This window comes from Notamacropus eugenii, chromosome 7 (assembly GCF_028372415.1).
Source record: "Notamacropus eugenii isolate mMacEug1 chromosome 7, mMacEug1.pri_v2, whole genome shotgun sequence".
NCBI classification, from domain to species: domain Eukaryota; kingdom Metazoa; phylum Chordata; class Mammalia; order Diprotodontia; family Macropodidae; genus Notamacropus; species Notamacropus eugenii.
The window spans coordinates 19,410,868-19,482,956 of record NC_092878.1 but is presented as its reverse complement, the minus strand read 5'-3'; the positions used below and the strand labels follow the sequence as shown (position 1 = coordinate 19,482,956).

At 39.1% G+C, this 72,089-nt stretch overlaps 1 long non-coding RNA gene across 1 annotated transcript; it reads right to left on the bottom strand.

Moving 5' to 3' along the window:
* Positions 1-35,196: 35,196 nt before the first annotated feature.
* Positions 35,197-57,184, bottom strand: LOC140514541 (uncharacterized). Its single transcript, XR_011970717.1, has 3 exons — positions 57,134-57,184; positions 42,756-44,388; positions 35,197-35,769 (listed from the first exon to the last, which is right to left on the bottom strand). It is a non-coding gene; the product is annotated as an uncharacterized lncRNA (long non-coding RNA).
* Between the last annotated feature and the right edge of the window lie 14,905 nt (positions 57,185-72,089).

Genomic DNA, 72,089 nt, shown 5'->3' with positions numbered 1-72,089 from the left:
GTTGTGATCTCTCTCTTCTCTGAACTTCTCTAGCGCTCATTGTCTATGACATACATTTTGGGTATTTAATCATATACCATCCTATGATGTCCAGACAGCTATCTATTTGGGAATCTTGCCACCTGCCCTGTCACTCCCATCACTCCTCACTATTTCCATGAGGATCAGCTACCTTCAAGAAATAACTTCCAGAGATTATCCCCCTCTCTTTTTGATGGAAGTATCTATTCAACTTTGGGACTCCGCCCTAGGACTGAGTTATCCTGATCAAACTACTAGCTCAGATCATGCTTAATATTATATCCAACCAACTGCCTATCTGGATATCTTGCCACCTTCTCTGCACATACAGCAACCCCCTTCTTCTTCTTCCTCTGTGAATAGTAAAGAAATCAATACCCACATTGCTACCAGAAATGTCATAATACTAAAATTCAAAATCCCTGTGACTCTATAGACCAAACTTTCTTCTTTGCATCTCCTTGTTAGAATGTAAAAATAGCTAACATTTACATAGCACCTATATGCTAATAACTCCAGGCCAGGCACTCTATCTGCTGAGCCACCTGGTTCCTCAAAGGTAGGGGCCATCTTGTGTTTGTATTTGCATCCCTGGCATCTAGAACGATGTCTTGCACATAGTACTTAGTCAATTATTTTTTCCATTTGTTCATTCATTCATTGCTGCCTTCAGATTATTCATTAATTGAATTATACATGTATTATTTCCTAAGTTAGCTCATAAGATTTATAGTTGAAAGGTATGATCTAGTTTAACTCCCCCATCTTATGGATGAAAAAATAGAGGCCCGAAGAGTTAAAGTGATTTGCTTTATGTAATATAAGTACATACTAAGAAACATCTCCTTAATTCAAGGCTCTAAGTCCTCTGATTTCAAATATAGGCTCTTTATACTTCTTTATTTATTTCAAAGCATAATATAGTACTGTGTACAGTAAGCAGCAAGTAAAATGCCTATTGAATAAATGACTTTTAAAGCTTTTCAGTCTTTTGGTTATTTTATCTACTCATTGCTAGACAACTAGAAATTAGAAATATTTAAATATTTGGCATAAACACAGCTAATTGCATGTATAGTACCAATCTGTAGATAGTTAATGCTTTCCACCAATCTGAAAATCTGGAATAGAGGCCGAGTGGTTCAGCTTGATTTGATGAGAGGTGACAAAGCTCTACTTTTGTATCATCAACTACCTTGGACAGTGGTAGGAGAGAAGAAATGAAATATTCTAATTCTTTTTTTCTAATGCTCTAAATGGATAAAATGGTAAAAGGAATTTAAGAGGGAGGTAGATTTTGGGAGTGAATAGTTACAAGCAAAAACCACCTTGAACTTTGGAAGATAGCTCATCAAGGAGAGAATAAAAGGAAAGAATTAATGTGTAAGAAACATTCATCAAACTCTAAGCGAGGGAAATTGAAGAGGGGCATTCTAGTAGAAGGAGATCACTTCAATTACAGACCATTAGCATTGATCACATGTCTTCATTTACCCTACCTTTTGTTATATAAAGAGGAGAGCAGGGAGCAGAGAGTTTAATTATATGAGAATATGATGGAGGGGAATACACAATCAGCAATCATAAGTGTGAATGTGAATGAGATTAACTGACCCATAAAATAAAAGAAGATAGCAGAATGGATTAGAAAAAAGAATTCAAAAATATATTACTTACTAAAAATACACTGGAAACCAAAAGATTTTCCCCAGGGCAAATATGTTTAAAACTTATGTTTGGCTTGTGTCCAGAATCCCCCAAAATGAGGGTGTAGAAAGTTGCTCAATTTACAATGTAAATCAGGAATGGAAGAGGTATTTATTTCCTACATACAAAAGAAATGCAAACCCATATGTACAAAAATATTTATAGCAGCTCTTTCTGTGGTAGCAAAGAATTGGAAATTGAGAGGATGTCCATCAATTGTGGAATGACTGAACAAGTTGTGGCATGTGAATGTAATAGAATACTATTGTGCTATAAGAAATGATGAACAAGTGGACTTCAGAAAAACCTGGAAAGACTTATATGAACTGATACTGGGTGAAATGAGCAGAACCAGAACATTGTATACAGTAAAAATCACATTGCGTGATAACTGACTGATAGACTTAGCTCTTCTCAGCAATGCAAGGATCTAAAGACAACTCCAAAAGACTCGCAATGGAAAAATGCCATCCACATCCAGAGAAAGAACTTTGGAGTCTGAATGTGGATGGAAGCAGACTATTTGGTCTCCTTTTCTTTTCTTTTTGGTTTTGTTTTGCTTCTTCTTTCTTGTGGCTTCTCCCATTAGTTTTAGTTCTTCTTTACATCATGACTAAACATAAAGCATTTTGTGGGATTGCTGATTGGGCATTTACATTTCTCTAGGCCCTACACTGTCCCCTCACAGGAGATGTCTTCTGGCAAGCTGGCAAGGATTTGGACTCATACTCTCATTTGTGATCATCTGTTCCAAGAGCAGTATAATAGTTGCCAGAGACTCTTCCTCCTGGATACTTGTCAGCTCTGCCCAAAGGACCAAGGGTCTCCAGATCTCTCCAATTCACAAGGTTGCCACTAAGCCTGAACATGTCCATCTTGAAAGTGATGTTCACTTGCCTAAAATGAAGAAAAAACAAACACAAGAAGAGGTAGTTCAAAACCCAGGATCAGGCTTGATGTGGCTTTAACTGTCACGTGGTTTTGTCTGTAAGGCAACCAGAATAAAGGACCCATATCCTTTATGGGAAGTCCTAAAGCTACATGATGCCATCTTGAGATTGGAAGGAAGAGAGATGGATTCATTTCATTTTTTAAAGATCAACTGATCTTGGGCTCTTCACTTGGGATCAAAAGATCGTGGGCTCTTCAGATTCAGTGGCCATTTGGGGATTGCTTCGTTATCTCAAAGCCCAAACCTTTCAACACTGAGTCACATGTGGCCTGAGGTAGCCACTGGCTCATTTATCTAAAAGTGCCAAGCTCTCACAGAGCTAAGTCATGCACATAGGGTCAACTGGACACTGAAATGGAAACTCTGTGCGTGCTCCAAGAGACTCCCTTTATAGATGTAACCTTCCCTCTGCCTAATGCAATGCTCTGTATATAGTGCTATTGCTGAGTCATTTTTCATTAATATCCAACTCTTTCATGATGCCTTTTTGGGATTTTCTTGGCAAAGATTCTGGAGTGGTTTGCTATTCCTTTCTCCAGCTCATTATACAGATGAGGAAACTGAGGCAAACAGGGTTAGGTAACTTGCCCAGGGTCACATAGTTGCTAAATGTCTGAACATAGGAGGCACTCAATAAATGTATGACGTGTTGAATTTCATCACAATTGGCTCAGCTGAAAGGGTAAAAATATGAAGATTCTTAGGAGAGAGTATCGTATTTGGAATCAGAAGATGAGGATTGTGGTTACTGTCTGGGTAGCCATGACCAAGTCATTTAACCTCTCTAAGCCTTAGTTGCCTTATATTTAAAATGGATGATAAATGACATTTTTACATAGGATTATTTTAAGGAAAGTGTTTTGTAAGCCTTAAATACTGTAGAAATTTGAATTTTTATTATTATTACTATAGTTAATGTTTTAAAATTAATAGCTAGTAAGACAGTCTCAACTGCAGGAAAGATGAGAATCCCTCAGATTTAATTGCAATATCTTTAGTGTCTTCTTTTGTCTGTATCCCAAAGATATTCTCTCATACCCAGGTTTGGGATAAGCAATAGCTATTTAACTTTTGATGTCAAAGTTATGAGGAGCTGCTGAAATCCCAGATGCATTTTTAGTGTTGTGCATATGTCCAAACACATCTCTGCTCTTAGAAAACAGGAGAGGAAAATATGTCTGTGCATCTTTAATATTTGATTGATCTTTTATGACATTTTTCCTCGGTGGTGAGGAAGATGGCTGAATTTGCTCCTGGCTGTGTCGACAATAACTTCCCTCTCCCTTTCTATTCCTGAAGTGAAATGTCATACAGTAACTCGACATTCTGTGGAACATATACAATGCAGATGTTGTATTTTTTCCCCTTTCTGATTTTTTTCAGAACCAAGCTAGTTTTAGACACAGTGAAGTCATTGTGGGAGCTAAATTTAGAAACAATGGCTTCCTTTTTTGGAGTACATGCACTCTTTCCCCTTCCTTCGGAATTCTTTACAGTTGCAAGCACAACTGACATACATTGTGTGTGTGTGTGTGTGTGTGTGTGTGTGTGTGCATGTGTGTATGTGAGACAAAGACAGAAAGAGGGAGAAAAAGAGACATGAGAGAGAGAGAGAAAGAGAGAGAGAGAGAGAGAGAGAGAGAGAGAGAAAGAGAGAGAGAGAGAGAGAGAATGAATGCTACGAGATGTAGCATGTGACTCATAGGTTTCTGTGGGTTAGATTGATAATATACAGTTGGAATACGTGTAAATTCAACCAGTATTTCTGGAGTACTTACTATCTACAACACAGTCTGGGATGGGGGTGGGGGCACAAAGAAACCAAATATATTTTCTTCCCTCAAAGAGCTTCTAACTCTAGTTAGAAAAATAGAATTTATACATATGGGCAGTATGTTGTAATACATACATCTATGAAGAGCACCTTAAACTTTAAAATCAGATATGGAATTAATCATATTGGAACTGTTGAAATTGCTATGCAAAACTTCTTTGAGAGATCAGCTTAAGATGCTAAAATAATCAGATTATTTAGATGATCTTCTCAATGTGGAAGTTCCCCTGACTTTTGGGCAAACCTTGATGTTCATCACCCTCTTCTCCTAGATACTCTCTTTTCTCTGGATTTTTGTGACACTCCTCTCTCCTGGTTCTCCTCCCACCTATCTAACCACTGTTTCTTCATTTCCTTTGCTAGTTCTTCAACCAGATCATGGCCTCCAATCCTGGGTGTTTCCCAAGGCTTTGTCCTAGGCCCTCTTCTATTTCCTCCTACACTATCTTATTTGGTGAATGTCATCAGCTTCCAAAGATTCGATTGTCATCTCTATGCAGATGATTTTCAGATCTATTTATTGATCCCAAACCTCTCTCCTGGCCTCTAGTCTTGCATTTCCAATTGTCTATTGGATATTTTGAATGGAATGTTCTAGACCAGACATCTTAAACTTGACATGTCCCAAACTGAAATCATTATCTTTCCTCCCAAAGCCCTCCCTCCTTTCTAATCACCAAGTCTTTATTAAGCGCTTACTATAAGAGTCATGTGAGGGGCAGCTAGATGGCACAGTGGATAAAGCACCAGGCCTAGAGTGAGGAAAACTCCTCTTCCTGAGTTCAGACTGGCTCAGACACTAACTGTGGGACCCAGGGTAAGTCACTTAACCCTGTTTGCCTCAGTTTCCTCATCTGTCAAATAAGCTGGAGAAGGAAATGGCAAACCACTCCAGTATCTTTGCCAAGAAAACCCTGATTGAGATCCAAAAGAGTCAGACCCAACTGAACAACTACAACAACAAATGTGCCAGGGCTTGTGTGCTATGTGAAGAGGATAAGATGAAAGGGAAAAAAATCTCTTCTGCTTTCAAGGTGCTCATGAACCAGTGGATAATAATAGCTAAGATTTATATAGCAATTTAAAGTTTGAAAAGTGCTTTACAAAGATTGTCTCATTTTGTCTTCATAGTAATTCTTATGGATAAGTGACAATAAGCAATAATTAGTCTCTTTTTTTACAGACATAGTTTGGGGTTATTGGAGGAGTGCTGAAATTTAGTCCAGTTGGAAACCATTTGATCTTTCCTGGCAGGCCTCTGAAAGGTCACTTCTACCAGTGACTCTTTGGATCGTGGATCTAGAACTGTAAGGGGCACCAGAGGACATTCAGATCAACCTTCTTATTTTACAGATGATTAACTGAAGTTCAAAACTATGAATTAACTTGTCTAGGATCACATGATTTTCTCTTACTCCATGCACCCAGTCACTCTGATGGCAAACTACACTGCCTCCATATATCCATAGTCCAGGTTATCATACCACACCAAAGACCAGTATCATTAAAAAAGAAAGACAGAAAGAAAGAAAGGAAGGAAGGAAGGAAGAAAGGCAGGAAAGGAAGGAAGGAAGAAATGAAAAAGAAAAAAAGAAGAAAGGAAGGAAGGAAGAAAGAAAAGAAGACTGTGAGCAATCCAGAGTATCTGGGTGAACTGCCAATTTATTATTTAATGCAAATATTTAGACATAAAACCCAACCCAGTTGATCAAGAGAAGTATCTACAGACTTGCTAGTATTTTGTGAGATTCAGGCAGGTAGCCTGTCATCTTGTGCTATAACTATTTCCTATTAACATACTCACATCTCTCCCATGGTGAAATGAATCATTCTCTTTAATCCTTCCTGGAAACTAGAAGGACCTCTGGGACAGCTCAGATATCTAAAAAGGGATCCTTATGAAAGAACTGAGCTGAAATTTAGTTGCTCTGGTATGACATTTCATTGCGTTACTATCCAGGTATGAGCCATATCTACCTAGGCTAGATTCATTTCTCCTCCAAAAAGATTGAAACTTTTCTTGAGATTTAATTAGCTCATGGGACTAAGGCTTGGACCACTGAAGTAGTTTTCTGATGGGCTAAGCATAAAAGATAAGTCACAAGAAGCCAGGATATGATCTTCCTCAGATAGGCTGGGGTTCCCATATTGCCAAACAGAGAGAGGGAATCTGCGTTCAAGGAACTATTTTTTGCTATGTATCTGTTTGATGCTATGGCTAAGTAAACCTCTTTTTGTTAACTGTTATAAGGTACAAGAGTTTCATTTTTTTTCAATTCCAAACCTGAAGCACCGGAAGGGCATAATCTGCCCTGGCCTATGATACCTTCAAAGAATTTCAGTCAAAACAACTGTACTCATTTTTGGGTTACTCTAGCATTTCTAATGAAAAGAGAGCTGGATTTGCAATCTCTTCAAGACTTAGACCTGGGTCTAAATCTTGTCTCTTCTACTTACCTGTGTGACATCGGGCAAATGATCTAACTTCTCTGAGGCTCAGTTTCCTCTCACTTCTAAAATGAGGGGCTTAGATTAGGTTCCCAGTAAGATCCCTTCTATCTTGTAACTGATAACCTCTATGACATTAAGGGGTGTGTTTTGCTGGCTTTCTGGACTGAAATTACAAATACTGATTTAGAAGAATTGTTGGTACAAAAGAAACATCTTCTGACTCTTAGTGATGCCAAATGCCCTACCCAACTGCCCTATGTGCCTGTCAAGTATTTACATGCCCTCCAACCCAATTCTTTCGTCGATCTGATGACAGTTGAATTTCTGGAACCATCCGGAGCCAACTGTGCTAATAACAAAATTAAGCAATGCTAATCGTAATAAAAAACAAAGCAATCTCTGGCTCTTCTTCTGTATCTACCTGACTTGTTTGGCAGTAATCCAAGAGTGTCCCTTTGAGTCATTTTTCCTCCCTAATACCTTTTGTCCCTCTTTCTCCTTTTTTTCTAGAATATTCAGGAAGTTCCCCCAGTAGAATTCTCACAATACAGGGTGTGAAGGATCTGACCCTGGGCTGTAGGCCTGCATCATCTCATCTTCCTGGGAGTAGCATCTCCCCCCTAAGAACTGGTCCAGAGGATTTTATCCTTGATCCAAGGGTTGGCATCTTTTGCTGCTTTCTTAACTTTCACTGATCTTTAAATCCCACCTCATAGCACTGAGTCTCTTGAGTTTCTTTGGCCCATTTGGCTCCCTTGGTTCTGAAATCTGTATCTGATCCTTCATTGCTCCCCCCCTTCTGCTACTGCTGCCACCAATGAAACTAGATACCAGATTCTGGCATTTATTCCCTCTTTCCCTTCCAACTCCTATTTGCCACACACTCCTCAGACCACAAGAGTACACTTTCTAAGGTTTTACTTACAAGGGAAAAGAGATTATATCAACTCAAGAATGTACACCATGGCAAGATGATTAGAAGTACATGTGAAAAAGAAACAGAACACCATGAGGTTAGTCACAAGGCAATAGAATTTTGAGGGAGGATGATGGCAATTCATGACATTTTCTACTAAGATAGTATCTGGCACAGAGTAGGTGATTAATAAGTATCTGTTGACTGCATCTGTGGAGTATTCACATCAATGGAATCATAGGTACTTTAAGCATATTTGTGTCTATACTTTCTAAGTTATTCTCTCTAGCTATACTTTATAGGACCCATCTTGGCCCATGAGTCCCTGTAAGCCTAGAGTGCCTAGGTCCCTCAAAGAGAGTCACCACTTCCGCCCCAGAAAATTGAGGAAAGATTGATGCCTTTTGACTATTGAGTAAACTGGATTGAACTGAGGCAGAGTTGCTTGAAGTCATCAGCCTCACTCTCTTTTCCATAGTCGTTAAAGTCCAGTGTCAAGACAAAAGCCAAGATGACTGGCTCTGGCTCTGGCTGCAGTGGATGACCTTGGAGTCTTTGACGTCTGACCAAGCTCTAAGTGCTCCGCAGCTCCTGCTTTCATTGCTTTCAAGACCTGTAGAAACAAAATGTTTACGTCTGACTATTCTGGGGGGTAGTTCTCACATGCTTGAGATAGATACTCCCCTTTCTCTCTAACTCACCAACCAGTTTAGGCCCATTACTTTCAACCTGGTTTAGACTGTCTGCTGAAATGATTTTTGGGGGTGTGGTTGCTGCATAGGTTACAGTTTCTTGTAGTCACAGGTGAGAGTCAGGTGGTGGGTAAACCCCAAAGGTAGATGAGCAACCCTGAAAAGTATTCAGCAGCTCTCATACCAGAGGTACTAGTCCTCCTTGAACACCCCATACATTCCAAGGTGGTGTATAGAAGTGGGGCGGTGTTATTGCTAGTGCATGAATTTGGAACTAAAAGACTTGAGTTTAAATCTTTGCCTTTGTGACGTTGAGAACATTACCCCTCTATGAACAGTGAAAAATGGTCCAGAACTGAAGATGAGACATTCATTTAAATCCTGCCTTATTTACTTATTAGCTATGTGATCATGGCCTCACATTTCATAGCCTCCATTTCCTAATCTCTAAATGGGAATAATAATACATGAATGACCAAGATTGTTGTCACTTAACCTCTCTAGGCCTTAATTTCCTCAACTATAAAATAAGAGGCTTGGATTAGATGGTTTCTGAGGTCCCTTCTGACTATGCATTTATGATCTTAAGACTGTTTGGAAAATTTAAAGTGCTATGCAAATGTGAATTCATCTCATTATTTTCCTCATCTGTCAAATGGGATCATTGAACTAGGTGATCTCTAATAACATTCAAATTAAGTCCTAATGTCCTCATATATTCTCTTATCTTGGGTATTCTGGGTTGAGAACATTCATCTGTTCTACAAACTCAGGTTCATTAAGCTAATTAGGAAATTTCCTGATTAGGGTCATGTTTGGGTGCTCTATCCAAATGATTATCTTAGCTAAGAAGAAATTTTTACTTCCTCCTCCCAAAGGGAGAAAAAGGATAAAAAAGGATCATTTCTCTTTAAATTTTTTTTCCTGTCCCTTTCAAAATAGGATAAAATTCTATTCCAAAAGTAACAGAGACAAACTCATGCATCACAACAAATCATTAGGCAGAATCGCTAGTGGAGTCAGATCTCTGCTATTCTCTTTACTACTCCAAAAGAATGCTTAGAAGTCTAGGTTGCCCCTGGGAAAATAGGTAGTTAACTATCCTATAGAGGCAGAGATCAAGGGCTAAAGTCAAGAAAACCTAGGTTTAAATCCTGCCTCTGAAACTTAGCTGTGTGATCATGGGCAAGTCACATCTTCTCAATTTTGATTTCTTCTACTTTAAAAAGATGCTAACACCTGTACTTTATAATGGTATTATGAGTCTCAAATATAATGAATAAATGGATGAATGAGTGAATTAAAAAAGTATTTATGTGCCAAGCACTGGAGATGTAAATAAAAAAGCAAAGCTAGTTCCTGCTCTCAAGAAGTTTATATTCTAACGGTGGAAATGACATACTTAGAGGAGCCATGACTACTAGGGAGGTATACTTTTGTTCAGAAACTTACAGGAATGGTGAGTGGTCACAGAGTGAAATAGATTGACACACCCTAACCAGGAACAGTGACAGAGATGATTCAGTTGTGGTTTATACTTTCAAAACTGCGAGGTTGGTGGGAGAGAGGGAAAGAGTTGGCATCAAGCAGTTGGCAAGGAGGTTGTAGAGAATGTGATTGGAGAGGAGGAAATAAAGTGCTTGTAGCTAGGGCTTTCCTTAAATAGTGTCCCAGAGAAAAGCAGTCACTAATCTAAGTGTCACTAAGGCTGTGGGGCGAAAGGTCCTCCCACATGTAGGGGAGAGGAGGCTGTGGCTGTACAGGAGGGAGATAATACATGTAATGCACTTAGGAAACCTTTAAGTACTATATACATGTTCATATATTTTTTTGCCATTCCCTCATTCTCATCCTTAAAAATGAGGTTCAGATAGAAAGAGTCCAGGGACAAAGGTCACTATGCTGCTACAATTATTCTTTTAGATATAGTGTTCTATATTGTACACAGTAACCACAATTTTATAACAGTAATCAACTGTGACTTCACTACTCATCAGAGTAGCTACTCATCAGTACAATGATCCACAACAATTCTGAAGGATATTTAATGAAAAATACTGCCCACTCCCAGAGAGAACTGTCGGACTCTGAGTGCAGATGGAAGCATTTTTTTCAACTTTCTTTTTCTTTCTTTCTTTGGCAACATAACTAATGTGGAATATGTTTTGCATGACTTCATGTGTATAATGGGTATCATATTTTTTGCCTCTTCAGTGCGTGGGGAAGAGGGAAGAGAGAGTTTGAAATTGAAAATAGAAATAAAAATAAGAGGTTATTTAAAAAGAAGATATAATGTTTTACAAACATTAGTGGATAAAATAATTTTTAGTTAAATAAAAGTATGAGAATGTTAGCTTACTCTGTGAAACAAATGTTCTTAAATTGGGGTTCATGAACTTCTTTTTGTTGCCTGGTTTTTGTTTTTTACATCTTGATAACTATTTCAATGTAATAGGTTTCCTTGGTAATTCTATGTACTTTACGCATTTTAAAACATCATTCCGAGAATGGGCTCTGCCACCAGACTGCCAAAGGGGGCCAAGACAACAAAGTAAAGAATCGCTGCTTTATAAATTCACTGCAAAAACCCTCAGTACAATCCTGGTAGCAGGCAGGGTGGCAGGGATGCTATATACCTCATCTTACTCCCATACGAAGTTGTTCTTATTATAGCCCATGCCTTGATGCCTGTCACCAAAATACCAGCAGAGGAATGTGATCTCAGGTGTCAGTCATGCTATTAGGACAGGGATGAGCAAGAAGCTTGGAGTCCGCCAGTTGTCTTTGCAGTTGTTCAGACAACTGACTGAGGGGGAGGAAGGTGAGTAGGGGGGGAATGGGCATCGGTATGGGGGAGGGAAATGAGCTGAAACCCACATTCCTATCCCCATTCAAGTCTTCGGTGTGCACTCACCATGCTGAAGGAAGCATGACAGCTGTAGAATATAATGTGAGACCTTCCACAAATGTCGCCATTGGATTCCTGTTCAGCCAGCTAATGTCTCTGAATAGTGTCTGCTGGGTGATATTTTCTCTGTATGGGTCTCAGTGGCTCAAAAAGCTCTCCAAATTAAGCCATGATGATCAATGCAAAGACATTGATAGATCTGAAACTTGGTCCTTGGCCTAAGGGTCTTCATGGACTTCATTGACTCATTGTTTTAAGAGATAGGATACACTTGGAAAGAAGATCCCTAGGCATTGGGAGTCAAGATTTTTCAGAGAAACTGAATGTCTTCTTCATCTCTCCCCTACTTTGCTTTGAATATTTCCTTTACCAGCTCCCTATTGCTTACCCAGTAAAGCTCAAGGCATTTAAGAACTTTTACAATCTGACCCTACTCAAGCCTATATTTCTTTACTTAAGATGATCTATATTCTAATCAAACTAGATTCATCTCCATCTTTAAAAGCCCCACGTTACTTCCATTACTGAATCTTCATGCTGTTCCATATATCTAGAATGCTTATCTTTCTCTTATTTCCCCTCAACCTATTCAATTCTTTGTTGTTAAATTGTTTCAATCATGGCCAACTCTTCATGACCCCATTTTGGGATCTTCTTGGCAAAGATGCTGGAGTTGTTTACCATTTCCTTTTCCAGTTCATCTTACAGATGAAAAACTGAGGTAAACAGGGTTAAATGACACCTCTAGTAAGTGTCTGAGGCCAGATTTGAACTTAGGAAAATGAATTTTCCTGGATTCACACCCTGCATGCTATCCACTGCAATACCTAGTTGCCCAAAGATCTCCATATTCATCCTCCATTCTTCCTTTCCTTCTTCAATCCAAACAAACTGGCCTTGTCTCCATTCACCACTCACTGACCTCCATCTTTGATACTGCACCACCTAGCTACCCAATTCTTCCCACTCCTTTAAAGACCAATTTAAAAGACATCTCCTCCAAGAAGTCTTCTTTGGTCCCTTCTTGGTCCCTACTTGGGCCTTACTTCATATGTGTTTCTTTTCTACACTTAGCAGAATCATAGAATCTCAGAGGTGAAAGGGACCTCAAACGGCATCTAATCTAACCCATACCTGAACAGAAACACTCTATTTTATAACAAGTGGCCTTCTGGCCTCTGTTTAAAGATTCCTAGTGATGGAATTCACTACCTGTTAAGTAACACTGATGAATTTTTTTCTCCATGTCACTTCTAGTTGCTTAACTTCAGCACCATAAAAAAGTTTTCTGATGCCTCTTCCACAAGGCAGTCCCTTAGATCTTTGAAGACAGCTATCATGTTTTTCTATAACTTTATTACATGAGTTTAACATCTCTCAGTCCCCCAAATGATTCTCATAGAGTATAAGATCAAGGTCAAGCCAACAGCATTTATTATAATCATTGTTCCCTTTTCTAGATTTATCATTTAGTATTATATTCTAGAATTTTGCTAGAAATAGAAGTAAAAGTGCTTCATTATCCTTGCTTTCTAATTCATCCATGTCCTTCTTAAAACACGGTGCCAAGAACTGACCACAATACTATAGATATGACCTGAATAAGATAAAGTACAGAGAATCTATTACCTCCCATGATCTCAAAACTATCTTTCTCTTAACATAACCTAAGAATGTATTTGATTTTTTTTGGGTGCCATATCTCTCTGCTGACCAGTATTGAGTATATTGTCCACTAAAGTTTTCAAGTATTTTTCAAATGAACTACACTCTGGTTCTATTTACCCTATCTTCTACTTCTGAAGTGAATTACTTTTTATCCTAGGTAAATGCCCTTGCTTTTATGCATATTAAATTCAATTTTCTTAGTCCTTGTCCATCATTCTTTCTTGCCAATTATGTTTAGGACACTAGCTCTATCATCCAACATGGAGGTCATCCCTCCTATCTTTATGTCATCTGGAAACTTGAGAAGCATGTCATCTATACCTTCATTCAATTCATTAACAAACAGTTTAAATAAAACGAAACTCAGGACAGATCCATGGAGCTCTATTAGACAACTAATTCCAAATTGAATTTGAACCATTAATGATTCCTCTTTCGTCCTGATGGCTTAATCAGTTCCAGATAGACTTAATAATACTATCCTTTAGTAACACTCCTTTCTATTATGTCCACAAAGATGACAGGACTTTGTCAAATATTACACTAATCTAGCTAGATAAGTTGTATCCTTAGTATTCCCCTGTCCTACAATCTAGTAACTTTCTCATAAAAAGAAATGAGGTTAGTATGGCAAGATCTGTTTTCAATAAAGCCATGATGATTTTTTGCATGTGACATCACAGTTTTCTAGATATTCAAAATACTTCTTAGTAGTATGCGTTAGAATTTTCCAAGAATATAAGCCAAGCTGACTAGGTTAGAGTTTGTTTTTCTCAAATACTATACCTTTGTTCACCATGATCTTTTGGACACCATTAACGGTGGCTTTCCAACCACATTTGCAAGTTCTTTTTAGAATAGTAGGGCACAGATCATGCAGGTCCAATGATTCGGGATTATACAGGGCAGCTAGATGCTCTCTTACAGTCTCCCTTGAGTTTCAGATTCTTAGTTTTATTTTTGTCAGTTCTCTGTCCAGCACTCTCCACCATTTTTCTTCCTTTCTCTCCCCCCTTTCTGATTCTTGGTTCACTTGGAGATATTTTTTCTAGTACTACTTCTTATCCTTTTATTTAGTTCTTTCCTTTTGAGTAAGGTATAAGGTTCCAAAACCAGCCATCTCATTACACTGCTGAGTTAGCCTGTTCCTGATGGGGCATGAACTAGTGAACATCTTCTCCATCAGTTGGTGGCATGGAGGATGTACTCTGGTACACAAAGGAATAGGCTAGCTCAGCTGTAAAATGAGATGTTTGGATCATATCACATCTAAGGTCCCTTTCAGATCTAAAATTTGATGACTCAATGAAAGGATATAGACTGGACTACAATGTAATTGACATAGGGAAGTCCCAGATGAGGGCGCTCCCTCTGCCAGTGAGGCAAATTTGTGCTGTCTTTGCAGGCTTTAGTCTTGGTAAGGCACTAAGTTAAATGACTTATTTTATCTACCATAGCCAGTATATGAAGGGCTATACTAGATCAAAGGTGCCAAATATGCAGCCCCTGGCCTGTAACACACCCATTAGAACAAGATTAGAATGTAATTGGGAAATATTTAACAATCTAAATGAAAATACAAAAGACCACAGAAATGGTGATGTGTGGTTTTCTAAGTTAATATGTGACCCACAGGGATCCTTATGAATGGTTTAGTGGCCCTCATTTCTATTTGAATATGACACTACTATACTAGATAACCTCTAGGATCCATTGTAGTTTTAAACTGATCCTACGATCTTTGGGGGGAGGGAGAGGAAAGGGAATAAACATTTATACAGGACTAACTATGTGGCAGGCTCTGTGCTGTGTTGTTTTTTTTTTTTTTTTTTACAAATATCATTTTTATCCTCACATTAACTCTGTGACATAGGTGCTATTATCCACACTTTATAGTTGAGGAAACTGAGGCAGAGGTTAAGTGACTTGTCCAGGCTGGGTCACACAGCTGGTAAGTTTCTGAGGTCAAATCTGAACTCAGGTCTTCCTTACTCCAGCCAGATCCAGTGCTTTATCCATTGCACCATCTAGCCACCTTTGGGATATGTGTTGCTACTATTTTGTTCTATAACTATCCTTCTACTATAAAAAAAATGCTTTTATCAAATGTGAAGAAATATTGCAAAAGCCAATGTTAATTGGTCTTTATTTCAGGGTCATAGGCCTGGTTCTGCCACTGTTTAAGTCGAGGTCTTTGGTCTCACAGAAGTTTCAAATATTTTCCCTCAAAGGGAGAGAGTAGATGAAAAGAAGAAAATGGGAATGGGACATGAGGGTGGGATTTGGAAAGGGCAGAAGAGATAAAGAAAGAAAATCTAGGTGGTAAATCCTCTTCCCAGTTTTTTGTTTTGTTTTATTTTGCAGGGGGCAGGAGGAGGAAGGGGAAGAATTCTGAAATCTACTTCGGATGCAAGGAAACAAAATCTTTTTCCCTTTCAGTTTTCCCAATCCTCCCCTGCCTATTTCTAACCTTCATATACTAGTCTGCGCATAATCCTGTTTCTCACAGGATATCTTTTATCCCCCCCTCTCTAAAGAGATTTTGTTAAGTTTGTTTGGAAAGCTAGCTATCCTGGCTTAATTTTGAATGTTTTTTTGTGGAGTGGGGTGCCGGAAGGGACCTCAGTACCTGAGACATATCAAGATTGTAGGATCAGAGGATCACAGATTCAAAGCTGGGACTTCAGGACCAAGTTCTTCCATCCAATCCTTTCGTTTTACAGATGAAGAAACTAAGGTCCATGGGAGGGCTAAGTGAAACTTGCCAAGGTCACACAGGTAGCAAATATCAGAGGCCAAATTCAAAACCAAGTCATTTGACTGAACTAGATCCTGGTCTTTTTTGGTTGTACCATGAGGTCCAATCATAATATCTTAAAAGACAGAAGTCCTGAAAACAAAGGAAGGGGAAGGGAATAAGCATTTGGATGGATCCTATGGCACTCCAGTCACTGTGCCAAGCACGTTGAGTATCATCTCATTTTATCCTCACAACAACCCTAGGACGTAAGTGCTACTATTACCCTCTTTTTACAAATGAGGAAACTGAGTCAAAAAGGTGTTTAAGTGACTTGCCCAGGATCATATAGCCAGGAAGAGTCTGAGGCCAGATTCAAGCATAGGTCTTCCAGACTCCAGGCCTATCCGTTGTATCACCCAGCTGCCAAAACAGCATGCTTGGCCATCAAAACTAAGGAAGCCTTTAAAAAAAATGCATTTCTTGTGAAATCCAATAAGTGAAAACTTAGCTATTATCTTTTAGCTTTTGCCCATCACCCTTTCCCTGTTATCACTATAAATATTTGGGGAAAGCAATACCTGAGCAGCTGTGTCAACCACAACGTAAACAACGGATTCTGTGGTCAAAAGGTTATCCTGCCTGGGAAGAAGGTAATCTCCACAGTGGACAGAGAGATAGCTTTATATCAAAGTCAGGTTTTTGGAAGGTTGTTAACTCCATAAGGATGGACCTTATCTAGCTCTCCACTCTGGCTTGAGCCCCATAAAGCCTGAAATATGGCTGTAGCGAATTGGTTCACCTTTCTTAATTTAGAAGTTGAGATGCTACTTTAGACATACATCCCCCAAATCCCATCCTGCAGTGTGTGTTCAGGTCAGACTCCCTTTATCCCCAGAGAGTGACAGAAGTTAAAGCTGCTTGGGAGAAATGTGTGTGTGTGAGTGTGTGTGTGTGTGTGTGTGTGTGTGTGTGTTACCAGGTTCTAAGAACATACATTCCAGCTTGTAACCATGCTGAGTCTCTTGCCCCATTTTCAGAAGCCAGGACTTGAGTTGAAAGTTTCTAATTCTATCTTCTTCTCTATGTAGTCATTTTTCAGTCATGTCTCACTCTTCTTGACCCCATTTGGGGTTTTCTTGGCAAAGATACTAGAATGCTTTGTCATTTTCTTCTCCAGCTCATTTTATAGATGAGGAAACTGAGGCAAACACGGTTAAGTGACTCACCCAGGATCACAAAGCTAGTAAATGTCTGAAATCAGATCTAAACTCAAGAAGAGGAGCCTTGCTGACTTCAGACTTGACGCTCTATCCACTGGGCCACCTAGTTGCCATCTTCCTGGCTACCACATCCCATTATTTACATTTTTAGATGACTCATAACTCACTTTAATGTATAATTTCCTACCTGTGACCTTTCCAGGCCTCAATTCTCTCATCTATAAAATGAAGGAGTTTGTTAATCAAAGCCTTTTATAACTTGCCTTCTCCCCCATAATATTCCAGTTGTCTTTTACTTACTCCCCTCCATACTCTGGGGTTTAGTGATACTGGCCTACATGTCCAGTCCAGTCTACGGTCTACAATCCACATCCAGTCACTAGACTGCCAAAGGATTCCTGGACAGAAAATAAAGGTTAAGAACCTCTGTGAGATTTAGAGAGGGTGCATGGACACAGGAAATTTCCTTATCTAGAAGTTAGCAATGCCACTGAAATCCCAGGTCCACTTTTGCCTTTGTTTGTATTTCTAGTGTTCAGCACAGGGTGTGGCACACAGTAGGCCCTTGATAAATGCTTACTGACTGACTGACTATCCCAAGCCTTAGGTTGCACGATGTTTTCTATACATTATCTCATCTGATTCTCACAAACAACTCTGGAAGAGAGTGGTACAGGATTCGGATCCCAGTTTTCCAGGTACGTCAGTAGAAGTGCAGAGAGGCTGTGACTTACTTAAGGACATATAACTAGTGAGTGGCAATCACAAATACAATGAGTATATATTAGTTGCCTACTATGTGCTCTGTCCTAGGTAGACCTGGGAATACAAAGCACTCCCACCCTCCAAAAAAAACAGTAAAATAGAAGAAAGGAAAAAAACAAAAAGAAAGAAGAGAAAAGAAATGAAAAGAAAAAAGAAAATGGTCTCTGCCCTTCATGGGCTGGAACAGCTGGGACTTCTGGCTTTAAATTCAGTGCCCTTCTCCACTGTAGCATAGTGTCTGGAGCAAGGAGTCAATCAATAAGAATGTGCACGTTTGGGTTCATCAGAGCTCCTTTCTTTCCATCAGGCAATAAAGTGGTAGTTGTGGTACACACATTTGTGTGTGTGTGTGTGTGTGTGTGTGTGTGTGTGTGTTTTACAGGCACCAGGCATTTGCTCTCCCTGCCTGCCCGAAATAGAACGTCTCATTGTGATGGATTAATCCTTCTTTGGCTCTGATTCTGCCTAGATCACTAGCTTCAGCCCTGCCAGGCCTGCTGTGGGGGACAAGTGTTGTACTTAACTCATTCAGCACATTCCCTCTCCTTCTTGCCCCTCATCCCTTTGTCCAGCCCTTATATAGAATCAGCTGCGCTGCTGGTCAGGGAGAGCCTTCCCTGGGTGGAGGGAGAAACTTGGCTTTTCTTTAAATGCCAAAATGACTCCTGGGTCCAAGAAATCAAAATGTGTTTGTGCGGTCTGGTGACAAGGAGAAGGTTCCAAATTAAATTCCCTGCTCCTTATCTTCCTGGCTGATGAAACCTGCTGGAGAGAAGACAGGCTGCCTCCCACTTAGCTGAATATTCCTGTAGCTAGACTAGACAGTATAGTCTAGAGTCAAAAAGGGCAATGGACATTTCTCGGCTCATGTTCTTTCTTAGCTCATTTGGTTCTAGAGCTATGGGTCTGACTTTGGGCCAGCCTAGGGGATATGCCCTGGTTCCAAATGTCCTTGGAGCAGGGTTATCCCAGGGCTAGAGAACTAGGAGGCTGAAAGTTCTTGGGATGTCCCCTCAGGGCTGGAGTCTTCTCTATGGGGTGCCCTAATGTTCAGCACAAATACTTTAGTGTTGGTCCTTAAACAAACCAGCTTGTGGAGGAGGTAGAAGCATGATATCAGGGAACTCATACTAGGTGTGGAGTTGGTTTGGTTATTTACCTTTATGACCTTGGGTAAGTCATTTCACTTCTCTATGTCTCAATTTCTCATCTATAAAATGAGGGAGTTAGACCACGTCCCTTTATGTCCTTTTCAGCTCTAAGTCTATGATCCTATGTTGGTCACTAAAAAGTCTACTCTTTCAGATGAAGTTTATCGGCTCTTTCAATCCAGATGGATTGAGGCCAAAGTCAAGTTAACAAGCATTTTTAAAAGTGACTACTACGTATTAGTCACTGTGATAAGCACTGAGTATGGTATAAAGAAAAGCTTTAGGAGCTCACAGTGTAATGGGGGATGCAAACTGTATTTAAACAAGAAATATACAGGATAAATTGGAGGTAATCAATAGAAGGGAGGCACTAGAATTAAGGGAACATTGGGAAAGGTAAGAGAATTACCCCTAATTTTTCAGTAAGTGTTTTGAATCTAATTGACCAAGCATAAACTACCTAGCAAACACTAGAAAGAATTATTTGAAATGACTCAAATGCCTAGATGTTTTCTATAAGCAAATTTAAAAAACAACAAATTTTTTTTGAGGGGTCAACAATCACTTTAATTAAGCATATATATCATTCACTTAGTAGAGGGGAAAAAGACAGCACCCTGAACTTCAGAGAAAATACAGAGAAATCAGAATCAACAGGCATGCTTCCAAATGTCTGACATAAGCAGTACACACATCATAGATCAACAGACAGATCCAACTGTCTGACCATAGTTACCAGAGGGGAAAGCCCCAACATCTGGGTTTTCAAAGCCAAAGGGCGCCTTAGCGGTTGCCCAGAGTCTCATTTGGCCAAACAAATACTTCTAATCAGTAAGCCCCCTCACCCTCAGAATCTTTATACATTTTTTAGAGCCAGAGGAAACAAATTTTTAAAACAGCAAATTTTAAAATTTGCTTGATTGGGTATTTTTGGGGGTGTTCCTTTTCTTTTGTCTTGGGTCTGTCTGAAAAGCCCATAAGTCTTACAAAATAATATTCAGTCTATTTTGAATGGAAGATTGAGGAGTTTAGATAGTGAAACTTGATTTGAAAGCAATAATTAATCTTAAAGGATTCTAAAGTGATTTTGCAGGGACCTTAAACCATTTGAATGTGGCAGGAGAGGTAGGAGGGAAGTGATGATCTGAATGTCCTTACACAGCAAAATAACTAGACCTCAGAGGCAATGATTGGCCCCATGGCTGAGGCTAGATGGCCACTGAGATCTCTTCCAAGTGTAAAGTTTTATAATATTCTGTTAAAAAAAAAAAAAGGAGAACAGGAATGGCAAATCAGTGAAGAGTGATCAAAGCTATAAAGGATCTGCCCACCATGGAAGCAGGTATGGTCTGTGTGCACTCCTCCGCTGTTGAATATTTCCTATCCAAAATGGACCCTAAGGTTTGAGGCTACTTAGAAAAAACAGTGAGCTAAAACACAAAGGAGTCACACTGCATACATTGTGATAGTCTCTGTAAAACACCTGAGGGTCAGATTTCTGCTGAGTTAGGCAAAGAACAGTCACTGTCACGTATCTGTATTCTGAAGTTCAATTGCTTTGGAAATCTTACCCATGGGGATTCTGTAGACACAAAGCTACAATTTGGCAGAAGGTGAACAGAGAGCCAGAGGGTCCAGTTACTAGACTTCTTCTAGTTCTTCTCACTTGTGAATGGCTAAATATAAAAGACACTAACCTCTAAGGGCTCTAGATTAATTCACATTCTCAGTATCAGGTCTGAATATGTATATACACAGAGATACCCATCACAGAAAATGGAACTAGCTTCATGAGTCTGGACAGAGGCCAGGCAAGGTCTTGGCCCCCAATAGAGAAGGATCACATTGCTGGCTAGATATAGCAAGGTGTCGCTTGCAGTATTGGGACCAATGCATACTGTACCGATATCCTTTACATGCTGGCAGGACCTCTAGGCAAAGATAAACTCGCACAAAGGTATATGACATCCAAGGTAAAATAATGAGGGATGAGTTGACTTGCTGTCCTGAGAATCAAGGAACTTGGCTTTTAAATTCAGTTCTATCAAGGATCACATAGAAGATGGAAAGGACCTTAGAGGTTATCTAGTCCAGTGGTATTAAATTCTAATAGAGACGGAGTCCTGTGGGTTACATATTGACTTAGAAAACCACAAATTGGCATCATCTATATTGTATTGTGTTTTTATTATATGATTATTTATTATTATATAATTATATTTATAGACAGCTAGAGGGCACGGTGGATAGAGTGCCAGATCTGGAGGCAGGAAGAAGTTCAAATCTGACCTCAGACACTTACTACCTGTGTGAACTTGGGCAGGCCACTTAACCCTGTTTGCCTCAGTATTCTCATTTGTAAAATGAACTAGAGAAGGAAATGGCAAACCAAGAAAACCTCAAATGGGGTCGCAAAGAGTCAGACTTGACTGAAAAACAACTGAAAAGAATTACGTTATATAATTTTTTATTACTTTACTATATTATTTTATTTTGTTAAACATTTTCCAATTATATTTTAATCTGATTTGGGTGCACATGAAGAGTGAGTTTGACACCTCTGAACTAGTTTACTAGACCATGAAGCTTGGAGAGGCTCTGATTTGTTGAAGGTTACACAGGTTGGATGTGGCAGAGGTGATTTTCCAACCTAGGTCATAGGATGATTGGATCATATTTTTAGAGCTGCAGAGGCGTCTGAAGTCACCTTGGTCAATTCCTTCATTTTACAGAAGAGGGAACCAAGGTCCAGAGAAGTTAACTGACTTCCCTAAATTCACACTACACATTCAGTGGCAGAGCTGAGATTCTATCCCAAATCTCCTGTCTCCAACCTCAGGATTTAATCATTTAAACTCTCCTCTTCTCAGTTTCTCTACTTGTAAATCAGGAACTGTACTACCAGCTGACATAACTAGTCAATGCTGAAGGAAAATGGATAAATAATTAAACAAAACCACAGATAAAATCCTTTCACTAACTGAAATGTAGAAATACAAAGCAGCCATTTGAGGGCTTCAGAATGACAGTTGAATATACACATGGTAATTTCCTGCCTTCATCCCATAGCCTTCGGATGAGAGCCCTCACTGACTCAAGCTGATATAATCACTGTCCTCTCTCCCCAGTACCAGGAACCCCACAGATTGTATGTCCCAAGAACATGTTTCTAAACAGTGATTGAATGTAGGAGACAATGATACAGTCAGGTCTAGGGAAACCCCAGGTACCGACACAGATGGATACTACCTGATCTGAATGTCTTTAACATAACTAATGTCACTGGGCAAGTCTTCATATTCCAAACAAAGCTCAGTGAGGACACAGGATTACAATTCATTCAGATCTATTCTCTAGGTTTCTTGATTTGCTCAAAACTTTTGCTCCCCCCACATTTATCTTCTGGGGTCTTTTCCTAAAAGAAAAAAATAATGGAAATAGTATTCCCTTGGAGGCTTAGCCACAGCACCCTCAGTTTGTGATTGAGATATATTCAAGTACTCTGTAAATATCAGACAGGCAGAAAATAATGGTTACCCTTGAGCTTAATATCCCATTCAAGGGGATTGTGAATTGCAAACCAGCTTTCATTCATTCAGAGTAAATCGCATCACATCTGTTTCAATCCTTCTTCTAATGGTATACATATTTGATTTTTTTTATTTTGGGGCAAGTCAGGGGTAGTGGGAACTAGTAGTGGGGGCAGAGAGGGAAGGACACACACTGCTAAAAACTGTAATTCTCAGTTTGGGATGAGGGCAGGGAGTCATTTTTGAAAAGTGTGTCTCACTCAGGGTCTGGTAGAGGTCAATTTCGTCGCAGAATGAGACCTAGTGTTTTAGTCACACCCTCAATTAGGAGAGTCTATCTTGATATGTTTGATTTTAGGTAATGTGATTGATTAACTTAGTGATACTACCACTGTTGCTGTAGCACATACTGTGAGCTACTATGGAATAGTGGATAGCAGCCTGGTCTTGATGTCAGGAAGTTCTGAGTTCAATCTCTGACTCTTTGTGATCTTGGTTAAGACAGCAACTGGGATTAGCTTCAGGACTCTGGACAGAGGCCAGGAGAGGTTCCCTCCCAGAAGAAAATTAGTTTTCTAGCTAGATATAGCAAGGTGTTACTTCAGTGTTGGGACCATTGGCATACTGTACCGATATCCTTTACAAGCTGGCAGGACCCTGAGGTAAAAATAAATTCAACAAAAGTAGGTGACATTGAAGTTAAAATAATGAAAGATGAGTAGGCTTGGTCCCGGGAGAATCAAGGGACAACAGGTTCTAAATTCAGTTCCAATGAGGATCACTTTGGGGCCTTAGAGGTTATCTAGCCCAATAGTGTCAAACTCCAAAAGAAACAGATCCATCTGGGCTGCATACTGACTTGGAAAAATAACAAATTAACATTATATTGTCTTGTATTTTTATCTCATTAAGCATTTCTCAATTACATTTTAATCTGGTTTGGACTTGAAGGATGAGTTTGCCATGTTCCCTAGTTCTCAGTGTTTCCAGGCAATTTTTTTTATAATAAGTTTAAGATGAGATGTTGATCTGCATGAGTGGAGGGAGTTTCCATATTAGGTGAAATTAGTGGTCAGATTGAAAACCCAACAAAAACAACCTGATATTGACAGTGTTTTAAGATTTGTAAAGCCTTTTTCTTACAATTAATAAACTAGTAACTCTTATCCCTTCTAGTGACAAATATGTACTCTGTTTGACATTTAAAACTCTTTATGATGTGTCCCTATCCATCCTGTCTTCCCTGCCTGATAATGTGTTTATTGTCATTGTTGAGTCTTTCCAGTGGTGTTCAACTCTTCATGACCCCATTTGTGGTTTTCTGGCCAAAGATTCTGAAGCACTTTGCTATTCTCTCTCTAGATCATTTTACAGATTTGGAAAAAACCTGAGTGACTTGCTCAGCCACACAAATCTCTGAGGCTGGATTTGAACTCAGGGAGATGAGTCTTCCTGACTGCAGTCCTGGCACTCTGCGTACTATGGCACCCTCTAGATGCTCTCCATGTCCTCTGTCCTCTATGGCTGATCTAAATAGCCCTTATTGTTCTTTCTCATATATGACAATCCGTGTACTATCATCTCCCATTCTTGGAATGCCCTCCTTCTTCTCATCAGACTTGTCCTTTGGAATCCCTAGTTTTCTTCAGGGATAAGCTCAAGCATCACCTTTTGGATCTTGTCTTTCCCAATCCCCCAGCTGCTTTTTGCCCCTCTGTCATTATCTGTTTTGTATAGGCTTATATATATACCTGCTGTCTCCCTATTGGAATGCAAACTCCTTGGGAGCAGGAGTGTTTTGCTTCTGTCTTGGCACCTCCAGCCTCTAGCACAGTGCCTGGCACAGACTGATTACTTAATAGATGCTTATTGGATGATTATATTTTCCTGTTTGGGCCTTACAACAAACCTGTGAGGTAGGTCCCAAAATTATTTTTTGTCTCCTCTTTCCAGACAGGGAAAACTGAGTCTCAGAGCTGTTAAGTGATTTACCAATGGTCACACAGTTTGTCAGTCTTAGAGGCTGGGTCTAAACTCATTTACTTGACCAGTTTACTTGGACTAGACTATCTGGAGTCTATTTGACTATAAGAGGTGCACTCTATCCTCTATCCAGAGGTGTCAGACGTGTTGTAGGCCATGTTGTAGGTCCACAGCACTCAATCAATCAATAATTATTAATGCACCTACTATGTGCTAGATCCTCCTGGATCACTGCCATGCTGTGGTGGAAGGGCTTATGTAGATCAATGAAACTATGAGCTATGTCACATGTGGTTATTCAAGAGAGACAGGTCATAGTGGACACTCTAACAAAAAGTGACCCACTGGAGAAGAAAATGGCAAATCACTCCAGTATCTTTACCAAGAAAACTCCATGGACAGGATAGTGGAGGGAGGAAGTGGTGTGCTATGATCCACAGGTTCATGAAGAGTTACAGACATGACTGTGTGACTGAGTACCAACAACAATGTGCCAAGTACTGTGCTGAGCTAGGTACAAAATGAGGCAAAATACAGGCCCCACTCTCAAGGAGCTCACAATCTATTGTCCTGTGCCAGTAGTGCAGTGGATAAAGTGCTGAAACTGAAGTCAGGAAGACCTGAGTTCAAATCTGACCTCAGACATTTGCTAGCTGTGTGATTGTGAGCAAGTTACTTAACCTCAATTTCCTTGACTGTAAAATAAGGACAATAATAGCATTTATGTTGCAATGCTTTTGTGAGGATCAAATGGGATAATATTTATAACATACTAGGCTTATGGTAGATACTCTACAAATACTTTTTTCCTTCTGCAGTTGACTTGAACCATTTTAAGATACGAGAATTGGGAAATATTTTGCAAAATAAATAAATTTACAATAGAATGTGAATATTTTTAATATGTGGCTTTCTAAGTCAACATGTGATGCAAAGGGATCTTTATGTATAGGTTTGTGTCTCCCCCCTTTCTATCTGAGTTTGACGATTCTACTATACCACACTGCCCCGAGGCCCAACTGGTGGGTGAACTGGAATAAAGGGAGTCAATGAACACACCACTTGCTTACCAATTCATTTCTCCTCCTGTGCCTTGAAGATTCTGAATAGTGTGTGCTATCGGATGCTATATTTCAAAGTACTGACAAGACAACCAGAAATAATAAGCTCTTGACATTTACCTCCCGCTCTCTGTAGCAGAACCTAATTATTCTCAGTCACCTACTTTCATTGTCAGAAAAGCCAGAAAGAGACAGAGACACAAAGAGAGACACAGAGAGAGACAGAGATGGAGAGACAGAAAGAGACAGAGAGACAGAGACACAAAGAGAGACAGAGACACAGAGACAGACAGAGACAGAGCGACAGACACACACCCCCACACACACAGAGCTCTGGTTCTTCAACAAGCAAGGACATTTCAGCTTCGAGAGATTAGCAGAGTTGAGGAATTCGTGAGTGTGTCTCAAAAATAGCTTACATGTCACCCAGGGGTCAATTTTCATGTGGGACATTTATGGTGAAGAGTCCTCCCCATCGCTGAAGGTGTTTATTTATAGTAAATTAACCATAGAAAAGCTTGTTCCCTATTTATTCCAGCATGTGTGAGCAAATCAAATTCATCTCAGAGGGAACACCATGTCTGTTATAAACAGAAAATGCACCCAATAATTCCAATTTTTGCTCTGAGTGCCATTAATGATTTAGAGAATTGTCAGAGAATGAAAGTATAAAGGACTTGCTAGAGAAAAGAAAAATTGTGGGAGGAGGAGAGTTGGATTAGTTTTTGGGTTGTTTTTGTTTGTTATTTTAATAGCTGTACGGGACTGATTCATGTTCCCTAGGGCAAACCTGGAAAGTTTGTGAAATGATCCCCCCTCCCCTTTCTGGCTCCCTAATATGCCTCCAATTTCCCCTTTCTCCTCTCCCTCACAGTTCATGAGATAATAGACTTAGAGGTCATCCACTCTAATCCTCTCATTTTACAGATGAGGAAGCTGAGGCCTGGAGAGATCAAGGGTATTGACCAAAGTTATATTGGTAGTTAATAGAAGATTCGGATTTGAACACAGTGGTGCCCTGATTAAAGGGTTTTTGTTTTGTTTTGTTTTGTTTTTGTTTTTGTTTTTTGCTGTGCTATGTTTTTGTAGCCCATATTTTCACATTACCCTGGGCCTTTTTCAGCAAGAAGCAGTGTGAGGTCAGTTAAACTAATTCATACTATGTTAGGAATTTTGTGTTATCTCTTCTCCAGGATACTCGATTGTCAGGAGAGAAGCTTAAAGGCGTCTCTCCCCCTTAGCTTGATGTTTCACTGCCAAAGAGTGACTAATTGCTGAGCATCAAGCTGGTAGATGAGTTCTTTTTAGAGATGTGAGTCTCTCCCAGCCTTCTCAAATCACACCACTGGCCAGCTGTCTTCTCCATCTATAATGCCCTTCTTGGTTAGCCACCTCTTGATCTGTAAACCACTTTACAATTTACAAAGAGGTTTTCATAGATAGGGGCTCATTTATGAATAAAATGGAAAGAGTATGTGACTTTGGAGTCAGAGGATCTGGATTCAGCTTCTCTACCTCTGATGCTTCTTACTTATGTGACCTTAGGCAAGTCACTTAACTTTCCTGGGTCACAGTTATGTCATTTATAAAATGAAAGATTTAGACTAAGTAGTCACTGAGGTTTGGCTCTATAATCCAAAACTCCTCATTACAACCCTGTCAAGTAGGTAGGGCTGGAATTTTTGTCCTTATTTTATAGAGCAGAAAACAGACTCAGTGACTTAACTAAAGTGTCCTGGTTAATAAGTAGTAGAAATTGGACTTAAATTTAGTTTTTTCCACTCTAAGGTCAGGGTCCTTTCCATGCAAATACCTGTATGCGTGCATGTGCATATGTATGTATATAAACATACATATATATGTATACAAAGAATGAATGAATATCTTCTTTGGCTTTTTTTCAGGTGCTGTTCAGAAATCTAAAAATAATTGGCAAATATTGGACAAGTTAGCAAGATAGTGACTAACACACTCTACAGGCAAACTCTTCTCAGTGACCTGCTTGCTGACAATTTATCCTTTACTGCTTCATTCATAATTCTTCTCCTCCAGGAAGTGCATTAGGCAGGTCAGGATGAAGATACCATAAGCCTCTCTGTCTTTCCCATTCTGTCTGCATTAAATGGGCAGTTAGGTGGTGCCAGACCTGGAGTCAGTAAAACTCATCTTTCTTGAGTTCAAATCTAGCCTCAGACACTGTAACACTGGGCAAGTTACTTGATTCTGTTTGCCTCAATTTCCTCATCTGTAAAATGAACTGGAAAAATAAATAGCAAACCATTCCAGCGTCTTCACCAAGAAAATCCCAAATGGGGTTACAAAGAGTTGGACACGACTGAAAACGATTGAGCAGCAACGATTGTATTAAATAATAAAAATTCTGAGTTACATAAAACAAACAAAGCAAACCAAACACCAAAACCTGGAGAAGGGTATGTCTATTTCTAATTGTCCTGGTGGTTCTATGATCTGTCAGTACAGTTCCCTGATGGTGACTTTTCCGAAAAGGTTCAATAATCCCATTTGATTATGCGGTTACTGTGTGAGGCATAGCAGGTCTCTGGCTGAGAGACATGGGACAGTCCTGCAGAGGCATGAAGAGGGAACGGAGCTTCAGAAGGACAAAATAGGAAACAAGCGTCACATTTTGGTCTGGGAGAGTCAAGGGCAGTCTGAGGGTGGCAAAAGGACTTGAGGCAGGTAAGAATTTTGTCCGCCACCTCTGGATTTTTTTTTAACAGTGACTGCTTCATCCTATAGGAACAGTTCAATCATGAAGAAAGATGTGCTGGTTAATTCATTCAGCCTTCTTCAGTCATTCACAAAGAGTGGCCTCCTCTAAAAGAGAATTATTTTTCTAGCTGAAAATAAATTTTCCACCTTAAGAGTCTGTTTTCTCTCAGACACCCCGGGGGTAAAGACCCCAGGGAGTTGGGAGAATGGTAGCTTACAGCCATCATTATTTCAATTAATTGAAAACATTTTAGTTTCCTGTGGATTTACAAAAAATAGCGAGCTTCTTCAATATCTGTCCTGAGGTGTGTTTCATAAATGTTGCTGTCTCTTGTGCATCATAGTTTGCCTCGATTGCCTTTATCCCCTTCTCTCCTTGAAACAGCTAGAGCTGTGATTACAGTCTGATTCTGGAAGTTGGCTCTTCCTAAGTATAGGTCTGACTATGTCACCCTCCTGCTCTAGAATCTTCATTGGCTTCTATTGCCACCTGCATAACATAAAAACTTCTCTGCTTGATATTTTAAGCCCCTAACAAGATGGCTCCAAGAGATCTTTCCAAAAATTTCATTTCATATCCTGCCCCTGCCAAATGCTCTATATTTTAGCCATATAGTACTACTAAAATTTCTCTGCATATATTTTATTTCCTATCTCCATGCTTTTGCATGGTCTGTCCCTCTATACCAGGGATACTCTCCTCTTTTATCTCTACTTGTTGAAATTCCCAGATCCATTCATAGCCCAAGTCAAATGCCACCTCCTTATGCTCCAGTCATTAGTGGAAAAATAGTTATTAATTATAATTATTATTAATAATTAAATTAATTATTGATTAAGATTAGCGGAAACTAAAATTACTTCATTTACTTGTATAGATGGTGTATACCCAAGTAGAACATAAACTTATTTCTCAATTCTAACATTTTATTTTAATTTATGGAAAACAACAAGCATTTCCATAACATAGTACAATAAAAAAGATGATTGTACATGAAACTACACATCTACTATACATATCTTGTTATTCCTTTTAAATATGCAATAACATTATCATGTAAATTTCTTTTTTTCCCTTTTTTCTTCCCTCCTCCCCCCATCTGGAAGATAGCTATCATTAGACACAAATAGGTATCTATCTATCTGTCTAACTATCAGTATGCATGTATATACACACACATATATACACATATACATGCACATTTATACAAATATATGTAAAATTTTATATATATATACACACAGACACACACACACACTCTATCAGTTCTTCCTCTGGATGCAGGTAACATCTTTCTTCATATATAATTTATAGGTAATTTGGATATTTATAATTGTCAAAATAATGTATTCACTCAAAGTAATTCTTAAAATAATATTGCTGTTACTGTATACAATATTCTCTTGGCTCTGCTCCCTTCATGCAAGTCTTTCCATGTTTTTCTAAAATCATAGAACATAAACTTCTTGAGGTCGGAGACTAGTTTTTTTCTTTTTTAACCCCAGAGCCTAGCATAATGCCTGGCATATAACAGCAAGGATTCATTAATAAATTATTAAGCTGATGAATTTGAGTTAATGAATTATTAAATTGAATGAGATAAAACTTCTCCAGGGTAATCTTAGGGCCTTAGAATTTGATATTTCTTATAGACAGTAAGGTCAAGATCGCAATTGCGAAAGTCACCTGGTCACTCTACTGTTGGAATTTTGGGTTTGGTTCTGGATGTCCCATTTTAAGAAGGATATTGTCAAGTTGTGGCATATCTTGTAAGAGGGCAGCCACAAGAAGGACAATCAAAATCATGCCACAGAATTAGTTGGAGGATCTAGGGGATGTTTAGCTGAAAGAAAAAAGAAAAGGCTTTGAAAAGACATAATAGCTATCTTCAGATATCCTAACAGTTGTCATTTGGAAGTTTTACTTGGCAAAATTAGGGACAATGCATCAAAATTATAGAAACCGATGTGTTTGCCTTAAGGTCAGTCACTTATTAACGCCTAGGGGCAGAGCTAGATGACACAGTGGATAAAGTGCTATGCCTGGAGTCATGAAGACCTGAGTTCAAATCTGGCCTCAGATACTTTACTAGCTGTGTGACTCAGGGCAAGTCATTAACCTTGTTTGCCTCAGTTTCCTCATCTGTCAAATGAGCTGGAGAAGGAAATGGCAAACCACTCCAGTATCTGCCCAAAAAAGTCCCAAATGAGGTCATGAAGAGTCAGACATGACTGAAATGAATGAACAGCAGCCACAGCCACACATTTATTAAATGCTTACTATGTGCTAGGAAAACAAGTAAAAGTCCTCACAATTGAAAGAGAAGAGGAAGGGACAAGAATTTATCAAGCACCTACTATGTAGGTGTACTGAGGTGTAGGTGTACTGAGCACTTTACAAATATTATCTCACTCGGTCATCACAACAACCCTGAGATGATTATATATTATATTATAATCCCCATTTTATGGTTGAGGAAACTGACAGAGACAGCAGTTAAGCGACTTGTCCAGGCTTACACAGGGAGAAAGTATCTGATGTCACATTTGAACTCAAACCTTCGCATTTAGGATTCTACACTAGGATCCCTGACTCAGGTCTAAGGCTCATTCCACTTCACCGTGAGGTTCTATATATGATCCTATGAAGAGACAGGTCCTGAAGAAAAATAGTTTCATTGTCTCTTCCTGGCCATTTTTTTGAGTCAGGATGAGACAGTGCCTATAGACCTGGGCTCTATCTTCATTCAGCCACTGATCTACAACGTGGTCTGGACAAGTCATTTCATCTCTTTTTGCCTCAGGTTTTCCAAGCCTAGAAATGAGTGATAAAGGAATGTGTATCTATTTTTAGCACACTCCAAAGTGTGTTTGAAATCTGCTATACACAGACGCACAGATTTAGAGGTGGAAAGGATTTTAGAGGTCATCTGGTTTAATTCCCTCCTTTTATACAGAGAGGAAAACTAAGATCCAGAGAGGTTATTTAATTAGCTCAGTCACAGGGGTAGTAAGGGGGCAGAACTAGAATTCAAACTCAAATCCCTTGACGGATTCCAAAAGAAATGCCATACACCATGTTGCACCAATCATATAATAACAACGTATGATTATATACATAGGTTGGCCACCATCACTATACTGCTTTATCCTTATCACATAAGCATATGTATACATATTCACTCATTCCAATGAACTTGTCCGCTGTCAGGTCTAGATTCCCAGAGAAGGACCACCAATAAGAAATTACATTCAGTTTTTTTTGGAGTCCTAGGGGTAGCCCTGTTGTGAGAGAATAAACTCTTGAGCCCCTACTAATATGCTTCTATTTACACAAAACCAGCCTCTTAAACATAATCATTTACTTAGCAATAAGGCAAAAGAAACAATGATAATATTATAATTATTATAATATAATAAAGTAAGTAAAGGAATACTGAAATAAGTTATAATCTACATACACATCTCAATCATTCTACTAATCACTTTCCTGCCAATGCCCATTCTCCACTACAGATACTGAGTGCACTGGCACGGAAACCTGTCAATGAGAACATGAATGAAGAAAACCTATATGCTCTGGGTAACACATCTCCAGAAAAATGACCTTCAGTGTTCCTTTTTTTTTTTTTTTTCTCCAGGACTGTCCGTAAAAGTTTCCTTCTGAACATAGTTTCTATGTGGAATAGTTAACTCTACTTGTACAATGAGTTGACCCATACTGTGCTTAACTAGTACCTCCCTAGGCCTGATGTCTCAACCAAACTAATTGATTTTCTGAGTGACTTCTCTAATTCTCTGCTTTCAAGCAGAGGAACCTCTGCTCAGTTAGACTTATTCCTCAACAGTATCTGTAGTATATATCCATTCCAGCTTCCAGCTTAGCTGATGCAGCTCTGAAATCTGTTATTTCATCTCTTTTCTTTTATCTTTCTGACTTCAGATTCTGAATTTTTTTGGTAAATGACCCTTTAGCCTATGGTTAGTAACAAAGTTATCATCTCTCTATAATCAGATAAATTACTTTATCTATAATCATAAAACAATTCTGGTAATCATTTTCTCCTGTTTACTACAGCTTGTCGCATTTAAATTCAACAGCTATCTTAGAACTCTGAATACGGCCAGCTTAACTTAGCAGCAAACTCTCCATATGTCCCTTAAAGGGACAACACTTTATACTCATATGGTTCTTTACGATTTAAAAATATTCTCATTTCTCTCATCTCTATCTAAAGTTCTGACAGCCCTGGGAGATAGGTGCATGAATATTCAAAGGGTCTTTGGTTCTGGCAGCATAAGACTCTCCCAGTATGGAGATTTACTCCAATGCCTTGCTCAAATTCAAATAATTGTAAGTGTAAGAGACAGGATTTGAACTCAGGTCTTCTGACTTGAGTATAGTGCCCTTTCCATTCCTTCCTGCTTTTCTCAGGCTCATCCAAGTGTGTACATCTACCATTTATATCTGTGTATGCAGTAGGAGGTGCTGACTTTAAAACTTTGCCTTGGAAACATCTGGGCAACCCCAAGTCATCTGAGTGCCTGAAGAACCCCTGTGTCCTTTGTTTAACCTTGTCATTTTTCCATAAGGTTGGACATTACCTAATCCACTTGGATCAACCTATCCTGGCTGAGTCTGACTGTAGCTCATGAGATGCCTGGATTGTGTTTACCTTTCCTTTGAAATCCTGGCCCAGGTTGCAGAACGGAGATGTCACATCTCATTTACCAGACATCTTCAGGTTTCCATAGCACCTGTGTAAAAGCTCAGATACATTCACAGCTATCTTGCTTTTCCTAAATAGGGAAGCAGAAATGCAACTTCCCTTTGAATTGCCTTCTCTCTCTCTCTCCCTCCCTCCTTCCCTCTCTCCCTCCCTCCCTCTCTCTCTCTCTCCCTCCCTCCCTCCCTCTCTCCCTCTCTCCTCTCTCTCTCTCTCTCTCTCTCTTTCTCTCTCTCTCTCTCTCTCTTTCTCTCTCTCTCTCTCTCTCTCTCTTCCCCCTACAGAAAGGCATACATCTGGGCCTCATTTTAAGAAAACTTGATTATGGAAATCAAGACTTACAGGCCCAATAAATTCATGCATGGTTTTATGAATTACAGAATGAATTTATTACAAAGAAATAAATCACAAAATGATTTACCATATATTACCAATGAATACATCACAAAAGGGTTCTGTATATTTAAATACTGTGCATGGTTACAGATTATCAAAGGGAAGGATTTGTTGAACTGGAGAGTTGACAGAGAACTTTAGTGTTAAAACTTGTGTTAAAGAGGATATGGAGATAAAAGATCTCTGAAATAATAACATAAGGCAATTGAAAAACAGAATTTGATTTTAAAGTGAATGCATTCAGTTCTGAGATTCTCCACAATCTCCCTTTTCACCTTTGACACTGAGTTTTAGAATCCTTCAAGCAGGCAGTCTAAAAGAAGGTTGTTCTTCATATCTATCTACTCTCCCTCTGGTAGCTTGGAAGACAGAGGCTCCCTGGATCTTTAGAACTGGGCACCATTAGTACCAAATGAGATAATAGTTTGCCCCCACCCCCATGACTCCATCTGCTAACTATGCTCAGGGCATCGTACACATTCAGGACTTAGAACATAATCTAAACATTTGAGAGGGAAAGTGACCTTCCCCAAGGTCAGAGACCATCAGCTTTTCAGTTATTGAGGACATCTCCTTTCAGAAATGGAAGCTGAGAACACCCTTTCCCCCGGGCCCTGATGTACCAAATAACTTCCATATGATGAATGATGACTAGAGCTCACTAATACATGTGTGTACGTGTTCTATGTGTCTTCACACATAATCTTTTATAGATGCATATATTTTCTATCTAAAGTGTGTCAATATAAAATAATGAGACTAGTTACATAAGGTACATGTGAATGAGTGAACAAATGACCTTTTTCCCCATCCTCTACCTCTACCTCCAATCCAAGGAAAGCCTTGGGCCTAGATAATAGACCATCTTAACCATTGAAGTGTCAATGGGGCTTGCTTACTTAAAATAAAAAAATAGATATGGTGAAAAAGCATGAATGTACAACTCAGCTCCTCTGCTCATTAACTGTGTAAGCCTGGGCAAAATGAATAATAGATGTCGTATGAATAGAGCTTTGTTTGCAAAGTACTCAACAGACCTTATTTCACCTGTGTCTCACAACAATATTATGAGGAAGGTCCTACTATCTCCATTTCATAGAACATGAACTCAGGTTTTCCAAATGTCAGTCCAAGCACTTGCTTCATTATTTCATGTTGCCTCTCAATCTTAGCAATCATAGGAAGTTTCATGATATAGAGGAAAGTGTAATGGATTGGGAGTCAAAGGATCTTGGTTTGAATCTTGCCCTTGCTATTTCATACATGTGTGACTTGGGGCAAATCCACCTCTCTGGGACTCTGTTCTCCATATGTAAAATGACAAAGTTAGATATGGCAGCCTCCAAATCCCTTCCAGCTCTACATTTGTGATTCCTTTGGTTCTATTTTTAATTTATTTAGAAAAACCAGTGCATGTGAGAAATGTAAATCACAAATGGGAAGGTCAATTTTGTTTATTGGGTCAGAATATTTTATTCCCCTTCTCATAAAGCCTTCTGTATAACAACTTTTATTACTTCAAAGAGACCATATTTCCAGTTGCATGTCAGACAAAAGACTGTCCACATCTGACAAGCTCCTGGCACTTTTGTAGTCTTATTTATTCTGTTTGGAGGCAGAGAAATGCTAAGCAAATAAGTGTTGCATTTGCTAGACAGGCACATCATGTTGAGGTCTGTACCACTCTCTACCTGGGAAGACTTAAATGTCATTAAAGTTTGGTTTATGTCTAGCGGTGTTTTTTAGAGGTCACATGTTAATATCATGTGGCCATGTTGCAGATTTTTCCATTTTAAAATGAAATGAAACATCGCATCTCTATCATCATGTGTTTCAACTGTTGCACTTAGGGAAATGTTTGGCTCCTATGCCTGAAGAGCAAATAAATTGATAAGGACAAGTACAATTTTTTCCCTCCTGGATTTATTTATTCCAAGATTCTTAAGGCAAGCAAGTTGAAAGGCCTTTAGGTGTCTTTAAGTATGGGCCACTTCCAGAAATTTGCAAATAGCTGGACTCCTGGGCTTAGAGTCAAGTTTCTGCCACCATCCTTCATCTGAGGAGAAGTTGATGAGAGATGGAAGTTATATGCTTCTCTGGGCCAAGCAGGGGATTTCATTTTGGCTTGGTCCTGAATGTCCTTCATATTGCACCTGGTCCAGCTTCTGACATAAACAGGTGTTTGGTAAATGCTTTTAGGTCGTAGAGATGGTGATAATAATGGATGACACATAGCAAGGAAGATCCATTCCTGTCCATGCACTTGTTTTATCTGTGAAATGCCAGTCAACTTAAAGGTGAATGTTGGTATTGCCTAGAGAATGATAATATACAAGACCATAAAGTAATGACATTATTATATTTTTAATCTGCCTTGGGCAGAAAAATAGAAATAATGGTGGATTTCAAACAAGAGACCTAAGATCAAGTCTCAACTCCACCACCTTATCATAATGATCATGGGCGAGTTAGCAGAATATTAAGACTTTAGAAATTGAAGGACCCTAAAACCTAACCAAGCTCAATCCATTCACTTGACTTTTCTGGTCCTCAGCTTGCCCATCTGTGAAATGGGAGTAATAATAACATATTGCCTTTCTTTCAGGGTTGTTGAGTAAAACACTTGGTAAGATACAATAAGCCCTATACATGAGACATTATTATAATTACATCCTATGTAAGCATTTATGCAAAACTGAGAATAGCCCTTTGCAAATAGTAGGCACTTACTAAATTTTTATGGGATTAGAAAGCCCTAAATTGATAAGGAAAATTCCTAAATGCTGATGAGTGTGGGGAGGGAAATTTCCCATATCATGTCTTATTTGGGGGTGACATATTGGTATAGTAATAACCTCCTTCTGACTAGGACTCTTGATGCAGCTTAAAGTGGGACAATTCTTATTAGCTCATGGATTTAGACCTGGAAGACGCTTCTGAGGTTATCACTTCCAACCTCCCTAGTTTCACAGAGGGAACGACTAAGGCTCAGAGAGTCAAAGTAACTTGCCTAAGGTTGCTCAGGCAATAGTTAGCAGATCTCATATTTGAACCTTAATTAAACACCGATTGATCTATCAATTGGCTGCTTAATTGAGCCAAAGTCCTCTAGAATCTAGAGCCAGAACTCCCTTCTATCTATTGAACCACCCTACCCCTCCTACACCATGCTGCCTCTGATCAAAGCATCCTTATGAAGGCTTGACATGAACTTGTTATATGTTAGCTTAATAGTAAAGTGGATCCATCCTTGCATCAGTCCCACCACTTTTCCTATATTTGAATGAAATAGGATAAGTATTTAATAATCATCTACTATGTTCCAGGCACCGTGCTAAGCACTTTACAAATAAGATCTCTTTCATCTTCAACACAATCCTGGGATGTAGGCGCTGTTATTAGTTTCATTTTATGGCCAATAAAGCTGAGGCAGACAAAGGTTAGGTGACTTGTCTAGGATCACACAGCCAGTGGATATCTGGGGCCAAATTTGAATTGAAGCCTTCCTGACTCTGAACCTACTACTCTATCTGTGTACTGCCGAGTTAGCTCAGCCAAAGCTGAGGAGGAGTTTTTTGTCTCCAAGGATGACGTGACACACAGATGCTTAAAATAACAGGACCTGGTGATATTCTTTCATTCATTTCTTCAATATTTATTACCTATTTGCCTTTGGTAAGTCAGTTCCTTTTTCTAGATCTCAGTTTCCTTCATTCATTGAAATAGAAGGGTCAGACTCCTCCAACTCTGAATTCCATGCCCATGTGCAGGCATCTGGAAATGCTTGTTTTATTTCTTACATTCTGAGTAAAATAAAAACAAAATGATCTCATTTTGTCAGATGCTGACAGGAGGAGGAGAAAATCCACAAGGCTTTTTGATGGTCTTAAAGCACCAACATAGGCATAGGCTATGAAAAACAGGTTTAAAAGTGATTTAGAGATAGTGGGAGTTTTCAGCATGGCTGAGACCTGTTAGTGTAGAGAACCATGCCTATGTTTGATATGAAGACAAGAGGACCCCCATAACTACCCCACCTCTCAATAGGGAGAAAATGAGTTAATTATTGGGTAGATTGCAGGGTTTGTGCGAGAGATGAAAACTCTGACCTCTAGTGGTCATAAAGGACACCCACGGAGCTTTCGATATAATTGTTTTGTGTGGGATGAATAGGACCTGAAAAGACCCTCAGGGGTCATTTTGTCCATTCCTTTAGATTCAAGAAAGATTAGACTTAAATGTACACCAATTGAAGGGAAATTGCCCAGCACCAATTTTTTTTCAAAGTAGTATGCTCCAAAACATGCCAAAATTAATTACTAAGTAGATTTCCCCCCCTTAAATACTAGATAATTCTGGGAGTAGTTTTTATTATTGGAGTGAAAGGATCCAGAAAGAAATTTCTGGAGTCATTTGAGAAAATCCAGAACAAAACTAAGGTGAGATCTTGTGGCTAGAAGATTGGACAAGCCTGGCTGTGTTTCGGGTATTCTCTTATTAAGTGATCATAGGTAAGCCTATGTACCTCTGAACTATTCTGTACCTCTGTTTTTCACATCCCTAATGTAACAGTAATAATTTCTACTCTCCTATAGTACTGGGTTGATTAGAAGAAAAAAAGATTATAATGAATATGAATGCTCTTCCAAGCTAGGGGGGTGGATGGGGTTGCTGTTGCTGCTTCATCTGTCACTTCTTTAGGGTTTGTTTTATTTCTTTTGGGGGGAAGGCAGTTTCAGTCTTGGTTTTTAAAGAATGTTTTTGTTTTATTTTTTCTCAATTAAAATTACATGTAAAAACAATTTTAACATTTAACATTTTTAATCACTTTTGAAATCCAAATTGCCTTCATTTCCCTTTTCCTACCTCTCTTCTTGAGAAGACAAAGTACTTTGTTACAGATTATACATATGCAGTCATACAAAAATATTTCTACATTAGTCATGTTGCAAAAGAGAACACAGACCTCGCCCCCAAAAACAAGCGAAATAAAGTACAAAAAGTATGCCTTCATCTGCATTCAAATTCCATCAGTTCTTTTTCTGGAAGTGGATAGCATTTTTCATCCTAAGTCCTTTGAAATTGTATTGTATTGTTGCATTGCTGAGAATGTCATTGACAATTGATTATTTTACAATATTGCTGTTACTGTGTATGATGATCTCCTGGCTCTGTTCAGTTCCTTTTGTATGAATTCATATAAGGTTTCTTAAGTTTTTCTGAAAACAACCCCCTCATCATTTATGATAACACAATACTATTATATCACAATCATATATGACAACTTCTTCAACCATTCCCGAAGTGATGGGCATCCTTTCAATTTCCAATTCTTTGCCACCACAAAAAGAGCCTCTATAAATATTTTTGTAGGTATAGGACTTTTCTTTCCCCCTTTTTCTTTGATCTCTTTGGAACATAGACCTAATAATGGTATTGCTAGGTCAAAGGTATGCACAGTTTTATAGCCCTTTGGGAATAGTTCCAAACTGCTCTCCAAAATGGTTGGTTAAGTTCACAATTCCGCCAACAGTGGAACAGTGTTCCAGTTTTTTCACAGCATTTGTCATTTTCCTTTTCTGTTATATTAGCCATTCTGATAGGTATGAGGTGGTTCCCCAGAGATGTTTTAATGTGCATTTCTCTAATCAATAGTGATTTAGAGCATTTTTCATGTGATAGTTCTGATTTCTTCTGAAAAAAAAAATGCCTGCTCATATCTTTTGGCCACTTACCAATTGGGGATTGATTTATATTCTTATAAATCTAACTCATTTCTGTGTGTGTGTATGTGTGTGTTTTCGTCCTTTGTTGCCAAAGAAGACTATGCCATCAGAGAAATGATGACATGATTTGCACTTGACTTTGTTTTGAGTGAGGGAGAGCTGTGCAGGTCACTAGCCTCACTTCTCCTCCAGAGCCATCTGAATCCAGTGACCAGATATTCATCAGGATGACTGGAGATGACCCAGGATGAGGCAATTGGGGTTAAGTGACTTGCCCAAGGCCACACAGCTAGTGAGGGTCAAGTGTCTGAGGTGAGATTTGAACTCAACTCCTCCTGACTCCTGCACTGGTACTCTATCCACTGCACCACCTAGCTGCCCAGCTCATTTCTGTATATATTTGAGAAATGAACCCTTTATCTGGGAAACTTACAGTAAAATTTTCCTCCAGTTTCCTGCTTTTCTTCTAATCTTGGCTGCATTGACTTTGCTTGTGCAATCCCCTTTTTAACTTAATGTAGTCAAAATTACCAATTTTACATCCTGTAATACTCTCTGTCTCTTATTTGGTCACAAATTCTTCTCTTATCCATAAATCTGACAGGTGAAGTATTCCATGCTCCCCCAATTTCCTTGTGATATCTCTTTTTATTTCTAACTATGACCTTATCTTGGTTTATGGTGTGAGATTTTGGTCTATACCTAGTTTCTGCCAAACTGCTTTTTTAATTTTCCCAGCAATTTTCATTAAATATTGAATTCCCACCCCACCTCCCTGCAAAGCTAGGATCTTTGTGTTTATCAAATGCCAGATTACTAATGGTTGCCTTTCAGTCTTTTAAATTAAATTTTATTTTTTTCAATTGACAAGCATTTACTTTACGTCCTTCCCACTGCTCTCCCCCCCAACTAGAAAAGAAAAATAAAAGCAAAACTCTTATAACACATATGCATAGTGAAACAAGCAAATCTCCACATTGGCCATATCCAAAAATGTGTTTCATTCTGCATAGAGTTCATCTTTTCCTTAAAAGGTGATTAAAGATTTTCCCCCAGATAGTCAGAGACACTCTTGTGAAATATATTGTCATCAGGGATTGCCTCCATCTGGCAGATGGGGAAAATGAGTCTAGGAGCTTTGTGACATGAAGGAGGGAAAGGGGAGAAATTAAGGATGAATATAGGATTTCATGACTCCCAAAACATTGTCCTTCTTTTTGGATGGGGGAAGGAATAATGTGATATCTGAATCTGTGATTTAATTGGAATAGGGAATGCCCCCTATTAATGGGAATCATAAGTATTCTGCAACTTTATAGTCTTAGAGAGGTACCTAGAGCAATCACTGGTTGAGTGACTTGCCCAAAGTCACACAGTTAAAGTAGATGTCAAAGGCAGGGCTTGACTTTCTTTCTGTCTTCTAGGTCAGCTCACTGTCTCCAAAGCCATTTTGTCTCTACTTTTTTTTCTCCTTTGTAAGGATCTATAGTACAACTTAATATGCAAGTATTTTCTATGGAGACTGACAAGCAGGGAAGAAGATGGTGACCAGTAGCCAATTATGAACCCAAAGAAGGAAGAAACAGAAATATTGACAGCTATGGGGAATACTCTACTTGCCCTTCCTTTTCTCCTTATATGATATTGCATTTTGTATGGATAATGCTATTTTTGAATTCAGAATTTCTATTCTATCCAAAAGAATTCAGAAAAGGAATAATTTTTATTCATAATTAATATCCCTAGTAGTTCTGATTTCCATACAATAAAGAGTAAAGGCTAGTACTTTATAGAAAGTAGAGTATCAAGGGTTTGACAACACGAAATTTGGAATCAGAAAACCCAATTTCAAGTCCCAGTTCGGTCATTTACTAGACTTTGAGTTAGTTACTTTATATTTCTGGAATATGGTTAATTAGATTTGATCTCAATCCTTTCAAATTCTTTCAGTCTCTGAGCCTATGACATCTTTTCTCTAATAGAGAAGTGGGGAGGATTGGGAGATGGGGTAATGATGAAGTTAACTCTGGGAGTTGGGGAGATGATGTGTGAACATGCTGATTGTTTTCAGTGGCTGCGTGTCCACATTTGTCTCTGAAAGGAAGATGTGACTCTCAGCAGCTGCAGGTGACAGCTGGCAAAAATTATGGGGAAGAGGGATGGTGACTATTGCTAACCCCTGACATAGGTCACATTACTGAAATGGAACAAATGGTCTGAACATATCCAAGTGTTGCAAAGAAGGAGGTGGTCTTTCTAAATATTTTTATGAAACATTCTTAAGTAATTTGAATAGCCTGGTCCTACTGTCCCAGGGGAAATCAGCCACTTCTGGGACGGACTAGGGCCAGGAATGGAGAACCTGCAGCCTCTGGGCCACATGTGGCCTTCTAAGGTCCTTGGGTGTAGTCTTTTGACTGAGTTCAAGTTTTACAGAATAAATCCTTTTATTAAGAGGATTTGTTCTGTGAAGTTGGATTCTGTCAAAGGGCTGCACTTGAGGACCTAGAGGATCACATGCAGCCTCGAGGACGCAAGCTCCCTATCCCTAGACTAGGCCATACATTCTTGAATGCTGAGACCCAGAAGGGGGCACACAAGAAGGTCTATACGATGTAGAAAACAGGAGGCAGGTGACTGTGGCTCACCAAAAGCCCGCATGAAGCAGAGACAGATTGCACATGCAGCACCAGAGGAAGATATTCTCATAGTTTTTCCCCTCCTTTAACGTGTTGCCATTGCGAGGTTTGGGATTGTAGGGACAAAGGAGGACTGTGATTTTGTTTATCTTTGCATCCTTAGTGATTAGCCAATACTAAGGCATATACTAAGCCCATAATAAATGCTTGCTTATTGATTGGTGACTAAAGGATTAAGAATATTGGAAATTTTCTTTAAGCTGTAAATATACTCTTGAGAGACTCATCCCCATAGGGTCTAGTTTAAGGAGGTGGTCCCCTGGGAAAAGTGATACATGCCATCTGTAGGAAGAAAATCAGACTATCAAATTGAAGACTACAATGGAGAAAGAGAGGGGTGATAGTAAGTGCCATCTTCTGGAGAAAAGTAGAAATGCTGAACATTGGCATATAGTGATGGGAGCTGGAGCAGAGATGAGAGGTCACTTTGGGAGCTGAGCATCAAGAAACAGTGTCATCCCCTTCTGAGGGCTGCTACTAACAATGCCTGCTAGAAGAGTGGGGGTGGGGGAAGAGCTGTTGGAGGAAAACAATATGGCACAGACAAATGAGCTATGGAGGGATAAGTAAATATGAGGTATATTAAGTAAATGTGCCCCCACCTGGAGCCTCATCCAGGCTAGTGGTGTAAGTCACAAGGATCATACAGGATTTTTGGAGAGGCATTACTTTTTATGGGCTCAGACATTAATGCAGTTGGTATTAATTTCTAAATAAAATAATTGGTTATTATTTAAGCTTAGTACATCAGTGTGCCTGGAAAGGGAGCTGAGGATGATTTAATGTCATTCAACAAACATTTATGAAGTACCTACTGTTTGCCAAGTGTTGTGTTAGGTCTTGTGTATACAAATACAAAAATTAAAAATCCTTACCTTCAAAGGGCTTATATCCAATTGGGAGTGTCAGATAGTAAACTTTTCAGATCATCTGGGTGGGAGCAATGATAATGAAATTGGACCGTTCATGTCAGAAATGTGTCTCTAACACAGACCTCCTCCCAAAAACAACAAGTAAAATAAAGTACAAAAAGTATGCCTTAATCTGCATTCAAACTCCATCAGTTCTTTTTCTGGAGGTGGATAGCATTTTTCATCATAAGTCCTTTGAAATTGTGTTATATTGTTGCATTGCTGAGAATGTCATTGACAATTGATTATTATACAATATTACTGTTACTGTGTATGATGATCTCCTGGCTCTGTTCAGTTCCTTTTGTATCAATTCATATAAGTTTTCTCAAGGTTTTCTGAAAACACCCCCCTCATCATTTATGATAACACAATAGTATTACATCACAATCATATAGGACAACTTCTTCGGCCATTCCTCAAGTGATGGGCATCCTTTCAATTTCCAATTCTTCACCACCACAAAAAGAGCCTCTATAAATATTTTGTAGATAAAGGACTTTGGTCAACAATCATCTATCTTATCTCAGGTTTGAAGGTCACATTGATAATATTGCCCCTGAGTTTAATAGAGAATTTTCATGAAGTCATTAGTTTTCCACTTGCACATATCAGTGATGGTGGTCTGGAATCTCTGTCTGAATTATAAGAGCACAAAGGTTACATAAAGTGCTCCTGAGCTGTTAATAGAGTCCATTTCCAGTGCCTCCCCAGAACTCCTTAATTCACTGTGACCCAATTATCTCTCCATCAATGCCTATTTCCCTTCTAAATGGAGCTTTAAAAAGGAATTGATATGCCTAGTGTCATCCGCATGTGTGATCTCAGCATCCAGGGCTAAAACAGCATTCTGATTTCTTTTTTCCTATCCATCTGAAACAAAGTGCTCTCTCTGTGCCTTTGTGGTCTTTTTTTTAATAAAAATTTTACTTTTTCTTTCATTGGCAAATACAGCTATTCACACAAAGAAACAAGAGCATAGAAAAAGGCAATTAGAAACAATGCATCTGCAGTTTAAATGATTTTTTAGTGTCTACCACATCCATGCTGAACTCTACCCCCAGTATAGGATGTAGGACCACAGATTTACAAATGGAAGTTACCCTAATGGTCTACGTTTTATTCATTTCAGGGACAAAGAAACAGAGGTTGAAAGATGGGAAGGGATTTGCCCCACGGTACACAAGTAGCAAGCAGGAAGGCTAGGATTTAAACCTGGATCCTCTTGTTCCAAATGCAGTAGTAACCCCATAGGTGTGCCTAGAGTCTGGGTCACATGGTGCACCCCTAATCCATGCTGTGGGCAAACCCATGACTACTCAGATGGTGTTTTTTTCTCAGTTTTTTGGACCTTCTTTGCTATGTGTATAACATGAATTTATCACAGCTGTTGTTGTTGGTTCTTTGTTCTTCAAGAGGATCCATCACATCAGGAGGAGGATGTCTTGACTTGCATTCTTCAGGCTCTGTTTTCATCTTTTTGCTGGTCTGTTAGGAAGAGAGGTGATGTCGTGGAAAGAAGGCTGGATTTGGAGTACCTGAGTTCAAATCCTGCTTCCAAAATTCATTGTCACTTAACCCGTCTCGTTATCCTCATCTGTAAAATGGGAGAGAACAAGAGTAGCTACCTCACTGGGCTGTTATGAGGATCAAATGAGATCACCTGTATAGAATAGTTAAAAAATTTTAATGCACTATGCAAGTGGTAGTATTTATTATAATAATATTATATATTACATTATATAATTATGTAATATAATTAATTATATATAATATAGGTTATATTATATAATACTATAATTATTATATATAATATCGTAATATATTATATATAATAATAATAAAAACTCCACAGATCCTTTCCTAGAGGAGGCACATTATTGAACAATACCACACAGGAGATATATTTTGCACCAAAAGTCAACTTGATGAAGTGATTTTTTTGATACTGAAATTTCTTCCACAAAGACACATCACAAGCACTCTGTAACTTGTAGTTTTCCAATAGCACAAGGGCCCAGAGGAGTTAAATGACTGGTGTTGATCACTCACCAAGCTAGTCAATATTCTCATTGTTCAGTCATGTCTGACTCTTCGTGACCTCATTTTGGGGTTTTCTTGGCAAAGATACTGGAGTAGTTTGCCATTTCTTTCTCCAGTTCATTTGACAGATGAGGAAACTGAGGCAAACAGGGTTAAGTGACTTGTCCAGGGTCACACAGCTAGTAAGTGTCTGAGGATGAAGATGAGTCTTCCTGACTTCAGGGTTGGCACTCTATGCACTGTGCCACTTAGCTTGCAGTCAGTATAAGAGGTGGCATTTGAAACCAGATCATCCTGACTTTACATCAAGCCCTCTCTCCACTACAGTATACTATCACTGAGCAGCCTCCCCATAACTTTCAGGTTATTGTTTCCTATCAACGGACCATTGACTAAACATCAAAACATCACAGCCTAATTTTTCTCCTGCCTGAAGCCATCTATAAAGCATCTTCTAAAAATTGCTTTGTTGCCAGATATCTTAAGGTAAAATCAGCTTATAAATTAATAACTTGCATCCAAGTGAAAAGCAAGTGCTTAATGTTTAATAGTGAATGAGGAAAAGCTTTTGCATGTTAGCAATTCACATTCAAGTAAATAAAAATAGTCATGATGTGATAAGTTTACATGGTTCAGAAAGTTCCATAAATGTGAGAGGTTTAAGCTTTAGTTTTAAAAATAGACATTAAATATATAATTCATTTTTTTAAACTACTGTCATACTTGCCAATAAAATTTTACTTAAAACCTTCTTGGTGTCTCATGGGAAATTCTGGATTTACATTCTATTCCCAATTCACCACAGTATGTAAATCTTCTCTCCAGTTTGAGGGTTGTCTCAACATGAGAAATAACATGAAAGCTACAAGGATATTGACAATTCTCAATCTAATTAAGTTCAAGTATTTATTAAATAGCTATGATGTGTAAGACATTTCTCTAGGAGCTTAGGGATAAAAAGATCCACTTGAGGTACTCATGTGAATGGGTAGACAGTGTAGCAGACAGTGCTCAGTCAGAAAGTCCTGCCTCAGATACTTGTTAGTATGACTCTGGGCAAGTTTCAGCCTCAGTTTCCTCCTCTGTTAAATTGGAGTAATAATAACACCTATGTCATCACAAGATAGTTGTAGGGTTCCAATGAGATGACATATATAAAGTCATCTGCAACCCTTAGAGTGGTAAATAAATGATTATGCTTATTATATATTATTATTATATAATTTATTGAGAATTACAAAGAAGTTAAGAGGGTAACATGGGCAGTTAGGTAGTGCAGTGGATATAGTGAAGGGCTTGAGCTCAAATCTGGACTCAGACACTTGCTACCTGTGTGACCCTGGACAAATTGCTTAACCCTGTTTGCCTCAATTTTCTCATCTGTAAAATGACCTGGAAAAGGAAATGCCTAACCACTCCAGCATCTCTGCCAAAAAAAATCCCAAAAGGGATCATGAAAAATTGGACATGAACTGAAATAACTGAACAACAACAGTCTAACATGGTCAGTTCTGACACTAGAACTTAATGAAGATTATGGGTAAGTTAAAGAGCATTCTAAGGAAGGTAAACAAGAAAGGTAAAGGGTCTCATCCCTGTGCTATTTGAGATTTGGTTGGTTAGCCTGAAGGAAAAAAACAAGACTCAGAGAGGCATGATAGCTGTCATTGAGTATTTGAAGGTCTGTCATGGGGAAGAAGGATTATAGAATGGAATGGAATGGAAATTGACATTTATATAAAGTGCCTACTATGTGCAGTATATGCTAAGCACTTTAGAAATATCATCTCATTTGATTGTACTTGTTCCATTTGGGCATACTGGACAAAGATTCAAGACTCAATGTCAAAAAGAATTTGCTAATAATTAGAGCTCTCCATAGATGGAATCGACTGTCTTTGGAGGTGGTGGGTTCCTATTGGAGGTCTTCAGGCAGAAATTGGATAACCACTCATCAGGCATGCTGCAGTGGTATACTTTTGGAGTGTGGGATGATCTAGGTGGTTGCTGAGGTGGCTTTCTGGCTCTAACATTTTGTGATCTGTAAATTTCTCAATGGACTTTCCATCGTGGCATGTAAGTAACATGAAGTTCTTGAGACTATGGTACTGGAACTCAAGCTCTAGCTTGTCCTATCAGAAAGAGCCTAGTGATAGGCCGTATTGCATTGTTTTCTGAGTTTAACTGGGTTCAGGATGATTAATTTTTTGTCCATAGTAACTATGAGTTGTACTTAGTACTTAGCATGATATCTGGCACATAATAGGCACTAACTGACTGGCTGTGAGTTACTATTAAGTCATAATAAAGTTCTGATCAGAGTAGTGAAGCCAGCACCCATCCCAAGTATGAACATCCCCGCAGAATTGGTTAGGCAGTGTAGACATTCAAGCAAGATGTAGGGGGTATGCTCTTGTGCAACCTAATGCCTCAGAAAAAAGGTGACACTACAATATTCTTAGTCCTTCCCCTTAAGGGAAGGAGAAGGAAGTTGAGTGGTAATTGGGTTCCATTTTTTTTAGATGATAGGATGGCTCAGTGTACAACCAGCACTTTGGATGTATGCTTACAGCAGATTTGAATGTTAATATGCTTCTGTAGAATCTTACCAAGACTGAACAATGAGTCCTCTGGATTCCTGGGTATACTAGGCAGAAGGGATGATTATTTTAATTTTGTAGATTGTCAAAGTGAAGTCTGAGCCATGAAACTGCCTTGGTCAATTTGACTGGAATTTGTTGCTATATATGGGTGAAAGTAGATGGGAGAGGATAATTCATAAATTTGCACTGAAAACTGAATAAAATATAACCCTGAAAAATGCTTTGAGTTCTTCAGATATGAGTATTGGAGAAGAAGTGTTTGTCCTGAAAATGTCTTATGACTTTTTATGTCTCTAATTGGCCATTTGTAGACAGTGGGGGAAAACTCATACCAAAGACATTTGCCTGTCTATCCCATGAAATTGCAATATGTGTTCAATCCATTCATCTTCACCAAAGATTTTGAGACTTCATTGTAAAATTTGTGATTTGATTTACCACAAAACAAATACATTTGGGAGTAGAATTTCTGGCTATATGTATATGTATATATAAGGCAGCTAAGGTGCCGTAGTAGATAGAGCACTGGGCTGGGAATCAGGAAGACTCATCTTTATGAGTTCAAATCGAACCTCAGACACCAGCTGTGTGACTGTGGGCAAGTCACTTCACCCTGCTTGCCTCAGCTTCCTCATTTGCCTCAGAAGAAAATGGCAACCACTCTGGTATCCTTGCCAAGAGAACCCCAAATGAAGTCATGAAGAATCAGACACGACTGAACAACAAAATGCATGTGTTTGTGTGTGTGTGTATATATATAGATACATATATATATATGCATGTGTGTATGTAAAACCTTTTAAAAAGCAATATTATAAAGTATTCCTCACTACCCCATCCTGCAAGTGGCACCCTAGGTGCCTATACCAATGTTAATTCTGATTACTGACACTCTCAAAATGCTTTTAGAAACTACTATGCCAAGACTGCTTATATCTGTGCTGCTGGAGCATCAGGAAGTTGCATTACAGACATTAAAGGAAAGATAATCTCAGCTTTGTCTCATCTTTCCTTACAATATGTTTGTCTCGTGGTTACACTTGGTCATAGAACACCCTAGGTTTGGACTCTCTTTTCTATTTATTCTCCTTGTGACCTTGTACAAGTTCTTAATCTCTCTTGGCCTCAGTTTTCCTCATCCATAAAAATGAGGGTTTTGTATTGGACCTTCCCATCCTAAATCCAATCCTTGGAAGTCCAAGAAGAGAACTATATTGTCACATGATCTTCACAACAGCCCTGCTGAATAGGTAATACATATAACAATATTTCTTGCTTTGTTGATTAGGAAATTGAACTCAGAGAGATGAAATGATTTGCCTGAAGTCATGCACCTAGCCAGTGTCAAAACGGAGGATAGAATCTAGGTCTCCTGATTTCAAAGCCCAATGCTTTTTCTACCATCCCATGCCACCGTAAATGTAAGCTATCAGTATGGTCATTGCTGTTAGTACATGATTGTCCTCTTGAAAAGTGATTTCTTAAAGGTAGATTTTGAACTAAAATGCTCACTGAGGCTATTAATGTTTCTAAATCTGCTTAAATGCTGCTAAATTTTGTGCTAACTAGCCATGTTTCTGTGCCATAAGCAGAGAACAAGTATGCAAAGAAATATCCTCTGCTAAGTTGTATGCAATTATTTTCTAATATCCCTTATTATTTTCTTTAAGTGGTCATAATTGCTGGGCTTCTTTAAGATGGTTTAAGATAATCTCAGGATCACAGAGCCTCAGAACAGATCATCTATCATAGCCCTATACCTAAAGTAACCCCTTCTCAATGAGCATTTTCAGCAGTCTTCACTCTCTGCTTGAAGATCTCAGTAAAGGGGAAACCACCACCATCCCCAGAGGAAGTCCATTGTATTTTCATGTAGCTTGAATTATTCAGGTTTTCCTTAGATCAAATCTAAATCCTCCTCATAATTTCATCACTCGAAGGCCATGAAATCATAAACCATGGAATTTGAGAATTGTAAATCACTTCAGTGATCATGGTCCCACTCATTAACTAAAGGAATCCCCATTATTACCCTACAAATTGTATCCTACCTCCAATACTAGAAAAAGGCTCAAAGAATACACACTATGTGGCAGCTAGGGGCATAGTAGGTATGGAGACAGAATATTGGATAGAATCCTGGAGTTCAAAGACCTGATTGTTTGTTTGTTTGTTGGTGACCCTGGGCAAATTCCTTAACTTCTCCTTGCTTCAATTTCTTTATCTGTAAAATGGAATAATAATAGTAGATCCCACCTCTATGATTGAGAAGGTAAAATGAAATAACGTGTGTAAAATGATTTAAAAACTTTAGAGAGTCATACAAATGTCAGTTATTATTATTATCGGCCACTCTACCTTATCTGCTTCCTATGTCTCCCTCTCCTCAGTAGCTCAAAAGAAACATGAGATGAGCAAATTTGAAGACATCTCCACTCCAAATGTTCATGTGGATTATTTGTGCCCAACATGTGGTAGAGCCTTCCGAGCTTGTATGGGTTTGATCAGACATAGTCAAACACATGAACCTTGACCCAAACATAGTGATGTCATTTTTGTCCTCTTGGAGAATGAAAGACAATGACCTGATAGTTCCCTCTCCCCAGAGTGCCCTCATAGGCTGCGGAACACCCCACCTAAGACCTGGGAAATGCCTTGTGTGCCAAACTTTTCACTCCCTTCTCCCTCCCATCACTTTTCTTCTGTGATTCCATCCATGATGAGTCAGAGCAATTTTATTCCTCATTGAATATCCTGACCTGGAGGCAACTTTTTCCAAAACATTTAAATTCAGCAGACAAAAAAATGGAAAGAATCCTCTTATTCTTATTTTCACAGTAAAAAGCTCCCAGGAGAGTTGGGCTTCTCCAGATTCATAGATTCCCTAAGCCATGGAGAAGCTGCATTTTCAGTAGCTAGTATTCTATATTATTTTTTCCCCCAGGATGAAAGACGTGAACATATCTTAGCTCTTACCAAGTTTTAGGTTCAAGTTTTAGAATGAAAATGCCCTCTGCTGGCAGGGACATTTGTTTGCTCATGCTTCTGGCAGTTACTTTTTTAGCACAAAACACCACATGTATTAATATGCCATCGGTGGCATCTCCAGTGATAATTGTTACATGCCAGCTATGAAACCACCCAGCCCTGGCTCTTGTGGCCTACTTCTGAAAGGGAACTGCACCACTTTACAATTATCACTCAGGCTGGCGAGGGCAGAAGGGGAGGGTGGCAGAGCAGCAGCAGAAGGAGTCTTTTCAATTTAGAGGAACAGATCAGCTGCCACAGGCACCATGCAGTGCTGGCCATGGCAGAGTTTGGGTGACATCACTCTCAACTCTCATCATGTCAGCAAAATTCTCCTCAGAATGACAGCAGCTCCCTGCTCCTACAGCCTAGGAGCATTCAGAGGAACAATCGTGTCATCTCTGAGTCGGAAAGGATCTCAGAGGTCACCTAATTCAAACCCTCCCCACCCCCCACCCCCCAATCCTGGAAAGCACTGTTTAGTTGTTTCAGTTGTGTCCAGCTCTTCATGACCTCATTTCTGGGTTTGTTTGTTTTTGGAAAAAGATACTGGAGTGGTTACCATTTCCTTCTCCAGTTCATTTTACAGATGAAAAAACTGAGGCAAACAGGGTTAAAAGATTTGCCCAGGGTCACACAGCTAGTGAGTGCCCAAGGTCACATTTGAACTCGAGTCTTTCTGACGCAATTGCTGGCGCCCTATCCATTGCACCATCTAGCTGCCTAGAAGCATTGATCTCCCGTAAAACATCTCTGAGGATCTGACTGCAGAGAGAAGCATACTATTTTCTCTCTCTTTCTCATGGTTATTCCCGTTGATTCTGATTCTTCTTTATAACATGACTAATGTGGAAATATGTTTAATATGATTGTACATGTATAGGCTATCTCAGATTGCATGCCATCTTGGGGGAAGGGGGAAGAAAAGGGGGAAAATTTAGAACTCAAAATCTTATAAAAGTGAGTGTTGAAAACTAAAAATAAATTAATTAATTTTAAAAAATATCTCTGAAGAGTGATCCTCCACCCTTTACTTAAAGATCTCTAATGATGGATACTCACTGATAGCAGTTGTTTTTTAGCAACTTTAATGGTTCAGAAGGTTTTCTTTGCCTTCTGAATCTCCTCATAAGGCTTGGGCTCAGTGACCACTGATCTGTTACACTAAAATGTGGTACCTACAACTCAATACAACATTGCAAATGTATTCCAATAATTTCAAAAAACAATGGGACTATTATTTTCCTCGTTCTGGAAATAAGCTTCTGGTAATGTAGTCTAAGATTATATTAGCTTTTTTTTGGCTATGTCATATTTTTTTCAAATGATGAACTTACAGACCCCTAACATTCTCAGGTCTTACACTCATGAACTATCGTCTGGACATGTATCCTCCAACTTATACTTGTACAATTGATGATATGAAACCAAACTCAGATTTTACATTCATCCCTGCTAAATTCCATTTAATTAGATTCAGCCAATTATGGATTTGGGTTTCAGTTCTGTCATCTATCATGTTAACTGTCTTATAATAGTGTATCTGGATCCTTCTAGGCAAACCAAGAGCTGCTCCCTTAAGAGTGATTGATGTTGAAGTTTCAAGAAAAGGTATGCTGGAAAGGTGGCTTCTGAACCATAGACTCTCTATGTATGGTATTGCATAACTGGTTGTTTTGTTACAGTCCTATGCAAAGGAAATCTATGTTCAAAATTATGACCCCATGAGAAAGCATGCCATAGTAGCCAGAGTCTTAGAATTAAGAAGACATGGCTTTAAATTTTGCCTCTGACATATTCTAGTTGTGTGAATGTGAGCAAGTCACTTAACCTCTTACTGTCCCCTAAGATAGACTGTATGGTAAAGACAAGTTGCATTTCTCCACATGTGTAGGGAGTTTCCACACCAGGAACTTCTCTACTCCAATAAAATCACAGGTCCAGACCTGTCCCTATCTCCCATCTTGAAAAAAAAAGATTTAAGGCCTCTACAAGACCCTTAAAAGACTTTTAAATCATTGAAGATTTAAAAAATAAAATATCATTGTTATTTTTGTTTTGGAGACTATTAGATGGAGCAATGGATAGAGTGCCAGGCCTGGAGTCAGGAAGACTCTTCCTTCTGAGCTCAAATCTGGCCTCAGACGCTTACTAGCTGTAAGATCCCGAGTAAGTCACTTAACCCTGTTTGCTGCAGTTTCCTCATTCATAAAATGAGCTATAGGAGGAAACTGCAAACCACTCTAGTATCTTTGCCAAGAAAACCCCAAATGGGGTCATGAAGACTCTGACAAGACTGAAAAACAACTCACCAACAAAAATTTATTTTCATATTATCTACATTTCTTATTGTACATTCCCTCCCAGAGGGCCATCCTTCCTAATGAAGAATTTAAAAACTAGAAGAAAAATAAAACTCTATAAAACTAATCACTATTGAAGACTAAACCTCTGTCTTTCTGTGTGTGCTTTGTTGTATTCTAACAGTCCAAAAAGTGGCCATCCAGGAATGCTATGTCACATTTACTTCCCTGGTTTTGAATGGCAAGTTCCTTCCTCAAACATCTGCTTATTTCTTTACATCTGACCTATGCACAAAACTTGAAACAACTCTTCCAGCTCAATCCCATTTTCTTCTGTTGTTTTCAGTTGAGATGGTGGATAGGAATCGAACGTCTGGTTAATCGATAAAATCAATCAATAATTTATTAAGTGCCTACCATGTGCCAGACACTATACTAAGTGCTGGGTATACAAAAAGAGACAAAAGACAGTCCCTGACCTCAAGGACCTCACAGTCTAGTGGATTACCCTACTTTATATGGTTGTTCTTCACAGTTGAGTTTCAACCTTCTCTCTCTTGAGAGAAGGGCAATATAATGTACTATGAAGGCACAATAGGTAGTACAATACAAAGGTATGATGAAGGGCATAGTATCAGAGGACCTGAATCCAAATCCTATCTACTTCCCCTTAACTGACAGCATGACCTTGGGTGAGTCACTAAAAGTCTCTTGAACCTCAGTTTCCTCTTTTGTAAAACAAGAAAGTTGGACTAGGTAACACCTCAGAAGTCCCTTCTGGTTTGGATTCCATAACTTAAATCTATTTCAATTTTCAGGCCTGTCCTACCACTTCCCTGAGTAGCTTTTCCCATGTTTTCTGGTCAGGTTCTTAGATTTTACTTTCTTGTAGAGAGGTTTATTTCCCCTGGCTTTCTTCAGAACTGTCTGATGAGGGGCCATGACCTTCCTGAGGTCAGGACTTTATTCTCTCACCATTCACCCTGTGGGCCCTTGAGAAGTGTTGATGATGAGGAAAACTCATTTTCTAGCCATGCCTATGAAATGAATAGATTATAACTGAATCTCATTAGCAGCCTCTGAAGCATCTAGTGAGCCACATCATTTCAACTTTGAGAGAAGAAGGTTATACAGAAAACATGCCAACTGTGAGAGAGAAAGGAAGGAGGTGACTTTTGCTTTTGTCTCTCTGCTGCACAGTTAGGCCACAGGAATGTTATTTATTTCCCTTTTCCCTTCTGATTGGAAATACTTTATTCATACTAGAATTCTATTTACTCTTTTAAAAATTGCAGTAAAGGTCCATTTTCAATAGAATAGAAAGGGCATTGGATCAGGAGACAAAATTCAAGTCCCTTCTATACCATTAACTCACAGTGTAACTTTGCTTAAGTCACTTGGCTTCTTCCGTTCTCATTTTCTCCCATCTGTAAATTGAGGAATTTTTTTTTTTGATTCTCTCTGAGGTAGGAGCAACATCTGGACTAGGTTATCTTTTCCCTAAAAGGCAATGAAACCACCCTTGGATCTTAATTGGTTCAGGGGATTAAAACTTAAACCTTTGACATAGCTTCCTGGTTGCCCATGGATGCTCTGTGCAGAAGGAGTGAAGGGCTCCTCTGGTTTGATAGAATCTGCTGATTGGGCACTCACCATGACAAAAATAAAAGTGGAGGTGGGGAGGGGGAGCTGCCCAATCAATGCTGTATTTTTGCTGAATATCCTTCCCAAGTATGTACACATTCTTTTGCTAAATGTAAGATAGACTAATACGAGTGTCTCATTTTGTTCCAATTCCAAGCCTAAACCACTAGATCAGCCTCAGTCAGGCCTAAACAATTTCCAAGGTTCTTTCCATCTTTGGAGACCACTACCAACTTCTTGCCATAAAGAACATTTCCATTATGTCACTCCTCAAGAATATACATTGGCTCCCTGTGGTCCATAATCTCCTACTTAAAACTCACTGATGATCTTCAAAGCCCTCTACATAATCTGGCCTCACTCTACCATACATTCCTATTTCCCATTACTGTCCAGCATGTACCCACTGCTCAATTAGGTCGACTTACTCTCTCATCTTTAAGCCATGCTCACTTCCCCTCATTAGGACCTCTATCTTGGTTTGAGCTGAGATCTCATCTTATTCTCAGCAAACAGCTCATTTTGTATTTTCCTGTATGTTCTATCCAGTAGAGTGCCCAGCCTCATGGCACTCCTGAGGTCTGCCTGACCTTTCCCTGCTTCCTGTCAGCATGCTAACAATGGCATAGGCATTGTTCTGGCCACTGCCTGCCCTTGGATATGGCAGGAACCTCAACTCATATCTCTATGCCCTCTACAAGCCTTGTGTCTCTATTTTTAGACAATCCATTTGTCTCCATTTTTAGACAAAATCCAATCCTACATGGGCACATTCTTCTCACATTTTATGCACGGTGTCAACATCTCTCCAGAGAAGTTGTGAGTTCCTTGGAGGAAGCATTAATACTTCTGTGCCCCACCCCCAGACATTCTAGCCCTTTAATAAAATCTTCTAGATTGAATGATTGATAAAGAGCAGCTGAACTGACTTAAGTTGAATCTTTGACTATCAAATTCCCAGGAATGTCAACTGAATTATCTTGGTCAGAAATCTCAGCTGGGAAAAAGAAAAATCTCTTCTTGGTCACACCTGTTCTCAGTATAGTTATGCCACAGATCCAGAGCCTTCAGCCCTCCCCATGAGAACTCATTTGCCAGAACTTATCATGTCACAAGAATTAGAAACAGGCTGATGGATAGAGCTGATTATTGTAAAGATTATTATTAATAATAATATCTAGCACCTACTTATGTACTATGATAACACTTTATGAATATTATTTCATTGATCTTCATAACAACCTTATGAGGTAGGTACCATTATTTCCCACTTTACAGCAGAGGAAACTGTGGCTAAATGACTTGCCCAGAGTCACACAGCTAAGAAATGTCTGAAGCAGAATTTGAACTCCATTCCTCCTAACTTCAGACGCAGTGCTCTATCCATTGTGCCACCTAGCAAGTACGTGATCTCTCCAAAGGCATAGGAAACATACATCTTGAATATTATATTTTGTCCAATGGAGTCAAATGCATGTGTTTTTAAAATCAGCAAACCATAGACATAATAGATCCTGTGTAATGTACCGCCCTCATTCAATTGGTCAACAATGAAAATGATTCCTGTAAGATCACAGATTTAAAGGCAGAAGTTTAAGAAGCCAAATTGAAAACAAGGACATTTATTAGCATTCAAAGGAAGATGGCTTTTGTTTCTGGCAGCTCCAACTGCAGAGGAACAGATTTAGCTTTTATATAACTTTTCAGACCTGCTTAAAGTACACAGCTAATCAGCCACATTCTGCCTCAACTTGGGAATAGATAAGTATAGCATTTCAAAGGAGGAGTGGAGAAGAAAAAGGGGATTGGTGAAGGAAAAAAGAGATTTCTTGGGAAACGTCTGACATGTAACTGACAGGGTTTATTGTTGGAATGAGTGACATTCCCTTGTCGAAGGGTAGGAGACGAAGGGAGGTGATAAAATACTTTCCCAATTGTTCAAAAAGTTCATTTAGGGAAAACTGTAGGTGTCTTTTATCCAAGAATAACAAATAGTTGTTACAACAGTGGATGGAAACATCTGCTTTACCATGACTTTCCACAGCTCATTATGTTTTTTTTCTCTTTCATTCAATAGCGGTTGAAGACTTTCCACTCTTAGGCTACCATGTGATGGTATAGGGGATGAATCCATCAAGATATCACTAAGTGATTATGGTCCCTCCCTATCTTCTCCCCACATTGGTTTGTTCCTGAGAAGTGGAATAAAGGATGTGTATAATCAGAAAAAGAATGGTGGGCTGGTCATGCAACAAGAATAAGGATTCATAAAGACACAACCTGAATTTAAGTGTTATACTAGTATTCATGAAGTATTAATTAGAAGAACCTGGCAGGAGGCTTCTCGGGCCAGAAAGGATTTATGACAAGGCAAGGACAAGAAATGCATGGTTGGGTTATAATTGGCAACCGCAGATTTCATACTTTATTAAGGACTTGGATCTACTGAAGTATTAAATAATTATAATAAATGGTGCTAATGTTTTTGATGGGCCTTAGGATGCTTAGTGCTGCCTGAATCCCTATCTTTGGAAAATACATTAGACCAGGGATCTCTACTTTAAGAGACTTTCAATTTTGTACAAATTCCTTTGTAATGGCAAAAATTGGGACTTCCTATTCTGGGACATGTGAAGAGCCCTTTTGAAAACAATGTGACCCAGCAATCTCACCGTGGGGTTTATACCCCAAGTGAAATTTTTAACATTTATAAAACACCTACCTTATAACACTGTCCATAGCAGCACCATTTGTCTTGAATCTGAAACAAACTGAGTGCCCAACAATTAGGTAATGTTTGAACAAACTGTGCTGTATATATGAATATAAAGGAATTTATTCAAAGAGATATGGGGAGACTTATATGAAATTATTTGGAGTGAACACAGCAGAACCAAAAGAAACATAGGCAATTATGGTAACTATGCATAAGGGGCCTTTGTCTAGGTCTGCACAAATTCCATATTTTCTAAGGAATACATTAGAGTCCTCCTTAATCCGAATGACTTCCCTCTTAGACTACCTCCAGTCAACCCTGAATATAGTCTGTTGGTTTCCATGTTGTCTACCCCAATAGACCCTAAGCCTCTTGGAGACAGCTAGGTGGTACAGTAGATAAAGTACTAGGCCTGGAGTCAGGAATAACTGAGCTTAAATCCAGCCTCAGATAGTAGTTGTGGGACCCTTGGCAAGTCACTTACTCTCTGTCTACCTCAGTTTCCTCAACTGTAAAATGGAGATAACAAAGCACCTCCCTCTCAGAATTACAGCGAGGATCAAATTAGATAATATTTGTAGTATTTAACACAATGTCTGGCACACAGTAAGTACTTAATAAATTATTTTTGACTGACTACATCCCCTACAAAGCTTTGGGACAAAGAACTTTGTTCGTTGGAGGAGGCTCTCTAAACTCTTTTACCAGAAGCTGTGGGCTCCATAGCATGACCACAATAACCAGACATACTTTAGTTAGGTCAGGTATGCCTCTTGGACTAAGAATTAACAAGAGGATCAACTGATCAATGCATATCTATTAAGTGCCTACTATGTGCCAAGTACTATGCTGGAAGCTGTGAATAAAAGTACATAGAATGAAATAATCTCTATTTACAGTGAACTTACATTCTAATGGGGGAGACAAGTATATATAAAAATACAGAATATAAATATAGAATTAATACAGATATGTGTGTGTGTGTGTGTGTGTGTGTGTATGTATAAACAGGGTGTCCCAAAAGTCTTAGAAATTTATTCAGAACACTGAGAGGTTAAATGACTTACCTAGGGTCACACAGCCACCATGTGTCAGAAGCAAGACATATATACAAAGGTAGTGAAATACAATGTCATTTGGGAGGAAGGACACTAAGCAGTTGGGGGAATCAGGAAAGGCTTTCACAGACAAGATGGTGTTTGAGTTGTATCTTGAAGAAAGAGATTCTATGAGGTAGAGATGAGGAATGAGTATATTCCAGACAGGTGGACCCTAAATGCAAAGGCACAGAAATGGGAGATGGGGTATCAAGTGTGAGGTGAAGAAAGAAAGCCAGAGAGGGGAGTAACATCTAATGAGGATAGAAAAGTGGTTTGGAGCCAGGTTTTGTAGTACTCTGGAAGCTAAAGAGAGGAGATTATCTTTTATTCTCAAGGTATTAGGAAGCCACTGAAGTTGCTTGAGTAGAGGAGTTGCAGGTTCAGGTCTGTGCTTAAGGTGCTTTGGCAACAGTGTACAGAATTGTGTAGAGAGCAAGACTTAAGGCAGGGGGAACAATTAAGAGGCTATTGTTATAATCTAGATAAAAGGTGATCACGTAACAGGGTTAAATGACTTGCCCAGGGTCACACAGCTGTAAGTAGTTAAGGCTACATTTGAACTCGGGTCTTCCTGACTTCAGGCTAGGCACCCTATTCACTGTGCCACTTAGGTGCCCTGGAAGGAAAGTACGGTAAAGCAATGGCCGTGGTGATGATAAGGATCTCCCTTCTGTGCCACCTCATGTTGCAGTGGTTTTCAGACACTGAGGTCTCCACTTCCTCTTCTTCCAATGGTAGATATTTGAACATGGAGATTTCTTCCCATGCCTTTCAATGCTTGATCTTGGACTTGATATAATCCACCTCCCAGTCTTTTGAATTCTTGCCTCTGAGTCCTTAAGACTTAGCTCCCCCAATGACAAGATGATAGGCATGACTGAGATACTGAGATGCAGCACCTTTTGGGTTATCAGGTGGATATGTTATTATTTCAGTGTTCACACGTTCTTGAAACCAGGCACCAGGCTGATAGCCAAACAAATGTGTAGGAATCAGCTTGAACTCACAACTTTCCATCCTAGGGGCTTGGAGGTCGTTTGGTCTGGGCAACAGATTTTAAGCGTGTTTGCATTTTGTTCTATTTTTCCTACCATTTCAATCAGTCAATCAATAAATATTTGTTAAGTGCTGGGCACTGTACTAAGCCCTCAAGATACAAAAAGAGGCAAAATCCAATGGAAAAAGCAACATGCAAACAAATGTAAGCAAAGCAATGGGATAAATAGGAAATAATTAACAGAGGGAAGGTACTGAAATTAAGAAAGGTTGGGGAAGGTGCCATGTAAAAGGTGGGATTTTAGTTGAGATTTAAGGAAAGCCAGGTGGTCAGCAGTTGGATCAAAGGAAGGAGAGTATTCCAGGCATGGGGGGCAATCAGAGAAAATGTTGAGCTGAGAGATGAAGTGTCTTATTCCTGGAACAAACACAAGGCCAGTTTCACTGGATCAAAGAGTGTGTGGCAGAGAATGGGTTGTAAAGAGGTTGAAAAAAAAAAGGAGAGGGCTAGGTTATGAAGGGCTTTGAATGCCAAAAAGAGCATTTTGTATGTAATCCTGGAGGCAATAGGGAGCCACTGGAGTATGAGTAGGAGAGTGACATAATCAGTTCTAATTTTTAAGAAAAGTACTTCAGTGCATTTACCCTGCATTGCTATTTTAAGTAAGGATAGGAACTGGACACGATATTTTATTGGAATAGGGAGCTCCCAGGTGAGGACATTTCTTCTACTAACAAAGTTTGCAATTTATAGTCTTGGAGATTTGCCCAGAGCACTGAGAGGTTAAATGACTTGCCCAGGGAGACAGTCAGGTAAGTCAGAGGCACGACTGAACTCATATTGTCCTGTCTTTGAGACCAGCCTGCTAGTCGTTAAATCATACTAACTTGCATTTGAAGTAAATGACCTCTTTCATCATTATACTATTTATCGTGACAGAATAAGTGTCCATTACATAGAGTAGGTGCTCAGCAAATGTCTGTTTACCTCCCATTTGGTTTCTTTGCCTCAAATCTCTTCCCTGGCTAATCTATTCTCCATAAATCTGCCAAAGTATGCCTAAAGCTGGGGTATGAACTCACTACTCTGCTATTCAACACATTGTAGTGACTCCTGATTCCATATTCCTCCAGGATAAAAACTGGAATTCTACTTTTTGTCATTTAAAGTCCTTCAAAAACCTGACTCCAACATACCCTGTCAGCTTTATCATGTGTCATTCACCTTCACTCACTCTATGTTTCAACCAAACTGCCCCTCTTGCTGTTCTCACAGGTTGGGATCCATGCTTGGAATGCTCTTTCTCCTTCCCCCGACTTTTAGAATCTCTAGTTTCCTTCAAAGCACCATATCCTCGATGAGGCAACCAGTTAATACTGCCTCCAACTCAAAATTGCCCCTTGTCATTTTTTAAATCACATCAGATTCTCCATGATTCTGTTTGGGGTTTTCTTGGCAAAGATACCAGAATGGTTTGCCATTTCCTTCTCCAGCTCATTTTATAGGCGAGAAAACTGAGGCAAGCAGTGTTGGACAATGACTTGTCCTAGGGTCAAATAGCTAGTATGCGTATCTGAGTCTAGATTTAAACTGAGAAAGATGAGTCTTCCCGACTCCAGGTCTGATACTCTATCCACTGCATCATCTACCTGCCCTTATAAATAAATTATAAATTGCCCTTACAATTATTTAAATTTATTACATACAGATATATGTGTACCTGTTCCCTTGATAGAATTTAAGATCCTTGAGGGTAAGAACTGTTGCATTTTTGTGTTTGTATCTCCTCTAGCCCTTGATGGATTAATTTGAATTGACTTAAAAGAATGTTATTTCTCTTAAGGAGAAAAGTAGAAATACATGTGAGGGTCTCTCTTGCACGGTCAGATTGTGTGTGTGTGTGTGTGTGTGTGTGTGTAGCAAATAGATATCTGTTGAGTGATTTGTAATTTAGGAAAGAGAAGCTCTCTTCCTCATAGCCTAATATTAGAGGATTGGTTTGCCCTGATTGGTGGCAGTTATTTCTGTGTGACAGATGTGGCAGCCAGCATGTATATACACTGCCCAAACTGCCACATGCCCTGTGGTTACACACTTTCTTAAGTCATGAAAACCCATTAGCATGTCTTTACCCCTGAGAGAAGATGCATTACAACTGACCATTTCCAGGGATGCCAACAGAATAACGAGTGTCAGTGTCAACTCTTTAAGAGAGGTCATTTTCACTTCCCTAGGTGTAAGACTGCAAGTAAAAATAGAAGCCCCATGGTAGCCTTCTGGGCAAATGACTTATTCATGGATTCTAAATTATTGAGGTCATTGAGGAGAGTTATTTTTAAGCATCGAGAGAAGCAAGAATGGGCTAGAAATGGGTCTTGAAGCAGTTTGTGTTCATGAGGCGAAAGGCAAAGGAAGCATATGGTTTAGAACAAGATGAATGAAAAGTGATGTGTGCATGACTAGGGAATGTCTGCTTCAGGTATTTGAGACTAAATGGGAGTGGAGGCTGGTGCCAGTCTGCCCTTCTGCTAGCTAACCTTCTGGCAACCTCATAGAATTCCCAGTTTCCTTCAGGACTCAGCTCAAACATCACCTTTTGCATGATGCCTTTCCTGATCCCACCAGTAGCTAGTGTATTCCACTCCCTTCCCCGCCCCCCACAAAAATTACCCTCTAGCTTTTACACATACAAAGACACACAATACACACACACACACACACCTATAAATTACATTTTCCTTCCCTATTAAAATATAATCTTCTTGAAGGTAAGGGACTGCCTCATTTTGTTTTTGTGTCCCTAATGCCTAGCAAACTGTTTGGCATATAGTAGGCATGTTTCCTTTCTTCCTTCTTTCCTCCTTCTTTTCCTGTCTCCCTCCCTCTCTCTCCTTTTCTTTCTTCCTTTTATTTTTTTTTTTTTTGGTCTTCCTATTGAAGAAAAAGGCCCTCAGGACTTTAATTTTCCCTTATACTCACCTATCGATCCTTTACAACCACATTGCCTCCAGAGTCACCTGATTAATCAGTATTTATCAAGAACTTAAGGTAATTTTGTGATTCCATCATTCTGTGATATTTCTCTCCTTGCAGTATTGTATTCCTGGATCAGTTTTTTTTTAGTATTTTCTGTCCATCATAGCCTTATTTTCTTCCATCCCATTATCATCTCTTGCCCTGCACCATGATTTAGTAGATCTCCTTTGTCTCTTACTATACAATCTAACAAGGACTATACAAATGAGTTTAATGTATCATGGAATGGGAGAAGTACACAAGAGAGCTCCAATGAAAATGTTTTGAGAAATCTGCAAGGTAGAAAATATTTCTCCTGAGGAAGATAGGGTAGTTTTCATGGAAGAAGTAGCAGTGGAACCAGAAGGGAAAGATTTCTGGGAAGGGATCAGTACTTAGGGAGGGCTGATGCATCAGAAGAAAGAGTGATGTCAACTCCAGAAGGCAGGCATTTATGTTTTGCCCTAGTCAAACTCCACTATTCTCTGTCTTCTGAAACACCCAATGGTATTTTCCTACTTCACACGGTTGCCTATTTTTAGAATGTCCTTTCTCCTATCCTTCATCTCTTGAACCTCCCCTGTCTTTTCAAGTCCAACTCAAATGTCAGCTCCTTCTTGAAATCATTCCTGTTCTCCCTAATTATTAATGATCTTCGCCTTCACAGACTTGAACTTTGTGCTTCTTGGTTCCTTATCAGTTATCCTGTGCTGTTTTCTATGATAGTTATCTATGTATGTGTCGTATCTCTTTACAAGGCTTACAAACTCCATTAGGAGTTCTTTTATCTAAATTTACCTCCCTCAGAGCATATCCTAGGGGTTGTAGTTTAGAAACCTACATCCACTCGTGGCAGAAAAGGTCCGGACTCTTACTGTGTGATCTTGGGCAAGACATTTAACCTTCAAGAGCCTCAGTTTTTTCACCTGTAAAATGGGGATAATACTGCCTACAATACCTACCTCATAGGGCTGTACTGGGGATCCAGGGGAAGAGGGGATGAATATGCATAAAGCACTTTGAAAACTTTGAAGTATTATAGAAATGTGACTTACTATGGTTATGATTATATTATCAGAATTACTATTATCATTACAGAGAAAGTACTTAATAAATGTCCATTGAATCGAATCAGCTGAAGTACCTTCCTTACACAGGAATTTAATGCCTTCACATGCAATGAGCTGGCTAACATGTCATTCTTTAATGAAGACTGCCTTTCTGAGCAGAAGAGATAGGTGAGAGGAAGTTTGTGATAAACTAAAGATTTAAAAATTTTATGCCTTCTTTCCCTCTCTGTCTCTATCTTTCCCTGTCTGCCTGTATGTATCTCTGTCTCTATCTCTGTCTCCCTATATTTGTCTCTCACTGTCTCTTTCTTTGTAGGTTGATCTGCCTTTCTCATTTCTATCTCTTTCTCTTCCCCCAAATCTTTCTGTTTTCTCATTAATTAGCCCATGACCTGGAGCTCACCATGATCAGAGAACTGAGAGGGACAGATTTCTTGTCTTAGGAAATAGTAGCTCTCTGTTCCAGCTTTTTCCTCCTTGATCTGACACATGGTTCTGAAAGCTAGATCTCTGGGACAGCGCATTGTTCTATGACCATCATCTCCAGCCGTAAAGAACAAGACTTTATCCCAGTTAATTCATGTAAATGATTTTAACGACTCTCTGGGAGGTGTCTTCAGCATATGGAGTGACTATGTCACTGATAGTAAGCAGTTGTGGATGGAGAAAGAGAGAGTGAATGGGCTTAAAAATCAGTAGGGGGGATTTGGGTTAGATTGGAAGAAAAATGTGCAGATGGTACAGGTTATGAGACCCTAGAATGTTTCACCATAGGGGGTTTGAGAGTTATTTCTCTGGAAACTTTCAAGGAAAATTTAATCCATCAGAAATGGAAGGGGTGGCTGTATTGCACTGTGGAAAGATCACTCTATCTAAACTTAAGAAACCTGGGTTCAAATCTCAGTTCCCATGCTTACTAGCTATGTGACCATAGACAAATTATTTCACTTAAAAGGTTTTAGTTTCCTCATCATAAAACAAGGGGTTTGTACTTGAATGATTTCTGAGATTCCCTCTAGCTCAAAGCCCTATTGATCCTATAAGGTGACTTCAGTCCTAACAGAAAGCAGGGGTATAGGATAGAATATTGTTAACCCTGAGTGCCATCATGAAAGGGATGCATTCTATTTGGGGCTGGTAATGCCAACTTAACATATGGGGAAACAAAAAAAAGTATAATATTTTGGTATTTGTTATTCCTGTAGAACTTATAAAGGACCATGTCCATCTAATTCAATCCTCTCATTTTACAAAAATGGAAAATTAAATCTCAGAGAGGTTAAGTGATTTGTCCAAGGTTACACTGTCTCTGAAGCCAACGTTCTTTCCACTATACCAGACTATGTCTTTAATTTCAAGTGTCCATCAGTGCAAATTATATTGTGGAAAAAAGCCAAATGCTGATAGGAATCAATTAAGAAAATTTATAATGTAACAATTCCTAAATAATGTTTGGTGATCAATAGCTATATCTTTTCATTTTAAATTGATTTTTATATAACAAAATTCTATTTTCTCTCATGAAGTCCTCTTCCTTCCACCAAAAAAAGAAAGGAAGAAAGAAAAACAAAAGCCTTGGAACAAATCCGCATTGACAAGTAAAAAAAATTCTGCTTTTTCTACATCTGCTTTTGCTTTGTACCTTGAGTTCATTATTTCTCTAGAAGGAAGTGGGTAGCATGTTTCATCATTTGTCAATAGATGTATCTTTAAGAAGGAACAAGGGAAAGAAATAAACCAATAAAAATGAAATCTAAAAAGAAGAAAGACGAGAAGCAAGATGAAGTATAGACACTAGCCTGTAGTTTAATATGAAGAATGGCGAGTCTTATTTTTATACTGTGTTTCCCTATTTTACCCAGGTTGATCTGCAAGGGGCATTCAAAGGCTCAGTTCCACTTCCGATTGACCTTTCTGTTTCTGACCTAGGCAGATTCATCTCACCTTAGATAGTCTCATGATCCCACTTCTGGAGGGGTGGGGAGAGTGGTATGGCATCATTACTGGCACAGATTTAGTATATATAACCAATTGCCTTTAGCTCTCCTGTAGCTGAGAACTCCTCAGAACTCAAGCTATCCACCATCTTCAGCCTCTCCATTAATTGTATAGGTCTCCATTTTCTGCTGGAGGAACATTTTGATGATACTTTCATTAAATATACAGCTCTGAGTACATTGTAAGCACCACCTAGTGCGGTCTTGTACAGGATAGGTGCAAGAAGGAAAGGGAGGGCCTATGGGAAGAAGGAGCTAATACAGGGTCCCTAGAAGAGACAAAGGCAAGCTTCCCTACCCAGACCTCACGTGGCATTGTTGTGTATTTCTCCAGTGTACTTAGGATGCAATATTTATGATAGCTATCCCTCTTAGTGTTTTAGTCCTCTCCTAGAAAGTAAGCTTCTAGTGGGCAGGCGCCGTGTCCTCTCTGAACTTTGTAACTCCATCAACCATCTTCCTCAATTAGCATGGTGTAGGTGCTTTATAAATATTTGTTGTTGTATTTGTATTGGTTGATTTCATCATAATGTAGACAAAGTGAAAAGTATTAGAAAAAAGAGAAAGATGCCTTCCAGATTAATGCATCCTTGTAACAAAGATAAAAAAAAAAAATAGGCCCAGTTGCCTGGATTCTGGGATACGGGGGATGGGGTAGTGAGAAATGAGACTGAAAAGTTGAGTGAAGACCAGATTTGGGGAATGGGAAGGAGACAGGCTTAACTGACAAGAAAATGAGTTTGAATTCTATTCAGTAGGTAATAGGGAACTACTGTTGAGTTCTGAGCACAGAATGACAGGAGTGACATGATTAAAGGTTTATTTTAGGAAAATTAACCTGGTAGCAAAGTATACTTTGGATTAGAGAAGATATGAGACTGAGGTGGGGTAGGGACCTCAGAGGTAAGTTACCTTATCAAAACAGTCCAGTAGTGAGAAGGATCTGAATTAAGTTGATAGCAAAGAGAAGGGTGGGATAGCAGTGTGAGTGCTAGGTTCAAAATCTAGAAGACTTGAGTCTAACTCTTCACTCACACACTTCCTACTTGTGTGATGTCAGCCAGGTCACTAGCTTGTGAATCTCAATTACCTCATCAACAAAATAAGGCGAGGAGGAAGGATTCCATGGCTTGTAAGAATACTTTCATATCTAAATCTATGCTCTTATGCTGTGAGAATCATTGTCTGATCTAGAATCTAGATCTAGATTCTAGTTGACTGGGTGTGGGGGCTTCTCTAGATGTAAACCCATGTCATGTCAATTCTCTCTCTCCTCCCTCCCCGACCCCCCCAGGTTGGTATGTATGACTTTCCCTGCAGTGCTCCTGAACCACCTGAAAGCTTGTAGATAGAAATATGTACCAGAGGTCTGCTGGGAAGAAATGACAGTTGGCTCAGAGGAACTTCAATTTCCCCTCAGATTATCTCCTGCCTGATAGGCTGAAATTCCCCTTTGCTGGCTCTTTTTAGAGACTAAGGACGATTCTTCTAAATGGCAGGATGTAGTTTGTTGATGTAGACTAAACACAAGGGAGCTCCCAGATCTAAAATCAAATCTATTTAACAGAATCAGTCAAGAATTCTATTGGTTACATTGCAGACAGGCATTTGTTTGCTCTAAGTCTTCCTGTAGATAAACTCTGAAAAGCAATATAGTTTGCTTTGTGTAATGACTATGATGGGGCCATTCACAAAGTCACTCATTGACCCAGCAGTTTATCAGCAGCTTGGAGATCTAGATTCCTTTCTTGGAGAACAGTGATAGCCATGGGATGAAAATTATCCTATTGGCTCCATGTGCTGTACATTCCTTTGCATCAGACAAGTAGGATATAGTAAATAGGGCACTAGAGTTGGAGTCAGGAAGTTTTGGGTTCAAATTCTGCCTCAGACTGGTAGCTGTGCAACCTTGAGCAAGTTATTTTACCTCTCAGTCCCTAAGGACTCTTTCAGATCAAATTTATGCTCCTCCAAAATCTGGATTTTGGACTAAAGCTGCATCCTTTCCTGTTGCTCCCTCCTTAGTGTCCACCAAGACTAGGAGGTTCATCCTGGGGAGAAAGGAACAAAAAGAGTCCTTTCATATTCTTCTACCCATCCAGCCTCCCTTTTGGTCCTTTTCCTTCTGACATTGACTCACTGGGAATATGGATACTTTATGCAAAAAGAATTATTTTTTTGCAAAAACAATTTTTAACATTCATTTTTAAAACTCTGAGTTTCAAATTCCCTCCTTTCCTTCCTCCCTCCCCTCCTCCATTGAAAAAGCAAGCAATTCAATATAGGTTACGCATGAGTGTCATGAAGAACATATCTATAATAGTCATGTTGTGAAAGAAAACAGACAAAAAAACTCAACAAAAATAAAGTTAAAAAAGTATTCTTCAATCTGTATTCAGACACCATCAGTTCCTTCTCTGGGGATGGATAGCATTTTTCATTACAAGTCCTTCTCTGTCTTAGATCATTGCATTGCTGAGAGTAGCTAAGTCATCTTAAAATATTACTGTTACTTTGTACACAGTCCATTTCATTTTGCATCAGCCCATGCAAGTCTTTGCAAGTTTTTCTAAGAACATCCCACTCATCATTTCTTATAGTACAATAGTGGAATATGGATACTTTAAAAGTAATTTATTCAGAGTGGAACCATAGAAACTCTGAAAGTTAGGAAAATTCTCATGACATCTTGAAGAGCAATCCCTCCTGAGAGTTGAGGATCATTCCCTATGGAATGTCACTTGGGAGATGGGGCAAAAGATAAGAGAACTCGGATTGTTGGTACTGACTTTTGCCTTTGTAAATCACAGAGCAAATACTTTAGGTAATCTTATCCTGGTATTGTTAAGGGCATTAAACTATTTGAAATTCTATGCCTGTATTCTCCATCAGGGCTCTGCTCTAAGATGGAATTTGGGTTTATAATCCAACTTCTTCCCCTTCACAGCTAGTAACTCAAGATCTTTAGAAAAGGGACCATAGAACTCTCGTCTGGCTGATTTTTTTTTTTTTTAATAAACAGACAATTCTAACAAAATTGTGTCGCAAACCTCTAAGCACCATATAAATACTAGCTAATAAGAGATACATTTAATGAAGAGTAGTATGCACATGGATCATGAAGAAATTTTCTAGCTTAATAAGAATATGTAAATCCATCAAAAATTCTATCATGCCTAACAGTAACTCCAAAGATGTAAGATAGACAGAACAGAATGGAATTAGATCATCTCTCCTGGGTCTGCCTTGACTTGTATGGCTTCCCAGCTTCAAACAAAACCACAAGAGGGAAAAACAAGAAAACAAGAACTAAAACTAAGGCAAAGATCTGAAGAGTACTACATTCTGCTTCTCCATCATTGAGAAACAGAGCTAGAGACAGAAAGGGAGGGAGGGACAGGGAAGAAATAGAGGAAGAGAAAGGGAGAGAAGGGGAGGGAGAGAAATAGATGGAGACAGAGACATGGAGCAAGAGAAAGCGGGGAAGGGAGAAAGAGACGGGGGAAAGAAGTTGGGAAATAGAAAGGGAGAGGAAGAAAGGGAATAAGGAGAGAAGAAGGGAGGAAGTGAGAAAAAAGAAGAAAGGAAAAGAGAACAAAAAGAGGGGGAGAGCAGAAGGGAGAAGGGGACAGGGGGTAAAGAGTGGGGGAAGGAAGGGAGAGAGGGATGTTGCAGAGGATGAGGATGAGGATGATGATGAATGAAAGGCCCATGTTTTTAATGTCTTTCCCACTACTTCAGATTACATATAATTATCTTGCCTCTTGCTAAAGTGCATATGCCTTTGAGCAATGGCTCAAAGTTAAAAATAGCTTCATACCTTCTGCATTCTAAGCTCTATGTAAAATCTGGGGGCCAGTATAGGCTACTGCTCCTTTTTGAAGATAAGTCAGTTTTGAATTGGGGAGGTCTAGACCCTCTAAGTGACAGAAAACCATAGTCCAGTGATATGACTCACAACTGCTCCTTTTTTTTCTAAGACCTTTTGGGTGTGGAGCTGAGTAGGGAAGATCTAAATTATTATTAGCCCTTTTCTAAATAACTTGAAGGTAAAGGGAGGAAGGGTCCACTGATAATTAAGATACTGCCAAAGATAACAAAGCAGGTTAGCGTCTAATTGTATTTGAAGTCAAAGTAACTACTATGGCAAGGAATTCTGAAAAGAAAATGTCCTCTCTGGAGCTAACCTAGCTGAAGGAGCTTTAAAGAAATTGTAAGAGTCCACCTTCTCTGTTCTCTTTCCTTTAGTTATTCATTCAACAAATATTTAATAAGTTCCTACAGTGTGCAAAATACTGTGCTAGTCATTAGTGGGGGTAAAAATTCAGATAAGATATAGTGTATATCCTAGTGGAATTCACACTCTAATAAGGGCATATTATACATGCAGGGAAATCTACCTTAAAGAACCAAAAACGTGAATAAGAGATGTGACAGGAAGAGGGGACTATAAAGTGCCATTTGGGTTTGACTTTAAAGGATGAGTAGAAATTCACTAAGTAGAGAAAACAGAAGCATGGCAGGGGTTGGGGAGAGAATTCTGAGAAGCAAAGGTGTGAAGGCAGGAAATGATGCATACACAAGAACAAAGAAAATTGCAATTTGGCTGGACAAGTATAGAGTAAATGGCAAAGAGTACCATGAGATAAGGCTAGAAAAATAAGGTAGCATTAGATTGTCAAGAGCCTTGAATGTCAGGCTAAGAGGTCCAAACTACAGTTGACAGGCAACATAGAACTATTTGGTCTGAATTACAGGGGCAACAACTTACCAGAACTACATTTGACTAAATTTTCTTATGATACAGAGTAGTGAGGCTATAGAATCTCTCCAAAGTCTCTTCAAAATAGGGTTTAGGTTTATTAAGATGGGCTGTGACACATTCCTATGGGGATGCCACAGGGCAAAAGCTACTTTTCACCCAGAAATGAAAGTCAATTGTTGTAGAAATAGGTACAGAATGAATACTGTTACTATGCCCATCACCTGGAAATTTGCCTGACACAACTTCGGGTGGAGAAAATATTCTGAAGGGTAAATATCCCGTAAGGTGAGCTGAGAATAAGCAAAGGTAGCTTTATATATGCTTTGCTGAAAGGTCTCATTTAAGCCACAGTTCCTTCACCTCCCCTCAAGGGAATGGGTTCCTCAGTCCTGACAGAAGCCATGTTCTGTAAAGAGCAGACTTCCAGTGTCAGCCATTGTATCTCCAGGCACTGGGGTAATCCTGGGACCATGGTAATGATGAAGAACAACCAAGACTGCTGAGGGCCACTTAGAGTTGCTAACTTTTCTGTTTCCCAAAGACTAAAGTCCATGCAAGAAAATCAACCAAAAATAGGCTGTTTGATCTTTGTTCTTGAAGAGGATCATGGCATTGAGAAGGTGATGCCATGTCAAGCAAGTGAATTGGATTTAAGTGAGGGAGGGCTGTGCAAAGACACCAGCCTCACTTTCTCCTCCAGAGTCATCTGGGTCCAGTAGCCAGATACAGATCAGGACACCTGGAGATGTCCCAGAATGCACTGGGGGACCTTGGCCTTTTCAAGCTAAGGTCTTTAACAAGCCTCAGTTTGACTGAGGCAACATCCAGAAATGAGGTGAAGAACGACCTCTTTAAAAAAATAATTAATATATCCCATGGTCAAACTATAATAGTCCTTTGAGCCAGCATCTAAGATACTACTACATTCAATAATCTAATATCAACAAAAGGTGAAGATGTGCAATGTAACGATGTTAATAAGGATAACAAAAACAGAAGCAAAGGATTTGATTCCTTAGTTTGGAATCCTTATTTGCATACCTCCCAGTAAGGGTTCTTAACCTTTTCTGTGTCATCAATGCCCTTGGCACTCCAGTGAAACCTATGACCTCCTTCTCAGAATGATTTAAAATGAATAAAATAAAATACGCAGTATTACAAAGAAAACCCACTTATATTGCAAAATAATTTTCAGAATGATAAAAATAATGTAAAAACAAACAAACAACACAACACAAGTTCACTGATCACTGACCACCCTAACTCCCAGTCAGGATGTGAGTGAAAAGATTGCTAGACTTGAAGTTAGGAAGACCTGGGTTCAGATCCCTCTTCTCATAATGACTTTGTGACTATGAACAAGTAACTTATCCTCTCTCAGCTTCAACATGCTCACCTGTAAGAATGGAGATAATAATACCTCTGGTACCAACCTCACAGGGTTGGGATGAGGATTAAATGGCCTTGCATGTGTAAAATGTGCTTTGCACACTTTAAAAATCTATATAAACAGCTGTGATTGTCATCGTCTTTTATAAGTCACTGATTTGCCTTGTCAGATTTATAGTAACGTATATAGTTCAGTTTCTCTGCATCTGTTTCTCTACCATATTCATCTATATAATATTGTGAAATCCAAGGAGGAAAGGGGCACTTTGAAGGTCAAGGCATTAGTTTGTATTCCAATTGTATAAGTATCAAATTTAGAATGGACAACAAATTAGCCTTGATCCCCTGCAAGGCAGGAGTCAGGAGATCTATATTGTATGACTGCCTCATTTTGCAAACTCAATCAGTCCACTGTCTCCCAGTTTTCTACATTGTATTTTCTGGGGCAGCTAGGTGGTACAGTGGATAGTGCAGGAGTCAGGAGGACCTGAGTTCAAATCTCACCTCAGACACTTTACACTCACTAGCTGACTGGCCTTGGGCAAGTCACTTAACCCCAATTGCCTCATCCTGGGTCATCTCCAGTCATCCTGATGAATATCTGGTCACTGGATTCAGATGCTTCTGGA